The sequence below is a fragment of the Setaria viridis genome, chromosome 1 (genome assembly GCF_005286985.2).
Source record: "Setaria viridis chromosome 1, Setaria_viridis_v4.0, whole genome shotgun sequence".
NCBI lineage: Eukaryota > Viridiplantae > Streptophyta > Magnoliopsida > Poales > Poaceae > Setaria > Setaria viridis.
Window position 1 is genome coordinate 553,261 of NC_048263.2, and position 70,415 is coordinate 623,675.

At 46.8% G+C, this 70,415-nt stretch overlaps 6 protein-coding genes across 6 annotated transcripts in view; 3 read left to right on the top strand and 3 right to left on the bottom strand.

The window, feature by feature from the left end:
- Positions 1-2,370: 2,370 nt before the first annotated feature.
- On the bottom strand, positions 2,371-3,647 carry LOC117863074 (expansin-A23). Its single transcript, XM_034746662.2, has 3 exons — positions 3,377-3,647; positions 2,947-3,271; positions 2,371-2,832 (listed from the first exon to the last, which is right to left on the bottom strand). The coding sequence occupies exons 1-3, from the start codon at positions 3,546-3,548 to the stop codon at positions 2,520-2,522; spliced, it is 810 nt and encodes a 269-aa protein (XP_034602553.1). The 5' UTR covers positions 3,549-3,647; the 3' UTR covers positions 2,371-2,519.
- Positions 3,648-8,408: 4,761 nt separating this feature from the next.
- LOC117840973 (cell division cycle 20.2, cofactor of APC complex) lies at positions 8,409-11,258 on the top strand. The gene is made up of 7 exons (XM_034721528.2): positions 8,409-8,926; positions 9,052-9,318; positions 9,414-9,683; positions 9,780-10,370; positions 10,473-10,686; positions 10,809-10,877; positions 10,968-11,258. The coding sequence occupies exons 1-5, from the start codon at positions 8,786-8,788 to the stop codon at positions 10,614-10,616; spliced, it is 1,413 nt and encodes a 470-aa protein (XP_034577419.1). The 5' UTR covers positions 8,409-8,785; the 3' UTR covers positions 10,617-10,686; positions 10,809-10,877; positions 10,968-11,258.
- Positions 11,259-17,061: 5,803 nt separating this feature from the next.
- Positions 17,062-18,296, bottom strand: LOC117859903 (expansin-A13). Its single transcript, XM_034743100.2, has 2 exons — positions 18,051-18,296; positions 17,062-17,948 (listed from the first exon to the last, which is right to left on the bottom strand). Exons 1-2 carry the CDS (start codon positions 18,181-18,183, stop codon positions 17,311-17,313), a joined length of 771 nt encoding a protein of 256 aa, XP_034598991.1. The 5' UTR covers positions 18,184-18,296; the 3' UTR covers positions 17,062-17,310.
- A 762-nt stretch (positions 18,297-19,058) lies between these two features.
- On the bottom strand, positions 19,059-24,049 carry LOC117859892 (chloroplast processing peptidase). The gene is made up of 6 exons (XM_034743091.2): positions 23,411-24,049; positions 21,781-21,849; positions 21,622-21,690; positions 20,493-20,579; positions 19,811-19,878; positions 19,059-19,712 (listed from the first exon to the last, which is right to left on the bottom strand). The coding sequence occupies exons 1-6, from the start codon at positions 23,879-23,881 to the stop codon at positions 19,559-19,561; spliced, it is 918 nt and encodes a 305-aa protein (XP_034598982.1). The 5' UTR covers positions 23,882-24,049; the 3' UTR covers positions 19,059-19,558.
- A 5,581-nt stretch (positions 24,050-29,630) lies between these two features.
- LOC117846967 (uncharacterized) lies at positions 29,631-40,029 on the top strand. Its single transcript, XM_072290691.1, has 2 exons — positions 29,631-30,260; positions 39,877-40,029. The coding sequence occupies exons 1-2, from the start codon at positions 29,631-29,633 to the stop codon at positions 40,027-40,029; spliced, it is 783 nt and encodes a 260-aa protein (XP_072146792.1).
- Positions 40,030-68,008: 27,979 nt separating this feature from the next.
- The window catches only part of LOC117854312 (uncharacterized), a 3,383-nt gene continuing 976 nt past the window's right edge, over positions 68,009-70,415 (top strand). Inside the window, exon 1 of the mRNA XM_034736592.1 lies at positions 68,009-70,415. This exon is cut by the window's right edge and continues 327 nt beyond it. Coding sequence (XP_034592483.1) covers positions 68,033-70,415 — 2,383 coding nt within the window. The 5' untranslated portion in view covers positions 68,009-68,032.

The window sequence follows — 70,415 nt, forward strand, 5'->3', positions numbered from 1 at the left end:
AATTGCATATAATTACTTAGTAAGTGTTGGGACTTGCTGAGCATCAACCATAAGTGTACTCAGCCTTACTTTCATTATGCAGGCATAGATCTCTAGGTGTTTAGACCATCTTATTAGTGGATGGGCACCACTTCGCTGTGCTAAGGTGAAAACCTTTTCTTATTAAATTATGTCTTTTTATTGCTTAAAATATTGAACTATGATGATAACTGTATTAGCCTATTAATCCAGGGACTAATACAAGTGATCAGCGGGACTCTCGGGGGGGAGGTCCCCAAACTCGCCGTCCCACCAGCAGCTCCTCACGTGCATTGCTCGGAACCGTCCGCCCTCCTAGCTTGCTAGCTCGCTGTCCCGTCAGCCTCCTCGCCGTGCACTGCTCCGAGCCGTGCCTGTGCCTCCTAGCTCGCCATGCGCGCATGTACGCGTGTTGCTTCGCGTTCATCCGATCCAGGCCATGCCCTCCTTCACCGCCTCACGTGCCACCACCAGCCATTCACAGCCTCCCACTCTGCCTACACCTGCGGTGAGCTCCTACACAACCAGCCGACCAGCCTCCTGCATGCACCAAGGTGATTTTCCCCCTTTTTTATGACAATCATACGTGAATTTAGGTTGTGAATAAATTGGATGCAATTACTTTTGATGAGCATATGTGAATTTGGATTCCAAATGTGTGATGAACATGTTATCTTAAATAAATGGTATTGTATGTGATAAACCTGTTACTGAGTTGTAATGAATCTGTTGATGTGCCTAAATATATATGCTACCTTTGTTGATGTGCTTGTGAAATGTATGTGCTGATTGTTGATACTGGATTGAGCTAATTAAAGCCACAGATACACCTATATTTAAACCCATAACAGTGTCATCGAAGATGCGTCTCAAGAACCAACGTATCTGGTAATGATTGTCGTTAGAGACTCGTCGAACAATCAGCGTCTCTGACAGTGATTGTTATTGGAGACATGTGTTGTTAACCCGCGTCTCCAATAATGACTCTTTAAGGAAACGTGTGTTGTTAACTCGCATCTCCTTTGAGACTGTTATCGAAGACGCGTGTTGTTAACCCATGTCTCCTATGGCACTGTTATAAGAGACGCGTGTCATAGCAGATATAGGTTGAAGAACTTTGGCAGGCATCTATGATGTCTTTCACAAAGGAGACACAGTAATCAGAGATGAAAATTTGTAGACGCGAAAAACCACATCTCCTTAGAAGACCACTTAAGTGGGCGCCCAGGGGGGATCTAGCTCAGTTCGCTGCCATGTTTGGACTTGCCAATAAATTGGACATCGGTTTGGACCACTATTGGAGCTGTTTTTTCTATAATATTTGTCATCGTGGCTATAATTTAGAGAAAATTTCTTATTTGACACTAGACTCAGTTCTTTTCTTCACACTAAAAATTTTTCTATCCCTGATATGACACCAAGTTGTATCTTTTATTCCTTATATGACACTTTTATCACTTAAGTCGAATCAACCATCAAATCACCTCCAAAATTTATGAAATGTTTTTTATAACAGAAAAAATGAAGATGAATCTATTTTTCTTAAAACGCACATGTATCTTTGTGTTTTTCAAATTACAATTCACCAAATTTAACAACTTTTGAAGCATATATGAACTTTTATAGTACCAAAATACTTTCCACAAATTAGGAAAAATAACTGATAATCCTTACATGACATGTAGTCATTTATAAAATTATTTTCAACCATAATTTACATAGAGAATTACAAGGTTTTTCTAAAATTTCCCAAATTTAATTTGCAATTCTTCATAATTCTCTATGTAAGTTTTGCTACGAAATAACTTAATAAGTTACTGCATCTGATGTGAGAAATATTAGTTATTTATTATAATTAATTTTTAATGCATTTTGGTGCCATAAAAATTCATATAATATATAAAAGTAGACTAATTTGGTGAGTTTTAATTGTAAAACCATAAAGGCACGTGTCTCCTTTTAATAGAAATGGGTTCATATTCATTTGTTCTATCATTACAAAAAGTTTCATGATTTTAGAGATGATTTGGAGATCGTTTCACCTAACTTAACTAATGTAAGTGACGGAAATGTCAAATAAGGAATGAAAGGTAGAAATTATAGTGTCATGTTAGGAAGGGAAAACTTTTCAGTGTAAGGAAGGAATTGAATCATTTTCCAGTGCCAAATAAAGAATTTTCTCTATAATTTATGTCCCATTCTATAATGGAGAGCCTTGGAGTTGGGCCTTTTTCCAAAGCAATCAGCAGCTAAACATGATAGGGGGGTTTATATAATGCAACAAATCAATGCTACCATGAATGTATGGTTGTATATAGGAATTGAGAACAAATTGTATGAATGAAGAGTATGTAGAGCAATGCACAAATAATTTAAATATCTTTATGTACAATAGAAAGAATAAGAGGCATATCTGCTAAGAACACACACACACACGCATACAACACATGCAATTCAAGCAGTATTTTGACCATATCACATATCAATCACGTATGGAGCTCTCACTTGAACTGTAACTTGGATGCAAATGTTTGGCCAAACTTCCATCCTTTTGGCACCACGTTTGTGAATTCAAGAGTCTGTCCATCAGTGTCAGTGACCCTAAACGAGAGCATTTGTCCCGTGAGGTATGCAAGAGAGTGCCAGTTGGCACCCCAGTTGCGCGCCATTGGAATCCAATTATTTGAGTTGGAGGCCTTGACATCCATGGACTTGATGGAGCCGGCAGCTGCGACATTGGCCACAAGCACAAGATTGAAGTAGTCATGCCCGTTGATCGTGAACCGCACTCCACCTCGCTTCACGCAGGGTACTCTGCACGCAAGAACTTTGTAATTAAGATACTGTTGCAGGTGATATTTTTCTTTGGACAATTGCTGCCTAATTAGGAGATATCAGAGTAGAGGAGGAATTTTAATCTGCACACACCTTCTGTACATGACGGGGATGATGCCGCCGCGGTAGACGCCGATCTTCTCCCACGCCGGCTGCGCCATGTCGAAGTGGGGGCGCGGCGGGTTGCACCAGCCGCCGTTGTCGCTGGGCAGCCCGTAGTTGGGCGGGCAGAAGTTGGTGGCGGTGACGGTGACCGTGACGCCGGGCTTGCAGAACAACGGGTTCGCCCTCTTGCGGTCGCAGGCGATCTTGTAGCACTGCCCGCACGAAGCACCATCGTTGAACAGAGCTGCACTGAGCGCCGCCGTGCGCGTGCCGTAGCCCTGCGAGTAGAGATTCCCGTACCCGCAAGCGCCGCCTGCCAAATACAATGATGCGGACATCACGTTATCTCTCGATCAGCTAGCTAGGGTGTTCAGTAACTGCAGTTTTCGTCATGGCATAAGAGAAAGGCTATACTTACCCATGGTGCCGGAGGCGTCAGCGCCGCCGTAGAACGTGGCATGCGCCTTCAGCCATCCTCCGACCGGCGCCGGAGACGATGAAGTGCCGGTGGCAGCGTCATCAGCAGCGGCCGCGGCCGACAACGAGACGACTGCGAGCAACACGACTGCAAGAACTCGAGCTGGAGCCATACCTGTGGCTCGAACCGCACGGAAGTAAGCTATATCTCTCAAGCCAAGATTTTTCTGGACAGTGCAAGAACTGGTTTGTTTGGATGTATGGAACTAAGGATGGATTCTTTTGTGATGATTCGTGCCATGATTTGGTACGTATATATACACGGCCTGACCCTTGGCAATCAGGAATGATTGGGTCATTGCCTCATTGGTGGCTAGAGCTACACAGGATTAGTTAAAGAAATTAAGGGCAACGAATGAAGCAAGACGGACATAGCTACCGTGCACATGGCATGCATGCATTACTTGCGGTGCAATCCGGAGATATAAAATGTACGCGCAGACACGCATGCAATGGCGCACTGTACATCTCGTCGGTTTTTTCTTCACCGTTTCCGTTTTGGAGAGGATCGTTGCTTGACTTTTGCAAGGTGATGAAGTGAACGGCGGCTTTGCGTTCTTGACTTCTAGTTGCAGTTTCACGGTTCGTACCTCTGTCTAAGAAAGGATGTCGTGTGTTTAGTCAGTCACACGCTTGATCCTGCACCTGGACGGCAGCATCAGCAGCGCCCATTGGCGTGTAAGTGAGTAAACGATTAGTCGTTACGACCTGCGAACTACGGCAGGTCGGTAAAGAAAAAAAAATATATATAAACTTTATAGAAAAGAATAAAATATATTAGACACACAGCCACATAGAGCCCCAACCAATCAATTCATATCAGAATCTCTAACTATGTTACTTAACATGATCATGAAGTACTAGTAGTCCCTTACATTACATGTACGAGGAAAATACAAACTTCATTATTCCTCTGATCGCAGCCATCAATTAATATAAAAATATAATATCTTGAATAAAGAGATTTACATATTATGATTTATATATTATGAAAATATTCAATAAATCTAGTAATACCACGTTGTCAATCTATATAAATTTTACATATTTATAGTTATAGGTCAAAAAAGTTCTTTTGAGAAAAAAGATACAAAAGTTGGACTGAGGACAAAAGTAGATAGACTTATTCCGGACAGAGGAAGTATTAAAGTGTGTCCCAAAGCAACACTGGCTCAACCACTTGTAACTGGAGCATGATTAATATGCATATTTTAATGACATCCATTCCAGTTGTACTGGCGGTAGCGGTAACATGGAAACCTGATATCTGACGGTTAGGACGGTAGCTGGATAGCAAGTTCAGCTAGTGAGGTTCTTGCATCCTTTAATTTAAATCAATTTCTTCATAATACTCCGTGTCAGATTATCATTACTGTGTTAATATTGCTACTCCATTGTTCATTTACATTCCACCTTGGGCTTACATATTTTTCGGTTATTTATACATTATCTTATTGCCTTTGGCTGAACTAATACCATCCCTTCCCCATTCTGAAATTCTCTCTGAACTCAGTTTGATAGGCACAACATTTCTGAGGGAGCTCATGCCCGAGCAGCAGCACCACCACACACACGTACCACAAGATGATAGACCGCGGGTGTAAAACTCACCTTTAGTCCCGATTGGTAAGGGACATAGATCCCAAAAACTAACCAGGATAATAGACCCCCTTTAGTTTGGGTTGGTTTTACCAACCGAGACTAAAAAGGTTAAAAAAAGAGGCCGTGCGCCGCCCGTGTCGGGCCGCCGCTCGCCCGCCCACGCCGCACCTGCCGCCCGCCCACCCGCCCGCGCCCGCCGCCGCTCGCCCCGCCGCCTCTAGCCGGGAGCCAGCCGGCCAACCACGCCTGCTCGCCCCGCTGCTGCTCCTCACTACCAGTGAGGGGCGAGCAGATTGGAAAGGGGAGGGCAGCAGACAGGGAGGGGGCGGGAGAGGAAGGGGGAGGGGCGGCGGTGGCGGGAGAGGGAGGCGAGGGGGAAGCGGCGGCAGGCAGAGAAGAGAGGGAGGGGAGAGGGGCGGCAGCAGCGGTGGGAGGGAGGGGGAGGGGGTGGCGAGCAGAGAAGAGAGGGAGGGAAGGGGGCGGCGGCATGTGAGAAAGAAGTGTGAGAGAGAAGAGATAAGGGAGAGGACGAAGGAGAAGATAAGGTGGAGGGAGAGAGGGGGCCGCATGGCCCCTTAGTCCCGGTTGGAACTATAGTCCCGATTGGTAATTCCAACCGGGACTGGTGAAGGGGCCTTTAGTCCCTGTTGGTATTTCCAACCAGGACAAAACACCCCCTCATCCCACTACCCGTTACAACCGGGACTAGGGGGCCAACTGGGACTAAAGCTGCTCTGTCGGTGGTTCATTTTTGACCCGGGACTAAAGATCCTTTAGTCCCAGGTCCAAAGACAACTAAGACAAAAAAAAAATGTTGGATGGAAGGTGAGTTCTCTAGCAGTGGATACAAGCACAATATTTATTAAGGTGGTTTAACGTATACGATCCCGGGTTAGAATTTTGAAATTTCACGAAAATCTTTGAATTTTATTATTTGTGAGATAGGTTCTCTTAACTGAGAATATACTATCAGTTATATATAGTAGTGGTCACTGTGACTGGTCTTCGAACCGAGGCTGATTCTTTGCGCAAAATAGGAAAAGCCACTGCAGTATAAGCTATGTTTTGAATGATAACTGGGTGGACATTAAATAATAATATTTTTAAGTACTTAATTTTTAATTATTGTAATTTGATCAAAATTTGGAACAAATTTCGCGACAAAAAACTGGTATGATCCATCTTTATTCCTAAAGCAATGATTATTTGCACTTCTCCCCCAAGAGTAGACAGTAAAGAAAGAGGATAGTATTTATTTATTTTTATATACTACACATATGCATAGGAGTAGCTTATTATATAGACTCATATTTGGACGGCATGCACAATGTATACGGATATAGGTAGGGACAGAGCCAAGGGGCTCGCACGGGCCATATGCGCCCCCCCCCCCCCTATTAAGTTTTAATTAGCATGCTAGAATTTGCATAGAAATAGAAATTGAGTTAAGTAAGTCCTTAGCAATTACGTTTCGAGATAAATTAGTAGTTACTTTCATACAAAACTAGGTGTTATCCAATATATACTGCAAGCTAGTAATTGTGCTATGAAAATACATTAAATTTTATCTTTTTTATATATTTAGTGCTTATTTATCAATAATTTAATGTGGGTATTATTTCTCATAGTGTGAAATGAAAGAGATCACAACCTCTATTGCAAGCCTATCTTTCAATTTTGGCTCCATCCCTTAATATAGGTTTGATAATTTGTTTATTATTACTTACTAGCAGAAATGCCCGTGCGTTGCTACGGGTCATTACTTGCTCACGTGTTGGCGTTGATGGAGGTGATCTATACGCGTGTTGCTGAGCAGTTTCTCGATGGCGAGGAGGTCCTGGGCTCCTGGCCACAACCCCGCAGCTATTTATACAGGCAAGAACGCAACCTCGATTTCTATCCGAGTTGGCCTCGATTCCGATCCGGTTCGGCAGCGAACTCTCTTGGCAGTCTGGCCCCGAGTCAGCTTCGATTCCGATCCAATTCGGAAGCGAGCTCTCCTGGCAGTCTGGCCTCCACTCCAATCGCTGCCCGCTTCGCTGCCGCCTCGAGGATGCGGTGGCCATTACCTGGTCGACACGGCTGGCGTCGTGCGGGTCCCTGAAGTGGCGTAAGAATCGGAGGATGATGGCGTCGACGTCGGAGGACGGCGGGATGTCGTTGGTGGACATGAGGACCTCTTGGAGGTGACGGCCGCGCCGTCGTGGCTGTGGCCATTCTCGACGGGCGGGAGCCTCCTCCTGGAAGTGGAGGAGGAGGAGACGTTCAAAATATACTGCAAGCTAGTAATTGTGCTATGAAAATACATTAAATTTTATCTTTTTTTATATATTTAGTGCTTATTTATCAATAATTTAATGTGGGTATATTTTCTCATAGTGTGAAATGAAAGAGATCACAACCTCTATTGCAAGCCTATCTTTCAATTTTGGCTCCATCCCTTAATATAGGTTTGATAATTTGTTTATTATTACTTATGGAGTGCTTCTCCTGTAACATTGTGGTCGCTCTTAGGCATGGCCAGAAAAACCATATCGCCATCCAAATTAAAATCCTAACAAGCTATGCAGTTTAAGTCTAATTATGACATATTTTTTGTACACAGTCGACCTAAGTTTAATCTCATTTGGTCTCAGTGGTATGCTTTGGACGGTTGCTCCTCGGCTCAATCTCTACACCCTACACGTGAAATGATCGAATTTTAAATTTCAATAATTGGAAATTCAGTAATAATAATTCTAAAAAAATTAGAAATAGTGTAATTGATTATTGAAATAGTAATAATAATTCTGAAAATTTTAGAAATAGTGAATTGTAAGTAAAGATGGTAACATCCAACGAGTGTATTGCATACGAAGAATATATGAGAGCATATCCTGTACTCCCACCCCTCCGTATACTCCCGTACTCCTGCAAAAAGAATTAACCAAAATGTGCATGTAAAATTCAACCAAAAATATAGATGGATAGATGATGCAAACATCTAAGTTCATGCAAATTTTGAGATGCAACAAAAATCTTTGCAAGGAAATACAAAAAAGTGAAATCAGCACTTCAATAGTGCGGGTTGCACCTGTTCATCTCTGGACCCGCACCCGTTACTGTTGATTTGCTGATTTCTCTTTTTTTTTACTCTTGCACATATTTTTGTTCATCTTCATTTTTTGTATGATGCTGAAGATAACAAGATACGTTCATTTATATTTTTGGATGAATTTTTGATGCAAGTGCATTCGCGGGTTACGAGTACGGGCCCGCGGGAGCACTAGGCATCCTAAGCGGTCGGCAGATCCGAGCCGTTCACCCGTCCGTGCAGGACAAGCCCTAGAACCCGCAACGGCTATATTCTCCTCCCCTTGGGCCTTGGCACAATAGCCGTTGCTGTGCGGCGGCGTTCCCCTCCCCGTCTCTCCTCCCCTCCTCGCCCTACAAATACTCGCCGGCGGCCGATCCCTAAACCCCACAGCTCAAGCGCGCAGCTCTGCTCTCTCTTTCTCCCTCTCCCGGCGCTCCTCTCCGCCTCCCCACGCCGATCTCGATCGCTCGGGGAGACCTCGAGACGCGCGCCCTTCTCTCGCTCGCTCATCAAAGCTCTCGACTTTTTTCTTTGAGTTAATCTTCGCGTTTCCTTTCGTGTTCGATTCACTAACCTGCGATTAATCCCTGTTTTTTTTTTTTTGCTGAGTTCCATTGTTTCTCCTGTTAGTATTATTATTATTACTGTTTTGTTGCCCTGTTTCTTCTAACCATGGACGCAGGCTCCCGCTCGATCTCATCTGTCAAGAGCCGCGCGGCGGCGGCGCCGCGGCCGCCGCTGCAGGAGGCTGGATCCCGGCCCTACATGCCGCCGCTGAGCTCGGGATCGCGCAACCCTTCAGCCAAGTGCTACGTGAGTCCCCTGCCCGCGCTCCACCCTGCGAGATTCTGGACGTTTTGTGCTCGCGCGTGTAAGGTGTTTGTCGATTCGCCTGACCGAGCTGGCTTGTTCTCCTTTCGTCTGCTTGTTCGATGCAGGGCGACAGGTTCATCCCGGACAGGTCGGCGATGGACATGGACATGGCGCACTACCTGCTCACGGAGCCCAAGAAGGACAAGGAGAACGCGGCGGCGTCCCCCTCCAAGGAGGCGTACCGGAGGCTGCTCGCCGAGAAGCTGCTCAACAACCGGACGCGGATCCTCGCCTTCAGGAACAAGCCGCCGGAGCCGGAGAACGTCACGGGTGCTGACGCGGCTTCCTCCCACCACGCCAAACCGGCCAAGCAGCGGCGCCACATTCCCCAGGTAAGTTCGTGTCCTGATGTTCTTCTTACCTCTAGATCGAAGAACCAACTGGATGGTGGTTTCTGGATTCTTATATGGCCTGAAACGATATGCAGTCTGCGGAGAGGACTCTGGATGCACCAGAGCTTGTTGATGACTACTACCTCAACCTGCTCGACTGGGGGAGCAACAACGTGCTGTCCATTGCTCTGGGCGACACGGTGTACCTGTGGGACGCCTCGAGCGGATCCACTTCTGAGCTTGTGACTGTCGATGAGGACAGCGGTCCCATCACCAGCGTCAGCTGGGCTCCCGACGGTCGGCACATTGCTGTTGGGCTCAACTCGTCTGATGTCCAGCTCTGGGACACCAGCTCTAACCGATTGGTACGTTCACTGTCCTGCTTCGTCAAACAATGTTGTGATAGTACTGTGGTTATATGCTTTCTCTGTTGCTGAATTAAGAAAATTCTTTCTCTGCAGTTGAGGACTCTCAGAGGTATGCATGAGGCAAGAGTTGGTTCATTGGCATGGAACAACAGCATCCTGACGACCGGTAGCATGGATGGTAAGATCGTGAACAATGATGTGAGGATTAGGAACCACGTCGTGCAGACATACGAGGGACACAGCCAGGAGGTCTGCGGGCTCAAGTGGTCTGGATCAGGACAGCAGCTGGCCAGCGGGGGCAACGACAACCTTCTGCACATTTGGGATGTGTCGATGGCATCCTCCATGCCTTCTGCCGGCCGCAACCAGTGGCTGCACAGGCTCGACGATCACATGGCCGCTGTGAAGGCACTGGCATGGTGCCCATTCCAGAGCAACTTGCTGGCAACTGGTGGTGGTGGTAGCGATCGGTGCATCAAGTTCTGGAACACACACACCGGTGCATGTCTGAACTCTGTCGACACTGGATCACAGGTTTGCGCCCTTCTCTGGAACAAGAATGAGAGAGAGCTGCTGAGTTCACACGGATTCACACACAACCAGCTAACCTTGTGGAAGTACCCATCAATGGTGAAGATGGCTGAACTCACTGGCCATACCTCCCGTGTCCTTTTCATGGCTCAGGTGAATTCATCAAACCAACTTCTATTGATAGTACCTGCATTGAATATATATTAGTGTGAACATTGCTGATGGAGTGATGGTTCTAATGTGGTGAAACTGCAGAGCCCTGATGGTTGCACAGTAGCCTCAGCAGCTGCGGATGAGACCCTCCGGTTCTGGAACGTGTTTGGAGCCCCTGAAGCGCCCAAGCCTGCAGCCAAGGCTTCCCACACTGGGATGTTCAACAGCTTCAACCATATCCGATAGGATGAGTCCCAGGAACATGCTCTTCTATCGGACATGGTCCTGCATCAATATATTGGATTGATTCTTATTGGTATGTTTTAGAAATTAATACTGTGTACTTCCTAGGTTCATCTAGTTGAGCTTCAACTTTTCTTATTGAGCGAGAATATTTTGGGTTCATTTTGCTTATTAGCTTCCTGTTGAATGTTCCAGATGAGATCTATCTACCCACCTTGGCTAAGCAGGCAGCGTAAAGGAGCAAAATTCTAATGCATCATAATGGTAAATACCCGATTTCTCAATTGTTAACACAATTTTTAGGTCATTTTAGAGTAGAAACTAAACCTTGCGTTTTGTTTGGTTATCTTTCAGAAGGTCAAAATTCAATGGCAGAATTGGCTTTGTTGACGTCTTCATCATCACGTCGATGATATCTGCAGAGTCTCAACACCAGAACATTGGGATCCAGAACCTCTAATATTGAATTGTGCGGAAGGATTATGTAAATACCAGTGATTAGTGTTGTTCCATGTACATCAAAGTACAATGTGTTCTTCCCATTTGGACGCAGCATCAATAAGTCTGTTTGATGCGGCAGTTTGTAAATTAAGAAATAACCATTCTTTTCAAAAATTAATGGAATACTTGGTTCTTTTCTTTCAATCACCTGAAATCTATCCTCTTAACCGCATTGGGAAGTTTAGCCACAGTCAGCAGGCAAAGCTAGTACGCTGCACTGCAACTGCAAGCTACCTGAAACTTCTTCATGTTCTTAACTGCTTTTATACTTGTACATTGCTCCACAATAACGCATTGAACTTCTGCTTGCACTTGTTTTTGAACTGCTTATACAAATTGGCTCCCAAGCGTCCGGTCCACCATCTATTTTTACATAACGGCTCATGTGGGCTTTCTTGTAGAATCTTTTAATAGAAAACAAGATTCCTTTATGAATGCTCGGCCCATCACTACTAACCACCGAAATCTTCGCAACAAATGCGAAGGCCCAAAGAAATAATTGGTTGGTCGCCCTTGGTGGGCCTAGCCCTCCAGTTCAGACGTCTGCTTATCGTGAACTGAACCTCCTCTCCAGCAATACTAATGCTGCTGTTTTTTTAAAAAACAAAAAATGGCTGGATCGCAGGACTGAAACGTACAACCAATGCATTTGCAATGTAACATAATCCTGGCGCATGCACTGAATTGATGGTTGCCGGCTTGTTTGTGCTAAGTCGGAATGGAGTCATAGAATCTTTATTATTATCATGTAGGCTTAATGAATTCTCGGCCCATCAACAACCACCTCAATCTTCTCCACTCTAGTTCTCAACAAATGCAAAGGCCCAAAGAAATAATTGGCCGTTCGCCTTTGGTGGGCCTGGCCCCTCCAGTTCAGACGTCTGAAGTGGTGAACTGAACCTCCTCCAGCAATACTCGTGCTGCTGTTTTTTGTTTTATAAAATAAAAGTCGTGCTTCAGTCTCACATCACTGGTTCATACAGTTATCCTATAAATAGCTAGAATAAAAGTAAAGAAGTAAAATGCACCAAAAGTCCATCGAGTGTCAGTTAGGTCCACGAATTCAAAAAATGCATTTGTAGATCTATAAACTTTATAAATCGTTCACCGTAGATCCATACCCTTCCATGTAAGCAGCTAACGATGACATGTCACACTGACTGAGCATTTTCTCCCTCCCCCCTCTCTCGGCGGACATGATCTCTCCCTCGCGCCCACCCCGCCCCTATGCCTATATCGCTGCTGTCGGCTCGCGTGCGCTCGCTTTCCTGTATCTCAGACTGACATGGAAGAATGCAGGAAAGCTGACAAGCCAATAGATGAACGCAAGAAAGCTGTGGCATCGATAGACGATGGTTGCCTGAAACAGGGCTTCCGGACAGAAATGAGGATTCAGATAAAAGAGACGATCAGAACAAACGGCAAACGCTGTAGCTGCATTACGAATTTACAACCATCAATCTCCCGTGTTGCTCAGGTGCATCGCCACATTAGCATGTAAGTATGTAACCCGAAAGAAAAGGAGTTGCAAACTACACAACCGTCTTCATTTTGTCAAAATATACCTTTTTCCATCTGCCAGGGCCAAACATTTTGTCAACCAGCTGACGCACCGGGCGGCAGGTGCTCTCCGTGGCCGCACTCTGCGTATCGCATGCGGGCTCCGCAGGCGACCGCCCAGCGACGAAGAACGACGTGATGTTACTCAAGGAGATCCGCCGCCCCGCGGCCGAGGACAACGACACGAAGCAGCAGCCGCCGCAGTGCCGTTGGCTTGAGCTCTGTCAGCTCAGCCATGGCAGACAGGACAACGCTCATCTCGCCCGCAACGCAACGTGTTAGATTAAATTTCCCAACCGGAGACCCTGGGGAGAGAGAAGAAGATGGTGAGGAATGAGAGGAGATGCCCAATTAGCGTGCCACGTCATCACTAGCTGTCCACGTGTATGACTATGGACCTATGGTGAACCACTTAAATAGTTTATAAAAATACATTTTTTAAGTTTATGGACCTAAGTGACATCCTGTTACAAGTTGATGGACTTCTAGTACATTTTACTCGAAATCAAGGTACATAGATGGCTGTATCGTAGGACTGAAACGTACAACCAGTGCATTTGCAATGTAACATAACCCTGGCCCATGCATTGGTTGCCGGCTTGTTTGTGGTAAGTCGGAATGGAGTTACACAACAAGGCGTGTGCTACAACAAGCTGCTTCTGATCTTGAAGTGAGCGTGTTTCGAGTGTAATAGTGATCATGCTCCCTCTCCCTCATTGTACATCCCTTCACAAATCTTTTATGTGTAGAACACGCATATTGAAAATACAATAATGTTGAAGTCGGCGTTAAGCCTGCCGTAGTTCATGTCAAAAGAACACATATTGAATCTGCTTAGGCATGTGTGCGACTTAAAATGTACAATAAAATTTATTTGAATTACAGGGGTATATGTACAAGGCCATAGGTGTTGGTTCGGTATCTGTATATACAAACAGCGAACTCGGTGTATCTACTGCTAGTGCACATTGTCTGCATACAGGGCAAGCAACTTTCAGCCACAAATGATGGCCCCAACGTAGTGATTAGTTGAATTGCAGTTTGCTTGCGAATGTCTGGCCAAACTTCCATCCCTGTGGCACCACGTTTGTGAATTCAAGAATTTGTCCATCAGTGCTGGTCATCCTAAACGAGATCATTTTGCCGGTGAGATATGCCAGAGTGTGCCAATTCGCGCCCCAGTTGCGCGCCATCGGCATCCACTCGGTCGAATCGGAGCTCTTGACATCCAGGGATTTGATGGAGCCAGCAGCTGCGACATTGGTCACGAGCACTAGATTGAAGTAGTCATGCCCGTAGACGGTGAACCGCACGCCACCTCGCTTCACGCATGGAACTCTACATGGAAAATGGTGTTGGATAATTAGATAATTGTTGTACTAATTTTTGAAATAAATGAATCATGACAAGAGACAATCCTAGCATGCAAAACTCTAACATAGCATGCAAAACTCTAACATACTAGACAATAGGACCAGTATAATCATCATCTCGGAAAACATGATTAACAACCAGATATATCAAATTTTTGTCTTTTGTTAGAATTGCAGTACATGATATCAGCCTTCAGCCACATAAAATTTTTAATTTCAGTGGAAGTTTAGCTTTCAAGACCATTTCGTATGGAAGCCATACTCAGAACTGCACAAGTAGTTATACACTGACTTGACTGAAAATCCACAAGACTTCTCGCAGTTCCATTTTGCTTTATATTTTTCTCTTGACAAAGCAAAGGAGAGCATAACTTTCAGCCTTCTCAACTCTAAAATTTCGCAAGTTTTCAGTATATTTAGCCGCTCCCACATCCCTTGCAAGACTGCGGATGTGTAATTTTGATTTGATCTTTGCTCAAGTGAACTGTATCTGATGTTCCTCTGTTCTAACAGGTTTCTGATAGTGAACTGCTTTGTCATGCATAAATTGGAATTTTAACATTTATTGTCAAATGAAATCTTCATGTTCACCAATTGGCTGACCAAATCGGTATTTTTAGCTATCATTTTTTATCACATGCTGCTTCCTGTGGTAACTTGCAATAGAAAAAGCAAAGCGCCACCTGCTTGACAGATAATAGGCTATAGGTATTAACCAATCATCACAAGTATTCCGATTATATAATCTGTTGACACAATTGTTTCTGGCAATAGAAACAGGTAAACCGACCTAAATTGGTTTCAAAAACTTACAGGGAGTTTCAGAAGCATGAGGGCATGGATCCAAAAGAGCCAATCCATGTAGGTGACGACTAGCTCCTCTGCGGAGAACAGCTATAAGTTTCCTTGTGGACACTTGATCACCATCGGGTCAGAGATGTTCAGATGTGCTGAGGTCAGCTCCTCTTCCAGCCTTCTTTCATTGGTATGTAATCACCTAGAATCCATTAGACCACCTGCAACTCTATCATGAAGTGTGATGTTCACATGAGGAAGGACCTCTATAGTAACATTATTCTTTCTTGAGACTTGCCACCACTCAGAAGTGTCTCCATAGCTGCCTCACCATCTCTCCTCTCTCTTCAGCCACCGACGTCTTGTCGCGTGGCTGAGACCCACGAGAACCTGGGCAGCGTGTGTTCTGACTGGCTCCGCACCGCCGACGGTGTGTGCCTTCAATCCTGGTCCATACGACCGTACCAATTTGGCTTAATAGATTGTTTGAGTCCATAGCCTTAGTAGATGAGTTGTGTGTGTGCGTAGTCTCGATCTTATGCATATTTGATCGACAATTTGACTAGGAACATGCAACAACCTAATGCTATATTGCTACTATATATCAACAAATACATAAAAGTGTACTTTTCACAACTACTCCATCGTCTCTGATCTGAATAACAATGAATTGAGCACCTTCACAGGTAAATCCATTGCTTTCTGTACAGCTGTAGTTACTATCAAATTAAATGGCATACTAATGTAGTTTCGTTGGATAGTTAACCATTTTTAGCTTTTGCCAGTCAGCTGTGCAATTTTATGAATCCTTTATTTGCGAAGTGCCTTTCTGCCAAACAATTTTTCATTTCTATCATCAAAATGACATTTTGTTCATTATATTTACTGAACCTCAGATGATGATATCAATCCATGTTGCATAGTTCATATCAGTCTTGGTGGTTCAATTCATGCACTAAATGCCACAGAGCTTCTGTTCTCCAGAATTTGAATACGAATGTTCAGGAAGGTGTGCCCTACGCCCTACTAATATTGTTAGAATGCACATTTTTCCTCCTCTAGACATTAAAAGCATGTTTATTTGTATATACTACCATATCTCAATTGTATATAAACAATCAATTTACAAATGTGTATACAAGAACCACAGAATTTGTTATTTGGAAGAGTGGTTGTGATCTCTTTATTGTTGAGGGGAAAGTCGATTTTCTTCCTCAGGTTCTTGACAAAATCAGAAAATTCCTAAGCTTGCTATCTTGGTTTCTGCGATGTATGCCTTCTGTCTCATGGACATGTCTAATTTCAAGTCAACACCATCGTTGTTCTATTGACCAAGCAAATTTACATTCCATCATGTCCTGAGCTTGAAGCATCGACTGTCTTTGATGGTGCAAGCAATTCATGTTATGTCTACGAAGGATTTGTTTCCTTAGAGGTTTAAATATAAATACGTCGATATTGCTTTTAAAATCCTTTTAGGATTTTCCAATCCCTTCTAAATACATGACGTATCTTGAATCTTATCTTCCCATGAAGATATTGGGAAGGCAACGAGAAAAGGCCCACTTCAGTTATGCTAAAAGCTACTTCTAATATGGAAGCATTTGCCAAAATCAGCATACTTATTACAAGTAATCACCATTCAATTCTCAAATGTTGCACCTCAATCGAGAGGCACATACTGAATTCTATACAGTTGTCCGATCCAGTGTAGGCGCGGCAACGCCGCGCTTGCGTTTCTAGTACACTCCGTGACGGCAGTATGGCACATTGGTTTCCGACGTGTCTAGTTGAGCTACGCTACGCACGCACGTAAAGGTGTCAGAGCCTTCGGAAACCCTCAACGACGTACGTTGCTTTCCACTGTATATAGCAGAGTCAACACTGTACTTGCCATTCAAGCTAGGTGACGCTGGCTATAGCTGGTAGAGCAAGTACCCAGAGGCCCATTGCTTGTGTACGTCTTAGTTCAGGTCCATTGACTTCGCTCTGCACAAGTTACAGTAGTTTTTCTTTTTCTAAAAGAAAGAAAGAAAGCTAAATCTCATCGAGCAGAGTACTGCACTCGAGTTTGCTACCTACAACCACCGCTTCTTCTCACCATATATACACTTACTGTTAGTCTCACAGAATTCGATGTTTCAGATTCATTTTATCTACCGAGTGATGAATTTCATTTTTACCAACATACAACAGAAATAATCATTAAGTCAACTATAATCAAAGAAAAAATCGGAGCACTTGATTTGGGCATAGTTTTATGAAATCATTAAATCTCTTTATGTACACCACACATACAAGCGCAAGGAATCAACAAGTCTCTTTTGATCGAATTTGAACCAGGTAACAAGTTCCTATAGAAATGGCATGGTCTTCCAACAAATCGAGATATGCAGCATGCATCCTACCAAGCAACTTAATTGGAGATCCCAGAAATCAAGCAGCTAGCACGCATTGCTCAATAATGCTCAGAGCTTGAACTGCAGGTTGCTTGCGAAGGACTGCCCGAACCTCCAGTTGGGCGGCACGACGTTGGCGAAGACGATGGTCTGGCCGTCGGTGACCGTCACCCTGAACGACAGCCCCTGGCCGGTGAGGTAGGTCAGCGAGTGCCAGTTAGCTCCCCAGTTGCGCGCCATGGGCATCCAGTCCGGCGACCGCGACCCCCTGACGTCCATGGCCCTGATCGACCCGGGGCCCGCGACGTTGGTCACGAGCACGAGGTTGAAGTAGTCGTGCCCGTTGACGGCGAAGCGCACCCCGCCCTTCTTCACGCATGACACCCGCTTGTAGATCACCGGGATGATGCCGCCGCGGTAGACGCCGATCTTCTCCCACGCCGGCTGCGCCATGTCGAAGTGGGGCCGGGGCGGGTTGCACCAGCCGCCCCGGTCGCTGGGGATGCTCCAGTTGGGGGGGCAGAAGTTGGTGGCCGTGACGGTGACCGACACCCCGGGCTTGCACCACGTCCGGTCCGTCTTGCGGTCGCACACCAGCTTGTAGCACTGCCCGCAGGACGCGCCGTCGCCGAAGAGCGCCGTGCTCAGCGCCGTCGTCCGCGTGCCGTAGCCCTGCGCGTACAGGTTCCCGTACCCGCACGCGCCACCTGCATGCATGCCGTGTGGTCACAAGTCGTCATCAACGATCGATAGTTAACACACGTCGCGTGCGTGCGTGTTGCTGGTTGTGAGAAGCGGTTGAGGCTTACCCATGGTGCCGGAGGCGTCGGCGCCGCCGTAGAACGTGGCGTGCGCCCGGAGCCACTCCTGGCCGGCGGCCACGGCCGCCAGCGCGCAGCCGAGCGCGAGCACGAACGCCGCGCGGGCGTAGGCTCCAGCCATTTCTTGTTCCCTAACGATCGATCACACGATTGTTGCAGCAGACGACGGGGAGTGGTTTTTGTTCCAAGTGAATGATGGTGTAGTGAGATGGGATGCCGAGGCAGTTGGTAGGAATGGCGACTGCTATATGTACACAAAAGACGGGCGCGTCCGTGCAGTACGACCCGGAGATGGATTCAAAAGGTTGGCGTGTGGCGGCCGAGAACAGCAAGGGGCCAGGCCGGCCGGCCATCTCCGGCCAGGCATCGCACATGCGCGCGCGTGACGTACGTGCGGGGTGTAGCGCAGGGATCAGGATGAGGAGGAGACGCGTGGGCGCTGACACGGCGGAGGCACACGTATCCCAGGTCAAGGGTGTCTGGGTCTGGGTGTGCATATGCTGTGTCGCCGAAGCGAGGGTGACGTCGCGCCCCGGCCGCCGCGCGCACGGCAGGATCGGCGCGGGGAGACGGCCGGGGACGACGAGGCGTGCCCAAGCGCAAAAGGGGACGGGAGTTGCCTTATCGTGTCCGTGTCCGCTTCTGCACTCTAAGCTTAGGATCGGGTCGCCGGCGTTTCGGGAGGGAATCTGGCTGGAAATGGATTCTGGATTTCTGGGTTCGTCACCGTCGCAACTCGCAAGCAAACACACTGGCACATGCGGGCAGGTTGCTGAGCTACCTCTGCCTGCGTACACACACGAATGACGAACCTCACCGCGTTGGGACATGGGACATCCGGATTCGGGAGATTCGTGATCGCACCAACACAGCTGAGGTGATGACTGGTGATAAAAATGAATGACTGTCGATCGATCGATCCATCGATCGATCTGCACCGCCGTCCCCACCTTCGCCGGAGAAAATTAGAGAAATACAAGTGACCCTCTGTACAAATGAGCCTTCAAAACCTTGTACAACTTTAGTTTCATGAATTTCTGTTTGAGACTAAAACTTACATGTCTAATCTAACCATTCACAGACGTATCAATGGGCCAAGCACATTGAATTTTTACACTTGCATTCCGTTTACATGATGGACATTCACGCCGTACAAGGGTTACATGATATTACAGAATCTGGATTTCGACAATGAAATCATTTTTTCCAGCTTGATTAGGTCAACCATCTTCCAAATAACGGAAGACGAATACCAAGGTTTCCCAAAGGAGTATACAACACGGCGAAAGGATACTGAAACCTTGAGACAAAATGGTTTCCGTGCCTTTGGCCGTTCAACCCCAATCCCAAGGAGAACGAAATGTATTCCCCTCTCTGATTTCTAATAGAGCTAGATGCCACCAAGTATTCCTCTGAGATTATACAAAAAGAGGAATAACCTATAGGAGCTCATGCTAAGCTCTACCTCCACACTACAATAACTAATTGATCAACTTCTACTTGGTCAATTTGACATCAATAAGTGGTCCTGGTTTTGTTTCAGGGTTCAGTTCAGGGTTGAGGCAACCCTTGGTTGTACCACCAATGCGTTCAGGAGGCCAATACCGGAAAATCGATCTCCCCAAGATGTTTTTTGCGGGAAGAGGGCCCCTGAAAAAGGTTGTGCAATTGTGCTCATCAATTCAGTATAACTCTGAGATGAAATACGTGGCAACTTGATAAATGTCAGCAGAAATTTGACATATTACCACACATGGGAATCATAACTGTTGTTTCGATTATCTCCCATTACAAAAACTGAGTTTTCAGGTACTTGCTGCAAGGAGAGATAGCATCAGCATGGTTGAATAGGTTAAAAACTTGATAAAATCAGCATATTCTTATATGTATTGAAACAAAAATCTAGCATGAAGACAACTTTCAGCCATATAACAAAAGAGAATGTTCACGAAACAACATATATGAACATGGTGGTAGGCATATAAAATTACAAATGCGGTTGAGAGTTGTGCACGAAAAATGGAACTACAGTATCTCACTGCTTTTATATGGTTCAAACTATTCCAAAATAGTTAGCATTCCTGATTTGGTATAACATGGCATTGAGCAAGTCGCAAAATGCAAACCTTTCTATAAAATTTTGCCAAGATATATTTGTTTAAGAGTGGGTCTTATAACCTATAAATTCATGTAACAAACATCGGCAGATATACAGCAACTCCAGGGGTTCCATAGTCCAACAAAACATAATCAGCCATACAATGTCATTTTGTTTGCAAAATAAAACAGCACGGGATAGTGTGCTATTCTTTTTTTTTTTGAATCGGCGTGTGCTATTCATATTATATGCACAAATTCTACAAAAAAAAACCATACATCATGTACAAAGGGAGTTCAGGTGTCACTCATTAGCATCTAAAAAAACCTTACCACTGGATTCATGTCGTATGTAGGTGGCTCAAGAATGAATTCTTCACTTCTAGCCTCACCATTCACAACAAGTTTACCTTCATGAACCTGCATAACAGGCAATTAAACATAAGCAAATTGTACAGCAACTTCTAACATACACTAGTACATAATATGTACAGCAACTTCTCTAAAATAAACTCACATCGAAACTAATATATCCACATGAGTCTGACCAATTGAATGTACCCAAAGGATGTTTTTTCCCATCACTTTCACTATTATTTCTAAGTCCTCCAAAACTAGAGCACTTCAGAGTTCTTAACAATTCTATCATGACACATAAATTAATTGGCTGTACTGGCAGACAGTAGCCACGGACACCACATCGGCAATGGCACCACCACCCCTGATGATCACTGCCAATGTGCCTGGTATGCATGGGGATTAAAGGGAAAAGGCTTGTGTGCAGTCGAATTCAACATCCACAAAGTGGTGTATAGCCAAATGATTTACTCCCTCCTTCCTTTTATATATGATGTTGATTAGTTCAATTTTGAACTACCCAACATCACACATAAAAGGAAGGAGGGAGTATTTCAAGATTCAGATACAAATCACATCTATTGGAACAGGGTCTTATGGTGTGTTTGGTTGGTGCTGTGCTTGCCCCACCCATGCATGGGCTCGCCAAATAATTGGTGCAGCTTTTTGCCATTGGGGTTCTGCCCTCAGTTGGCTAAAAAATTAACTGCATACTTGCGTTGGTGGGTTGGCGGCAAACCAACCGAACAGCACAGGTGCAGTCAAAAAACAAAAGTTTCGTCGGGCGAGCATTGGGTCCAATCCAAACGCGCCCTTAGTCCCTTTTAACATAACATTTGAGAAGTTCTGTTGAGATATGTTTACAATAACATAAACAACCAATTGAACAATAAAAGCAATAGACAAGCCAGAAAAACAAATAATGTTAAGAATATGCTGCTAGTTGCCATATCCTAACCTTTCTGCTAGAAAATTCACTTGTTCAGCTTAAGAGAATAGCACTACAAAATAGGAATTCATGGCCAAAAAATAAAAAATTTCCGTATTTACAATCAAGGCATATAGCAGCACACATAAAAGGACAGCATTTGATTTGTAGACAAACCTCAACAACATCGCCCTCCTTGGCAACTACTCTTTTGATGAAAACATCATTATCAGTATAACCAACCTCCTGAAAAGGAATATTCCATTATTCACATAATCAACAAGCAACATATATCATCAAGAAACACTGCACATATATGTAATATGTAAGTAGTACCTGTAGCACTGGCGGGCTTTTGAAAATTACTATGTCATTTACACATGGTTTTCTAAAGTAGTAAGTAACCTGAGAAAATTTCAGATGGTCAATTAAGCAATGAATTGAATAACAGCTGTCCATACTTAGCAAACATAAGATTTCATCTTTCAATGAAAACATAAATAAATCCAGAATGAATAAGAACCAATAAAGGTTTGCAGGTGAACAATAATAATGTGCCATAGTGTCATAATTCAAATTTCAAATGGACTAGAAAAACTATCCAACTTACAAAATATTATAGACTAAAGTGAACTAATCTACAAACAAGGAAAAAAAAGTAGATAAAGCCAAGTAGTATTAGCTTCAAAGTGCATTAGCCATTGAGTGCTGCTTGACAGACATAATGACATCCTGCTCATGATAACTATCACATACTTGGGTCTTAAAGATCATATATAAAACTTAATACAGTCCAAAATGAGCCCTATAATCTGGTAAAAATGGTTTTCTGAACTTTAGAACTGCTAACAGGACATACTTAGTATACTGAGCATAGTGGATATGTTCTTATGTACTCAATTTTTTGCAGTTTTAATTGGTCCCAAATGAAGAAGCAGTATAATATGCAATTATGCACCCTTAATTGTTGGTCTTTTCCCAAAAATAAAAGGTTGCACATTCTTAAATATGAAACCATTATTCAGATCTCATATGAACATAGTACTTTTAAATGCATCACTGACAGTAAGGTCTAATTCATGGACTAATAAATGGAGATAGATCATTTGCCCACCTTTTCCCCAGGCACACTGTTTTGTGTTATAAGAATTCAACCAAGAAATGCCATTCATGCTTTGCTACAGCCAACTAATGTTCAAAATGTTACATATGACTGTGGTAGGATGGTTGGGCAAAACATAATACAAGAGACCATTCACTGCCCATGAGGACAGTTTTCTGATGCATATACACAAGAGATTCCTTTTCTATATGGAAGTGAAATTTCATGAATATTAATTGCAGGAAACTCTCCTGACATTTCAATCCCTACGTATTCGCCACTACAGCATAACCCATTTTGTCTTCATATTTTTTGAGAAAACAAAACATCAATTTTGAGCTGCAATAAGATAACGAGAAGTCTGGATGAACATAGCATAAAGGACAAATCCTTTCTGGTTGCAACTGATTTCAAGATTTTTTTTTACACGACATTTTGAAAGCATTTTATGGCTGCAGGCTAACATGCTCTATTCAATGAAAATTATTTAAATAGAACATAATCTTTCAGAATGTATTGATACACACCAGGAGCTTCTACAAAAGTGGCCAACCCAGTATAAGTCCTCAAGTAATCAAATGATCCCAGATCCAACAGAAACTGAAATGGAAAACTAAGGTCTTTTGGATATCCATTCCCAAGCCAACATGAACCCATGACATTGATAGCTAAAGCAATCAGGAAGTAACTCAGATTTGTCAAACTGATCACCAGAAAGCAAAATGTGTTTTCAAGGAATTTGTACTACTAATTAACAACAGTATAAATGTGCCAAAAGAACACAAAATTATACAGAACGTTTAAGCATTTCATCAACCGGGGTTCCAAGCTGCAACCAGAACGAAGGAAGGGCAGGAATCGCACCTTCTCGGCCACGATGCGGTCGCCGACGTCGAAGGTGGGGAACATGGAGAGCGAGGGGATGAAGCGCGGCTCTGCGACGAAGGAACGGAAGGCGAGCGAGATGGCCACGGCGACCAGAACCGTCTTGGCGTCCTCCGTGGTGACGTTCATCCACTCGGGCAGCAATCCCTTCTCCTTCTTCTCCCCCTCCTCCTCCTCGTCCTCCCCTCCGCCCCCTCCCCCCGCGCCGCCGCCCCCGCTCCCGCCGTCGGGGCCCACGGGCGGCGCGTCGGCCGGCGCCGCGGGGGCCAGGACCTTCCGCCGAAATCGCAGCTGCGGGTGGCGCCACGAGTATGCATTGCCGCCTACATGGTGGAGGGCGGCGGTGCACAGGGTGTGGGGGCAGGGGAGGGGTGGCTTTGGAGAGGGTTTGAGGAGGGGGACCGGGACCGGGGTCTGGGAGGTAGCGGGGAAGAAGTGGAAGGAGGACATGACTGCGGTGAGGCGGCGGTATGGAGGAGGCGGTGGTCCTCCGCCGCGCGGCTCGCCGGCGTCCGCCGCTGACTTGGGTTGGGGATGGACTGGGAGGGAGGGAAGAAGACTGGATAAGCTAGTGGCGGGCACAGGGAGGATGGGTGTTTGGTCGGTGTGGTAGCACGGGTCTATGGGTCCCTGGGATGCTACTTTCTCCTGGACTGGCACTGGTCAAAAAGTTAGGAAGGTGGAACGTTACAAGAATAGACCTTTATGTACAATGAATGAAGGCACTCGCACCTGTCTACAGCTGCTGCTGGATCTAGGGGCGGAAGACCGTATTTGACAACACGGACAAGCTCGAGGAAGTATGTACGGCGCGTAATGCTCGTCCCAGCGTCCCACTGGTGTGCGTGCGGGGCCTCAAAGGTGGCAAGCTAAGGGCACCTCTGCGTCGGTGTCAGTTAACAAGTGTGCTCGGTGCGGGTCGTCGGTTGTACTCTACCTCAAGAAGGGGATACAACTGGTGCTGCGTGGGAGGGCAGGGCCATCCTGTTACAAATTGATAAACAAAGGGTTATAGTATTCAAATTAACATTATGTAGCATTGCAAAATTTAAACTACTTGTTATGCAATATATAGGAACACAATATGAAAGCACATGTATATATTCAAAGTAACATTAATAGACATATTAACACAACTTCACTAGGAAAATAAGCAACTTCTAAGTATGGACCTGGTGCCATCGTCTTCTATGTCTGCTAGCCTTGTGACCAGGTTCTTTGCAAATGGAGCAAAGGCTCGTTGAAGTCTCTCCCTCCGTACATGTCTTCGCCGTATCCTCTCATAGCGTCTATGTCCCCTTGAGTCGCTTCTTCTTCCTCCTACTCTTCACTACCTTCATTTGGTCTGGATGCGGCAAGTAGTCATAACCATGATAAGAGGGCCACTGTGTCGGGTCAAGGTAAGGCTCGAAGCTCTTCTCCCATATAGTAAGGGTGTTCGAGCGGAGATACAAGGGTGACATGTATGGCAGAACCTCAAAGTCATATCTGCAGACCCTACAGGCGGTGATCATATGAGAGTAAGGGGCATGCATATATGATCTGAGGCACATTGCAACTGCACTCTACTTTCTCAAGATCAACTCGGTAGTTCCGTCTACCATAAGATTCGCCGCCCAATCTTGTGCCACCCTTCCCCCGCACACTAAAGACATGCCGGCGAGGTCCATATGGCTCGGCGGTATGCTGCTTGGCCAATTCCTCGGCCTCCTTCAAATGTTCTGTTTCGGCCTTTCCAAATCGGCCATGCTCAGCTAGATTTCTCTGTGCAAATTTCCATCTCTTGACAAAATATTCGTTGCACTTTTAAAATGAGAACTCAACAATTCCAGACACAGGCAACGACCGAACTCCGGTGAACACACGGTTGAAAGACTCTGACGAGTTGGTGGTCATGATGTTGTACCTGAATCCACCCTCATCATATGCTAACGCCCACTTAGCCTTATGTTCCATCTGCGCCTCGAACCATGCCTTGCCAGCTTCGTTAACCATCTTGTCTAGTTCTCTCTTTATCTCCTTGAACTGGTGCTCTGTATGTACACAACATAGAGCCTTTACCTTGTCACAAACCTCCTTCTTCCTCTGACGTCGCCAGAAATTAGCGGCAAAATGTCGCATGCACCATCTGTGCACTATATGCGTGAACCCATCGATATATTCATCTGCACCATTAAGAATCCCAGGGTGATGGTCCGAGATCAAACATACAGTGCGAGATGGGCCAAGCACTTGAACACGTAGAAGCTGCATGAACCATGACCATGATTCATTGTTCTGCCAAAGCAAAAGCCATGGGTACTATCTGGTCCTCCGGATCAACAGCAGCAGCCATCATCAATGTACCCCTATACTTTCCGGTTTGGAAAGTGCCATCAACAAGTACGATTGGCTGACAAAACTGGAATGCATGTTGTGTCTGCGCGAATGACCAGAACACACGATACAGGACATGACTCAACGAGTCCCGGAAATACATCCCTCCGGTGTCTACAAACCATTTCAAGCCAGGGTTGTAGTAATGCATTGCACATAATATCCGGGGAACCCTGTTGTATGCTTCCTCCCAGCTATCCCAACGAATAGCCAGGGCAATTTGCTTAGCACACCAAGCCTTTCCGTACTTCACATCATACTTAACGAATCCGGATATGGACAGTTGTAGCAAAGACACTGAAATGTCATTATTCTCATCAACGAGCCCCAATATACAACGCGCAAGGTAATGTGCAGTGAGTTGCTGATGATTTTCCTTCCCCTTATTTGATAGGCAAGTGTGGGGTTGGACCACTTTACTTATCCTCCACTTGCCATCCCTCTGTCTCTTTCGTGCATTTAACCTCCACATACAACCATTTCTTCATATCACATGATACCTTAACCCTTGGTCCGAATGAGTGACGGTGTACGGCCTATGGTGATACACAACATAGTCCTGAAGGAACAGCTTCATCTCTAACATTGTATTGAATATCATCCCCTTGCTAAGGATTTCATTCTCATGGTCACACAATGATTTCCTACACATCTACACACCGATGTCACAGACTACCATATCCGTCATGCTCGCATCCCTATAGTTCGGAACGCCACTGAAAGGTATGTTCATCTCCCTTAGTTGGATAAGCTCTGTCTCTATGTAAGGTGGTGGTGGAACCTACTATTGTGCTTGGCTAATTCTTCCCCATGAATCATAGGGGGTACTACCCTCTGCCAAATCTGTGACTAGCCTACCCTGAGCCGGCATAGCGTGAAGTACCTCAGTTGGTAATGGTAATGCCATAGCATGAACCGGTACTGGCATGGCATGAACCGGTTGTGGCATACCATCCGTACCTCCTTCTTCATCATCAAATTCCTCTGAATCACTGGTAACTACATCACCGATCTTGTCCTCCTCCTGCTCCTCTTCTTCCTGTTCGAACTCGTTCACATCGAAGTCATTATTTATACATCCTACTGGGGTTGAATGAAGCTGCTCCTGTGTCAACTGATCCTCCAAATCCATGTTACCCTGAGTTGGTTCCCCTTCTACCCACAAATCTTGTTCATTGCCTCCAAAACCGTCATTGGACGGCCCTTCATGATCACCATGCATCCTGTACCCATTCTCCACCACCACCTCAGGCATGGGCACATTGAACCTTGGAGCACCCTATTGTAGCGGGACTAGTGAGCAGGGTCGTGCAAGGGCATCAGCACATAGTGTGCCCTAGTCTTCCCACTATCAAACCTCCCCTTCAGTGTGAAATCACCGCCAAACTTTGCATTCAAACGGACACAAACGTCATTGAAGCTAGGAGGTTCATCAAACCATTCCAATTCTTCTTCCATATCCTAAAATGTACCATCTTCTTTCCTAACACTTCCTCCGTAAAAAACTCGAACACAACAATCCATCTACAAAAGCATTTGATGAAACTTCATCAAGTCATCCAAATCGTCGTATCATGCACTACTAAGCATCGGCACTTGAAAACTAGTATCTCTACTTAATAACCTTTAGTACTATAAACTAACTAAATAATAAATACCTAATCAATCCCTAAACCCAAAGTCCTAACTAACAGTAACCTAAACCCTAACTACCTAACCAAACCTTAACTATACTACAACACACAACCTAAACCCTAAAAACTACCTACCTAACTATACTAAATCACTAACCCTAACTATCCTAAATCACTAACCCTAACTAAAATAACATTCATAATAACAAGAAATCGAGAGAGGGAGCTACCTTGATATGAGTGGGGACCTTTTGGGGTCACCCAAGCCGAAGGAGATGGCCGCTGGCGGCCTCGCCGGGCGGCGGCGCCTGGCAGTCGGCTGCCGGGCGGTGGCGGCACTGGGCGGAGCCAATGGTGGTGGTGCAGGCGGCGGCGGCGTGCGCTGGGGTCAAGGGCGAGGGTGGGAGCAGTGGGGGCGTCGCGGGCTTTTACTGGACCTTACTGCGCCACTACAGCCGTGCCAAGATGGGTGGCGTGGCAGACCCTGCCACAACCATGCCACGTCATCCTCCCGCCGTGCCACCATGCATGGCGCGGCACAGGCATTTTGCTGCGCCATGGCAATAGGCGCGGCCAAAAGTGTTAGTTTTGGAAAAAAATAAAACAATGTTAGATTTAAAATTAGTTTACAAAAAGTGTTAAAAATAAAAAAATTTGTAGCTTCTTCCTAAGCTCAGTAATAAAACTTTCTTTTTCCTGAGACGGTGCATTCAAACATTTAGGCTTTGATTAGATGCACATGTATTCATTTCAATCCATATGTGTTGAAATGGATTGGAGTGGAATTAAACTAAGTTCTATTCCATTTCACTCCAACACATGTGAATTGAAGTAGATACACATGTATCCAAACAAGGCTTTATGAGGTTCCATGAAATCGGGCCAACTAGAGTAAATAAATACAGTAACTAATAAACTAATAACATGAAGAGACAAGAGTGTATAGTATACCCATGTGAACTGAACAATATGCTTCTTGCTCAAGCTGATGTTCCATTACCAGTGATACGTCCACTATCTTTCATGCCTCTGCTATTCTGATACGATGGTGGAAGATAAAACTCGACATGCAGGGGTTAAGACTGCCCCCATAACATTCCAAATAAGAAGAAGACCTTCTCACCAGACCGAGAAAACCTCCGAACCCCCGCCCCACCCTTACTTTCCACCCTTACACGGTGTCTTTGTGTTGCCTAAGTGAGAATTGGGCCGGTGTCCCCACAATGCTTTGGATATGGGACGGATGAGGGAATTTTTTTAACCTCAGCCTGAGATTCGCTCCTACAGAGAGTCGAACCCAGGACCTGAGGAGTGCCGCCAGGTACTTTGACCAGCTGGAACAGTGTAACCAATACCAAATTTTTTAGTATAGCATTTCATGATGGATATCTACAATGTTGTTACCTGGTTCAAATCGATGGGTAGGTACCAATTACCAGCCGGTCACCGTGGCAGGAACCTGTGCGAAACCATTCCAAAATATACTTTGAACACAGATATGAAAATTCTATTCATAAAGGTGACCATTTTAAATCTATACCTAACATTAAAGAGATGATGTTTCTTCCAACCGTCGTGGTTGTTTTGCAAAAAAAACCCCTCAACTTTTCTAGAATCAACCTACAGTCCATGGAACAGGGCTCGATAATTTTGTAAAAAAATCCCTCCGTGTATCCACCCACCCTATCCGCCCGGCTTACTCGTGGGCATACGCGGATGAGGAGCGAGAAATTGCGGCGGGCGAAGCGGCCAGCCCAACAATTGAGCACGTCGTCGACGGTTCGTGCGTCGGTGTGGGGGCAACGCAAGCACGCGCGCGGTGGCCTCCAACACCTTCCAGTCTCGCTACCACCGGGTGCCCTCCACGCGGAGGCGGTGCCGCGCGAGGAGCAACGAGGCGCCGACGCCGTCCATCTCGACGCGGGCCCTACCGCGGCCGCGGTTGAGGTCGACGGACACGATGGGCCGCTGCTCCGCCCACGGCGGCGGGCTGGGCGCGCGGGGTGGGGGCCGTCGAGGCGGCGCGCGGACGACGCTGGCCCCCTCAGCATCGCGGTGCAACAAAGTGCAAAGCCCGACTGGTTTAGTGTCTGAGGCCCGGCCCATTTAGTGTCGAGGCCCGCAGCTCACCACCAGTGATCTAGTCTACCCCACCACCCTACCGGCCCACCGTCGTCGACTGGAACAGGATGGGGCGGGGCTGTGCGGTTGCTCTCGCGGCGGCGGCGGCGCTGTTGGTGTCGCTGCCTATGCTGCTGGTGTTGCCACCAGACGCGGACACGTATGAGCAGGAGAGCCGTCAGATGTTCATGGAGTGGAAGGACAGGTTCAAGAAGACCTATAAATACGCCGGCGAAGAGGAGTGCCGCTACGCGGTGTTCAAGGAGAGCCGCTGCCGCGTCGCCTGGGCCAGGGCCGACGGGGTGACCACATCTAGCCTCAACGGTCTCGCTGCCCGCTCCAATGAGGAGATCCAGCACGGGCACAGGGTCCGGAAGGGGGAGGGATCGTACGAGCAGGAGACCCGCTGGATGTTCGTGGGGTGGAAGGCCAAGTACGGCAAGACCTACAGAGACGTCGGTGAGGAGGAATGCCGGTACCGGTTGTTCAAGGGCAACCGCCGCATCGTCGTTCGGCTCAATGCCGCCGCCGCTGCCAGGCAAAACGCGTACAACATCAACCAATTCGGTGACCTAACCAACGAGGAGGTCCGCGAAAGCTGCTACCCGGAGATGGTGGACCAAGAGCTGAGCGCCAGGTGCCAAGCCGCCCCCCCCCCCCGACCCAGACTCCGACCATGGGAGGCGGATTTGTACCAGGTAATCATCTTCTTCTTTTTTTTTAATGAAACTGTTGCTAGCTGTTTTTAGTTTCTTTATTATCATTGTTGTTTCTTTACATGTGGTTGATTACCATTTGCATGAAATGGGGATTATGGATTTTGTTTCCCGCTCCCACGTACTAGTCCTCTGATTATTGATTTTGTTTGGTCAACTGCACTAGTTTCTTTCGGTATCCATATGAACACAAGTAGGGGGATGCCTTCTGCCTGCAGATCATGAGACCAAACGCCTATTTCAACAGTGTACCAGTTTGTAATGGCTTCGTATGTGCAAAGAACTCATGAGATTTTGAGTAGTGCCTTGGTCGGTAGACAAGGGAACAATATTCCAGAGCTAACCACAGGTAAGTGGAGATTTTTGTTAACCTCTCTTTGGATATGATTTGATTAACCTAGCAGTTCAATTTGTATTATTACTACTAGTATATGGTAACTGGGAATTCCTACATGGTTTTACCCAAAGTTGTATAATTGTGTGATTCTATTACCGACTGTAGTACAACATGGAAGAGAATCGAGGGTTTGGTTTTATGATCAATGAGTGTTATAGAAAAACATATTCCTTTGATCAAACATGGACATTAACGTTTCTCAGCATTTGGACTGAGATAAGCTTAGCTGAAGAGGGGGGAAATTATATAGTGTGCTAATGCTTGATATGCTGGTGTGGTGGATCCATGTCGTTTTTCTCTAATAATGGATGACTCCATCTGCTATCATTTGACATGATGCTAAATAGCCTGTTGGTCTTGGAAACCAACTTAAGTCTGAATCTCGTGTGGATGTTTCTTAATCCTATTGGTACCAGTGTTTAATCATATATATAATTCTCATTCACTACTATTTACTTTTTTTTATATAGGTTTGCCGGTGCATTGCTACGGAAGCGGAGTCTGGAGGTAGCGCCATTCCTGGAGATGAAGCACACATGTGATTCTGAACATCACTTGTGTGTGTTGCTGGAGAATTTTAGAATAAAGATGTTGCTAATGTAATATGGTAAATTGGAGATGAAAATGTGTGTATGCATTTCCAAGCTATCATTAAGATTGTTGTTTCTCATGGGTGGGGTGTTTTCGGCTATTTGCTATGTCAAACTGGCGGGCCTCCTAGGACAACCGTTCCATCGTAATGACTCTTGAAAAGGCCTCTCTCTCCTGCTATTGTAAAAACAAGATCTTAACAGTGGGAGCCTTGAGTGTCATGTTGAACCAATCTTTGGTCATCGGGCAAACAAGACAATGCATTTAGACTCAGCTACTTTTCATCTTTATCTTTGAATTGACTACTATGCGATTGGTTGGAAGCACCGAGTTCTATGGAATTGCTTCTTTTCCTGTTGTCGTTCCTAAACATTCTTCAAATTTTGTCTTGCTTATATAGTGTTAATTTTTACAGGATGTTTAATTGTGAATTGTTGCATATTATCATGGTTGTGAACCCATGATAAATAGATTCTATAGTTTAATAGCAGTAGTAATTAATAGTCATTATCCACTTACGAATTTTTGTTCCTCTCTGTCAAACTGGGGATTGTATCCTCTTGGGGAGTACATTTCTTATACCAACCAGTCATTCACTATTCATGAAATCAAACATTTGTGGAGGAAACATCGCTGTGCTAGGACATATGGTAGAGATCTGAATATCAGAGTGGACATTTTTGAAAATCTAGCTGAGAGTTGTGACTGGAATAGCTGGAAAGATCCAATTATCTGGTTAGTACTACAGTTACAGCCTAGAATAAGTTTTATGTTTTACAGTATTTCTCTTGGCATGACCTGCATATATTATTGATAGGAAGAAGTGCAGAAAATAGCAACGGTGATAAGTTTCCTAATTTACTCCAGAGGCACACTAGATGATGCAGATATCTGTCACATCTTGCACTTACACATGGCTTAGGGTTTAAAGAACAAGTTCTATAATGTTATTTTTATTTCTTAAGCCTTAGGTGAACACTAACCAGTCATTTCTGTTAGTGCGCATTTCTTATGTAACTAATCATTTGCCGTAGTGCATTTATTCTTTCTTGTTTGTTCAGTTTTTTACACACTAGTGCAGTTGGTTTAGTTTCTTTTCTTGAGTCATTAGTTTTCATACAAAAGCTATGTGTAAAAAGCATGCTGAATGGTGCTAATTATTCCCAATTCTAGGTTTGATGGCGCAACAGATAAGACAAACAATTATAAGTCCAACAAAATTTATATAGAAGAGGATATATATTAACAACTATCACACAAAAGAAATGAACTATAAAAATATATTTCATAATGGATATAATTATCCTCATTCGATACTGCACAAAAACATTACTATTCCTTTCTAATAACATGGTCAAATCTATAACAATTTGACATAGATCAAACTCATAACCCCATACATTTCACATCAACTTTTACTAATAACAAAGCAAGGAGAAACAAAAAGTGTCAAATAAGTACACTTCATAACTTTTAACTTCAAAACAAGCTTCAACTTCGGCGTCTCCAGATTTTGATGAATTATTAAAATTGCTTCAAATTGCCATTCCAGAAACTTCAGGATTCTATTTTTTAACTTCAGAGTTTAAAAGTCTTTAATCCAGTTTAAGAAGTTTCAGCTTATACACTTAGTCAAGTTGAGACATACTATTTATGATAAAAATTACTAAAAAATGACTTAAGTTTTGGAACAGGGAGAGTGTTGGGGATCGTCCAAAAGTATGATCACTCTCAAGGCCGCTCGAATCAAAAGAACATCGCCACCACTCGCGTAGCTCGAAACCTCGGGTACACTTCCCTGGCTTCGGGCAATGTAATAGGCCTCAGATGCAAAGGTAAGGCGAAGTCAACATTTCCCTAATCTGCTAATCCTTACCCAGGCGGCACCATGTGCTTATGCAGGAGCAAGGATGACTGAGGTCAAGAAAGAGGGCAAGAACGCCCGAGGTCTCGTGGGACCTGGGGGACGAAGCTGAGAAGCATGTGCGCACAGGGCCATGGAGGCACGAAGGAGCATGATGCCCCAAGTGACCGAAGCTGATGGTCAGGGGTGCAACGCTGGGACACAGCAAGACACTAACTACACGACAACGGGGCGCGAATGACCATGCAGTGAAATATATTCTTAGAATGTAGCAGTTAGGCAGGGGTAAGTGTGTAATGAGAATTGTACGACGTGTTGTGTAACAGAGTTGAATTACTGTAACACCCCGTCCTCCAAAGCCACACTGCCCAGCCCTTCCGAGGGGCGGATGTCCAGAAATGTTCCCTCTTAGCACACGACCGTACGTCTAGTGATACCCGCACACTGACCCATACGTGCAACCGCGAGGGTCGGCTCTGATACCATTTGTAACACCCCGTCTTCCAAAGCCGCACCACTCAGCCCTTCTGAGGGGTGGGCACGCGTACACATAGCACCCTGCTTACACTTTCGTCCTCACTTCATGTAAAAGGGTTAACCCGAAGGTGCTATGGCTGGTTGACAAAGGCTTATAAGTTGACTCCACCCTTGCTCAACTAGCAAGGTGGTACTAAACATGCGCACTTGCGCTCATAGGCCACACTGGGCCAACCAAATTGGGCCAAGTGTGACAATTACTCATCTAACAAGCATATACCTAGGATATAGTGGTTGAGTAAGGGTGTTTTGGTACGTAAGTGTGTCACTTTATGACACTATATAAGGGAGGTGACCCCCTGCCGTAACGGGACACACTATTGATTAACAAGATAGTTCATTGAAGAGTTTGTGTTTCATCCCATTCTGAAGTTAAATCATGTTCTCCTCCAAATTGTGTTGTGTTCTGATTCTCCTCAAGGTTGGATCCCAACATCTGGCGCCCACCGTGTTTAAACCAAGAAGTATCCCATGATGCCTCCATAGAGAAAGAAAGAGCCACTACGGTACCTGAAGTCGAAGAGGATAGACTACTCATCTCATCCAAGGCAACCCACCAAATCATGTCAGACAAAGAAGAACGTTATGCAAGAATTGAACAGGTCCTAAGGGTGAAGGCAACGAAAGCAAGAGCCATACCAGAAGCTGACCACGAGGACCAGCCACCTATAGACGCCGAAGACAGAAATCCCACTGACCCAAAGGACGAGCTGATCTCAATCCTGAGATAGTTGGAAGAAATCAAGAGATAGAAAGTGCAGTTCACATAGCAGATGCAGGCTCAAAGAGCAGTAGCTGACAGGCTGGCAATGCTAAATGAAGCTAAAAGGCAGTTAGAGGAACTGCAACGGGAGATAGCAGAACTAGAGTACCTACAGGGCACCCCGCAACAACCCATGCCTCTACCCAGCCAACCTCTCAACACCGACTCCGCACGGGTCATATACACCAATCCTAGCTTCGGTCAGAATGACCAACCACCAGCAGGAAGTGCATGCCTAGTCATTGATAAGAGCTCTCCACTATCAATCGGACTCCAAACAACAACATGGCCCGCGACCTACAAATCAGTGACCTTGCCCAAGTTCAACGGTCAGACAGACTCTCGCCAGTTCTTGATGAGTTACGAAGCTGCCGTTGCCCTCGGCCGGAGGGGATGACATCGTCCTGGCCAAATCATTCATAATCTCCTACGAAGGGGCAGCTCTGAACTGGTACTTGTTGCTCCCTCCACACTCCATATACAGTTGGGTAGACCTGAAGGCGAAGCTAACTCAGAGCTTCCAAGGTTTCCACCACGCCGTCACCAACGAGGCTGATCTATTTCACTGGCAAGCAAAAGGACAAGGAGCCCCTAGCTAGCTACGTGAAAAGATTTGTACAGCTTTGATTGCAAACACCACAAGTGATCGACACTGTAGCGATCTCAGCATGCATTGCAGGGCTCAGCCCTGGCCCCACAACATCGAAGCTAACAAGAAATACACCGAAAACAATGGAATCTCTATTCTTGGAACTAGAAAAATACATTAGATCAGACGAAAACCACTGAAGAAGAGTGGTAGAGAGAAACGACCAAAGACAGAACAACAACCAACACCAAACCAATCATGTGATGGCAATCGAGGACGGCCAACCCACAAATCAATCCCAAAACCACAACCAAGCTCAACACCACCAAAACCACAACACCTCCACCAACAACCAAAGAGGCGGGTATGCTGGCAAAGGAAGAGGCCGAAGCAACGGCCCTGCAAGGCCCAATGATCAGACAAGAACAATGGTCATTCTACTGCACCTACCACGGAAACCAAAACCATCACACAACAGAATGGTGCCCCAAAAAGAAGGAAGAGGAAAGGAAAGTTGCCGAGGAGGCAGCAAAAGCAGCAGCCCAAGCGCCCAAAACAATCCACCATACAACTTTCTACCCAAACCCACGCAACTTTGCAAACTTTAAGCTGCCTATAAGTTGGCAACCTTCACCACAACTCCACCCACAACACCAGCAAACCTCGCAAACAGCAAACTCGGCACCCATCCAACATAGGCATGAAATACCACTTCCACCACCAAACCTACCAGTAGAAATACCAAAAGTTGAGTCAAACCCCTCAAGCAGCAACTCAAATGCCCTACCCACATATGAAATGATCATGCCCATCTCCGGAGGATCATCGAAGCCCAAGTTCCGAGAAAACAACTCCAATGCCCTACCTACCTTTGGCATGATAATGCCAATCGCTGGCGGCTCTGCTCTCGAGTTCGAGAACAAAAGACACAAACGAAACTACTTCTGAGAGGTGAACGTCATCACCCCCAATGGACCCCCAGCGAGGCCAGAATGGGTACATATGCCAATCACCTTCACAGAGGAAGACTTCAAACTAAAGACAACTTTGCACAACGACATAATGGTCATAGAAGCAATCATTGCAAACTGGACAATAGGAAAAAGTCTTGGTCGATACCGGCAGCTCCGTAGACATCCTATTCGCCAACACCTTCAGAGAGATGAAAATTGACCCCCATCTCCTCGAACCAGCCGAAGTCCCACTGCTTGGCTTCGGTGGTAGACCAGTTAGAGATCTTGGAAAAATCTCCCTGCCAGTATCGTTCGAAAATCGCGATAATGCGTGAACAGAACACATCACCTTCAACGTGGTCGAGATGCACTACGCCTACTTCGCCATACTCGGGCGAGGTTTCATAAACAAAATGGATGCAACCATCAGGAAACTCTTTCTTTGCATGAAGCTACCAGGACTCAAGGGTGTCATCACTATTTATGGAGACCAACAAACAGCAAGAAACATAGAAAAGGGCTCAACACCAGGACAAAAGAACGTTCACCACCTCACAGCTGCAAGTGAAGAAGAAAAGTAAGAAAAGAAAAAACCGTATGTCGAACCAAAGAGAGACAGAGAAAAAATCAAAATCAGTGCCGACGGCAAAACAAAGCGGGTGCTCCTGGACGGGTGTGTCACAGATAGATTTGTCACCATAGGGGCTAACCTCAAGCCCGAGGAAGAGCATGAGCTGATCGAATTCCTCAACAAGAACAAGGATGTCTTCACTTGGTCTGCAAGCGACCTCATAGGGTGGACAAAGAAATCATCGAGCATGGCCTCGACATCAGACCGGTGTGAAGCCAAAGAAACAAAAACTGAGAAAGATGTCAGACGAGAAAATCCAGGCAGTAAAAGCTGAAGTGGATAGGCTACTCAAAGCCAATGTGATCAGGCTGATTCTCTACCCAGAATGGCTGGCCAATACAGTGTCAGTCCAGAAAAAGAACGGGAAATGGAGAATGTGCATTGATTTCACAGATCTAAATAAAGCCTGTCCCAAAGATGACTACCCGCTTGAAAGAATAGACAAGGTTGTCGACGATGCTGCTAATAGAGAAATTCTCTTGCTACTCGACCTATTCTCAGGATACCACCAAATCAGAATAAGAAAGGAGGATGAAGGAAAAATAGGCTCCGTGACACCATTCGGCACATTCTGTTTTGTACGAATGCCAGAGAGGCTGGAAAATGCGGGACAAACATTTTCAAGAATGACCGCTACTGTGCTGGCAGATCAGCTTCGGTGAAACATTCTCGCCTACGTTGATGACATCGTCGTCAAAAGCGACAAGCGAGGCGACCATATTCACGACCATGCTGAAACTTTTGCTAACTTAAGAGCAACAAATCTAAGGCTAAACCCTGACAAGTGTGTTTTCGGGGTATAGCGAGGCAAGATACTAGGATGCCTGGTCACAACTAAGGGCATCGAAGCCAACCCAGACAAGATCCAAGCACTCCTCAACATGACAGAGCCAGCTTCGGTCAAGCAGGTCCAACAACTGACCGGAAGAGTGGCCGCCCTGAATCGATTCATTCCACGCGCAGTCGAACTATGCCTGCCATTTTTCAAAACTCTACGAAGCTCCAAGACATTCGAGTGGGGTGAAGAGCAGAGCAAAGCATTCCAAGAACTCAAAGACTACCTGCAATCCATGACAAAATTGTGCCCCCCTGAGCAAAAGTCACCGCTACTGCTATATGTCTCAGCTCCAGGCTCAGCATTGAGCGCAGCTCTCATCCAAGAGAAAGAAATTGAAGGAAAGCTAAAGCAAATTCTAGTCTACTTCGCATCCGAAGCTCTCGGCAGCTCCAAGATACATTACTCAGAATTGGAAAAAATTACTTATGCAGTGGTAATGGCAGCACAAAAACTACGTCATTACTTCGAGGGGCACATAATCATAGCTGTAACAAACCAACCTCTGCACGACCTTTTCTCTAATAGAGAAGCTTCGGGCAGGATTGCTAAATGGGCCTCCGAGCTGTCAGAATTCGTGGTTGACTTCGAAATAAGAAGTTCCATCAAGACCCAAGTCCTAGCTGACTTTATTGTTGACTGGACATCGCCAAAAGCCAGTCACGATGAGGTTGAAACACCTTGGGTGGTCTACTGCGACGGAGCCTGGTGCAACCAGGGTGCAGGGATAGCAGCTATTGTAACCTCGCCAACTGGCGTAAAGATAAGATACGCCGCAAGACTAAGATTTCCAGAGCAGACGAGAACAACAAATAACACCACAGAATATGAAGCATTGCTCCTAGCCCTGAGGAAAATAACAGAGAGCAGCGTCCAAAGATGCAACGTAGTGTACATGGACCATGCTAGCTAGGCACACACATCATCATATACTAAACTACGTACGCATGCGTCTCTTGGTAGTCAGCAATCATATGGCCATACCGTTGTCTACCTACTGTATATATAGGCAGAGTACATATATATCACTTGCGTGCGTGTGCTTCTCTACACAAATATGAACATATTTTGAAACCGAAAAGTGCTGACCAACACGATAATTATGCTCTGATTGGAAAGTGATGGGAAGAAAATTAAAGGTGATGTCATTCTGCATGTATGGGAACAAAATTATGCTCTAATTGGAAAGTGATGGGAACAAAATTATTAATTATTCTCTGTTCGCTTTGTGGTTTATTCCTACTTTTGCCATCTCTCTCTGATGCAAATGGCTTTATGGTTAATGACTTAATGGAAGCCTTTTCTATTACAGAAGTTTAGTTAACGGATGATGATGTCTAAACAAAAAGCGTGAGCTAGCTCAAGCACAGCGGCATAGGAACTAATATGTTTAGAGATGACCGTGCAATCTACTTGCCAGGCCACGGCCATACCTCAGAAAATTTGTCGACTCAAAAATATTTTGAGATGTAGAAATCTGAGGATTCCACGAAACCATGTTGCCAACCTAGATTCCATTAACAATCTTCCAAAAGTAGGCCATGCAAGAGAACAAAGAAGTCATATATCCATGTCTTGTTTACTGTTGCCTAAAATCACTGGCAGCACGTGGCTGCAGTTTGGAAGATATATAGCTGGGGCCATATCGTATATCCATCATGCAATCATGGTCGCCACAACAGCGTGTAGCTTGGACACAAGTGGCAAATGGAACAGCTTGCATGCTTACGATGGAGACCTCAAATCCTACTGCACAGGATAGGTCGTAATCATCGGTGATATGCATTTAAGCATTTGGAATTTCATTCTTCAGTTAAGGAAGAAACAAAAGTAGCGTAATCTCTTAATCTCACTAGCTAGGACGTGGATTCACACTTGTCTAAAAAGCAACAATCTCTTAGGCCACTTTCCAAAGAATTGATTACCAAGCTAGGCAGTAAGGCATGTATATATGTTTTCTCTTTTATTTTTGCTTGTTCTACTTGAACTTTTTACTTCCTGCTCGTGCAGTTTGATATTAAGTGCCAAGGTGAATAGACATCTATTCCACGAATCACGCCTTCACATTTCCAAAACCTTCACGGCGTTAACCTCGGACCCGAAACCATTTTAACCTCGAGCTTCGAGACCGTCCTAGCTTCGCACCAGAGAGGCGCCAACCGCGCGTCCTGATCCTTATTTCAATGACCCTGCACAAGATAGTAGATGACTCAGCGCTTGGGGTTAGCTTCGAGGACTCGAGGGCAAGCTTAGGTATTGTCTGGTGACCAGTGATTGTCTCTTGGCTTCGAGACAGAACTCTTAGCAGCGCAACGAGGCTAGAACTACTCTTTCACGCTAGATTTGTCACCTGAGGTTAGGGACCCTCTCCCGAGGTTGCTTATTTTGTGGGGCTATCTTCAACATGCTAAACGTAACAATCTTGGCTTCTCACCGAGGCTGAGGAAGACCTGGATCTAGACAAGGCCATTGAGGATGTCGCAGACTTGGCCTACGAGGATGAGGGTACCACGGATTGTGGTAATAACGAGGCTGGTGCTGACATCGGGGAGGATCTTTTTCTGGCGTTGAGGCTGATCTGTCAAAGCTAATGGCAAGCAAGGAAGTATACGTTCCCACCATGCGGTTGGCGAAGTCCTTGGTTTCTTAGAACAGCATAAAGTTTTACATCAGCAAGGGCTACTTCCCAAGGGTGTCGCTAGGGTCTCAGGTGACGAGATTGTGCCTGCACCTAAGGTAGGCGAGGCTATTGTTTTTAAGGACTTCTTTGCCTCTGGATTAAGATTTCCGTGCGACAAGGATCTTCATAAGATTTTTGATAGATACAGGGCCAAGCTTCACCATCTTACTCCAAACACCTTCATTGATCTATCCAAGTTTTACTGGGTCCAGCGCACATTCAGGGATCATATTGATGTTGATGGTTTCGCGAGGCTGTTCGAGCTTCATATCCAATAGAAGAGAGTTACATTTGATGATGAAGAAGGTATCTTCGAGGCACAGTTTGGGTGCTGCACGTTCGCAACTTAGAGGAAGAACAAAAAGCGGAAAATCACGAGGTTGAGCTTTCCCATGTACAAAAGAACAGATGGGATGACAATTGGTTAAGATACTAGTTTTATGTTAAAGTTGACATGGCCAATGCGTCTAGGATCAGTCATTCTTTTTATCCTTTCTATGGCCCTTTTGGACCTATGGACATCTCCACCACTCCCCTATTTACAAGGTCCAAGGTTGTTAAGGAGGGCAAGAACGCTTTTTACTCAGCCTCGAAGTCGATCTCCGGGCGGGATCTTGTTGACGAGTTTTTAGCGACTAACATCTAGCCCCTTTTGGATGGATGGGAACCAATGGAGATTGTGCCAAAGAATGTTTCGTGGTGCACTAGCCCACTTCCTTACCCTTGTTTGGGATTAAAGTTGCCGGAGGGTGCCAACCCTGGTCTTTATGCAGAGGATGTAGAGAGACACGCTATAGATATTATCGGCCTGTGCACTGAGAGCAAGCTATCGTCTGCCCGAAGGATTGTTGAACATGAGTTCCGGTTAACCACGTATTTGATGAACTTGGTGTTTATGTTGTGGCTCGCATGAAGCCTCGCAAGGCTTCAAAGTGGATGCGAGAAGTCGGTGTGACTGGCTCGAAGCAGATTGGCGGCGGAAGCAGAGGGAAAAGGAAGAAAGCAGACAGCACAACTGCAAAGGCAGCGACAACTTTCAAAGAAGGGTGATGCCCAAGCGAGCATCGTACATGAGGCTGCAAAAGAGAAGCTAAAGACCTCCAACCTCGAGGATCAAAAGAGAAAATAAAAACTTGGTCAAGTCTCTTCGAGTGAGGCTTCTAAATCCTCTATGACAACTGCATCCAAAGCTGACCCGATCGCAACCAAGTCTGAGCTCGAAGCCGTTGGCGCGCTTGCTGGTATGAAAGTTAAGAAATCAGCAAGAAAGTCCCTCATCGCCAAGGCGTTTGATAAAGATGATGATGTTCTTTTGGATGTGGACTTATCTTTGGTCCCTTCCTCGGTCCCTGAGGCTAACACCCCTCCAAGGGAAGCTCAGACTGAGGTTGTTGCACCCCCTCTGCGCCCCGAGGCCGACCCTTAGTGAAATAGAAGAAGAGCTAGCCTCAACACTCAAATAGCTAGAGGCGTTAAAGAAAGAAAAAGAGAAATTTGCTCAACAAGAGCTCCAAGCACAAAGACTAGCAGCCAACAAGCTAGCAAAACTAAACGAGGCCAAAAGGTAACTAGCAGAGTTGCAGCAAGAGTTAGATGAGTTGCAATACTTACGCAACACACCACAACAGCCACCACTTCAAACCTTCAACACCAAACACTAGCCTCATTGGACACAACAACCCAACAGCTATAAGGGCATACACAACTATCGACAAAAGTTCCCCGCTGTCCTTGGGCCTACAAATAGCCCCATGGCCCACAAACTACAAAGCAGATTCATTACCAAAGTTCAATGGCCATGCAGATTCATGCCAGTTCCTCATCAGTAATGAAACAGCCATAGCCTCAACATGGGGAGATGATGTGGTATTGGCAAAGTCATTTATCATTGTGTGCGAGGGTGCAGCACTAAATCGGTACTCTCTACTCCTGTCGTAGTCCGTATACAGCTAGGTTGATCTTGAAACAAAGCTAATACAAAACTTTCAAGGCTTTCATAGTACCGTGATTGATGAGGGGGACTTGTTCAATTTTTTGTAAAAAGATAAAGAACCTCTAGCAAGCTATGTGAGAAGGTTTGTCCAACTTAAGTTGCAAACTCCAAATGTAGAGGATAGTGTGGCCATAACTACTTGCATCAAGGGGCTCAATCTAGGGCCAACAGCCTCAAAGCTATCAAGGAAAAAGCCAAAAATAATGGAACTCCTATTCGCAGAACTGGAAAAATATTGTAGATTAGATGAAGACCATAGAAGAAGGGTCGCAGAAAGAAACCGCAAAGGCAGGCCAAGAAAGATCAAAACTTGCAAGCCTCATGCTAAAACCACCAACAGCAACACCATTCACACCCAAATCAGCAAGTGTTGGCCATCGACGGTAACCAACACTCATTCCAAAACCAAAACTAAAACCAAAGCCCAAACCAGAATCAATACAACCAACATCAACAAAACTTCGGCAGTGGCCAAAAAAGAGGCCATGCCGGAAGAGGAAGAGGCTGAGGCCGAGGGCCTCTGAGGCCAAATAACCAAAGTAACCAACAAAGACCATTTTATTGCACGTTCCATGGTAAACAAATCGACCATGCAACTGATTTTTGCCCAGAAGCCAAAAAAACTTTTGAAAGAATAGCAGAAGGAAAGAAAGCAACTGAGGCACTCAAAACCATCCACCATACAACCTTCTGGACACATCCACCATACTACTCAAACCCCAACCTCGCAACCTTCCAACCAGCCATGACATGGCAACATTCACCGCAATTCTGACCTCAAGCTGAACTAGCTTCACAGAATGAGAACTTTGCACCTCCCCAGCCTCTCCATGAAATACCTCTACCACTAGCTATTTTTGTGTATGAAAATTCCTGCCTTGAAGGGAGTCATCATAGTTTATGGTGACCAACAAACCGCTAGGAACATAGAAAAGGGCATAAGTCCGGGATAAAAGAATGTCCACCACCTAACAACCCCTAACGAGGTTGAAGAACAGGAAAAGAAAAAGCCAAATGTTGAGCCCAAGAGGGACAAAGAGAAGATAAAAATAAGCGCAGATGGTGAAACAAAAAGAGTTCTCCTAGATGATTACCCGCAGCCTCCCACGTCGGCCACCCGCTGGCAGCCCGCCGCTGGATCGCCCGAGAGGATAAGGTGGAGAGACCGAGAGAGGGGGGGCTGAAGGTTGGTGATGGGAGAGGATAAGGTGCTTTTATTGCCTGCCGAGGATGCGTTTTGTCCCAGTTGGAAACACCAACCGCGACTAAAGCCTCCTAGTCCCGGTACTAGCAATTCGGTACTAGGGTGAGGCCCTTTAGTACCGGTTGAAATAACCAGTCCTAAAGGGTATTAAAAAAATTAAAAAAAGCAAATCCCCCCTCTGCGCCGTCAGCCCCCTCCACCGCCACCGCCCCGCTCGCTCCGCCTCCACCCCGCCTTCGCCTTCTCCACCCCTCCTCCGCCTCCATCGGTCTCCTCCACCCCTCCTCCGTCGCCATCCGCCCGCCACGCCGCTCCTCCACCCTCCTCCCCCGCCGCTGCCGCCGCAAGATGCCCGCCACCTCTACCCGATGTTAGCCGCCACTCCTCGCCTCAAGCACGAGGTGAGGGGCGAATGGAGGGGGAAGGAGAGGGGAGTCCAGGGAGAGGGAGGTAGGGGGCCAGTGGAGGGAGCTAAGGGAGCCAGAGGAGAAGGAGAAGTGTGCGCTGAGAGAGAGAGAGAGAGAGAGAGAGAGAGAGAGAGACGGATGGATAAGGGTGATTTGGTGGATTGATAAGGGTAGGGGGGATACGGTGGATGGAGCTTTAGTACTGGGTGGTCCCCTTTTAGTACCTGGTGGAGCCCCCACCCAGTACAAAAGGTCCTCCAGGGATCCTAAATTTGGACCTGATACTATTGCTAATATTAGTACCGGGTCAAAAAATGACCGATACTAAGCCCCAGGACGAGAGGTCATTTTTCTAGCAGTGAAGACTTGAGCCAGTGACTTAGGTGGAATAGTGTAACAACCTGGGTGCTTAAACGGTGTTTTAATCGTAAGAACAAGTCCTTTGTGCTTAAAGGAGAGCTTTGGCAACTTTCAGGCAAGTGGGAGTACCCTTTTTTCCTCACAAGCTTAAAACACTGCCCAAAATCGTAACTCGAGTTTCTGCTTGGGAACTTAATAATTTGTCCAACTGAGAGTTGGAGAACTAAGTTCCTACCACAACTTTGTTAATTGGACCTTGGTCCAATTCACCTCTGAAGCTTCCCAAAACTGCAGCTCAAATCAGCTCAGAACCCTGAAAACCATCCAAGCCGCCGCTTTTCTCTAAGTCCTGAAAATAGGCGTTCCTCCAAACTTTGAAGCGTTGAATCTTCAAATCCACCGCATTTTTTAACTCGGTCAATTTATGATACGTGCGCATGATTCCGCATCACGAGAATGCGAAGGGGTGTATGGTTCTATTCCATAGAACTTACATCAGGTTGTTGCGCTGTCCATGCAGCGTTAAACGCATGGGTGCTGTTCCTATAGTGGACGGTAATGTTTGGGGACGCTTTTGTGAGTGCTGGCACAAAAGGTTCAGTTGTGTTGAGGTTTTTCTGCAGGTACTCTAACCGCGCTTGCGTTAAGATAAGAGTAGTGCCCGACTAGCTACTATAGTGAGAGACGTATGTGTTGCCTAGCCACCGGCACTAACATCGTAAGTCCCAAAGCTTTTTGGGCAATTTCTTTCCAGTTGTGAGGACGTGTTCGGTTTGCATGCATCTTAACCTAAGAACACCAACTAAAAGATGAGAAGAAATCAACCTGCCCCCCTGCCTAAACCATTCACATAATGCTCACAAGTTGTCGGCCATCCCCTCTTAAGCAGCCTGGTTGTGGGTTTTGTTTCTCCTCAGTTGTTTACCACCTCCAGAAACTTTGCATACGAGAGTTGTGCCCAATCTCTTGGTTAAGCTATTGGTAAAATGTGAGGAGTTTTCCTTCAGTAAGCTGGGTGATACACCAACAGTTTACAGTCTCAGTCAGTTTCAGTTTCTGGTTGAGTAATAGTTGAAGTTGTACCTTCCCGACCCTCCAACTAGTTTGCTATTGGGAACCACTTCGAGCAAGCTTTCGGATTAGGTGACTAATGGAAAGATGAATCTTGCAGATGGTGCACCGCACCCGTTCCGGCTCTATTCCCAGTGGCAGCGAGCAAAGGCAGGTGCCTCCACCACCTCCGCCTCCGCCCACTCTAGAGGCGATCTTGGCTGCTCAAACTGAGCTGCTGAGGCACATCGCCCAGGGGCAGTAGCAGTAACCCCAGGGAGGAAGAGCTCATTAGCAGCCTCATGTTGCTCGTTATGAGGACTTTGTGGGAACACAACCTCCTCTGTTCCACAAGATGGAGGACCCGCTCGATGCCAATGCCTGGATTCGTGCCATCGAATCCAAGTTCTCCCTCCTCACCGCCCATTGCCCAAATGTGAACAAGGCTTGGTTTGCCACGCAGCAACTGCGTGGTTCTACCCTCCTATGGTGGGATCACTACCACGCCATGCAGCCGGCCGACCACGTAGTCAGCTGGGAGGAGTTCAAGACGGCTTTCAGGGGCCATCATATTCCTGAGGGTCTCCTGGAGCTTAAGCTCAATGAATTCCTGGCTCTCACCCAGGGAGGCCGCGACATCCTGCAGTATGCATAGAGCTTCAACGACCTCTGTCATTATGGAGGATATCATGCGGACTCGGATCAGAAGAAGAAGGACCGGTTTCGCAAAGGATTGAGCCTGGAGCTCAAAGAGAGGTTGAACCCGATAAAGGTGGATACGTACAATGAGCTGGTCAACTTGGCCATCTCACAAGAGGATTGCATGATGGCTCTGTCAGCCGAGAGAAAGAGGAAGGCCCTGATGCCATTACCCGGTGCTTCCACCCCCAAGTTCAGAATGGTTCCTTCCATAACGTCCCGCAGGCCACAACAGTCGGGAAGATGGGTTGCTCGTCCGCCACCATCGGCAGCACCTTGTTTCCCAGGATTTCAGCAGCCAGCACCGCGGCCGACCCTACCACCACCGCCCCACCCTGCCAATGGGAACCGCTGCTTCACTTGTGGTCTTACGGGACACTTCGCCAAGGACTGCCCTAGAAACAAAGATCAGCACCCAAGTCAGAGCAATGTGATGACCAACAAGGGGAAGAAGCCCAAGGTGCAGATTTGCCAGGGTCGGCTGAACTTCACCAACGCAACAGAGCTTCCCGAAGGTGCACCAGTGATGACGGGTACATTTCTTATCCACAATCACCGAGGTTTGATTTTGTTTGACTCAGGAGCATCACATAGTTTTATTGGAAGGAAAAATAGTGACAAATACAGGTTGAAAGAATGTCAAACAAAAGGGTCTTTTATGATATCTACCCCGGGTGGGAAAATCATATCAGATAAGATGAATGTCAATGTGCCTATTAAGCTAGGTAAAACCCTCTTTAAGGAAAAGCTCATCATCCTTGGTCTAGAAGGGATTGATGTTATCTTGGGTATGGATTGGATGACTAGACACCAAGTCATGCTAGACGTCTCAGCCCGAATTGTCCATATTAACTCACCTCACCAGGGCAACTCTATTGTCCAATTGCCTCGCCAAGAATGTGTAAATTCTTGTGCATATCCCACAGTTGAGACACGGCTAGAGGACATCCCTGTAGTCTGTGAGTATCCCGATGTGTTTCCTGATGACTTGCCAGGCATGCCGCCCAATCGAGATGTGGAGTTTTCTATAGAGTTGATCCCCGGCATAGCCCCTATTTCCAAGAGACCTTATAGAATGCCACCAGCAGAGTTGGCTGAGTTAAAAACCCAATTGCATGAGTTATTGGAGAAAGGTTTCATACGCCCAAGTACTTCACCTTGGGGTTGTCCAGCCTTGTTTATGAAAAAGAAGGATGAGAGTCTATGAATGTGTGTGGATTACCGACCCCTCAATGCGGTGACTATCAAGAATAAGTATCCTCTTCCCCGCATTGATGTCCTGTTTGATCAGTTGGCTGGAGCTAAAGTGTTCTCAAAGATTGATCTTTGCTCCGGTTACCATCAAATCAAGATCCAACCTTGTGATATTCCCAAAACAGCCTTCTCCACATGATATGGACTCTATGAGTACCTGGTTATGTCCTTTGGGCTCACTAATGCACCCTGACTAAGTTGTTAAAGAAAGGAGCCAAATTCATATGGAGTGATAAATGTGAAGAAGCCTTCCACACCCTGAGAAGACTCTTAACTTCTACCCCAGTCTTAGCTCAACCAGACACCACTAGGCCGTTCGATGTTTATTGCGATGCCTCTGGCACTGGACTTGGGTGTGTTCTTATGCAAGACAGCCGAGTCATTGCCTGTGCCTCGCGAGCGCTACGGCCACATGAGCTGAACTATCCTACCCATGATCTTGAGTTAGTAGCAGTCATTCACGCTCTAAAAATGTGGAGGCATTATCGCATGGGGACTCGTTGCAATATCTATACGGATCACAAGAGTCTCAAGTACATCTTTACTCAAGCAGACCTTAATATGCACCAAAGAAGATGGTTGGAGCTAATCAAGGATTATGACTTAAAAGTGCACTATCACCCCGGTAAGGCAAATGTGGTTGCGGATGCTCTTAGCCGCAAGGCCCATTGCAATTGCTTGTTAGCAGTCAATTTCGAGGAAACTCTATGTCATGAGATGGCTAAACTCAACTTAGAGATTATTCCTCAAAGTACCCTAAGTCACCTAAGCCTCGAGCCCACCTTAAGGGATCAAATTATTCTAGCACAAAAGGAAGATGACGAGCTGGAACTCACTAGGACAAAGATTGCTTGGAAATATGATGGATTTAAACACTTCCAACAGGATGAAAAGGGAATCATATATTATAAGAATCAGTTGGTTGTTCCTAACAACCCCGAGCTGAAGAAGAAAATCTTGACTGAAGCACACATGTCTAAGTTCTCTATTCACCCCGGCAATAATAAGATGTACCATGACCTTAGACAAAACTTTTGGTGGAATGGCATGAAGCCAGAGATTGCACGTTATGTTTCGGAATGTGACACATGCCAAAGAGTTAAAGCCAGTCACTTGAAGTCAGCAGGCACTCTACAATCCCTGCCTATTCCGTCATGGAAATGGGAGGATATAAGTATGGACTTCATTGTTGGATTGCCCCTACCTCTCAGCGACATGATTCTATTTGGGTTATCGTGAACCGCCTCACCAAATCTACACACTTTCTTCCTGTTCACACCACCTACACAGCCAAGAAATATGCAGAGTTGTATCTCGACTGCATTGTTTCCCTGCACGGTGTACCAAGGACGATCATATCTGATCGAGATGTTCAGTTTGTAGCACGTTTTTGGGAACAGTTACAAACTTCACGTGGCACCAAGCTAATCCGTAGCTCAACATATCACCCGCAAATAGATGGTTAGACCGAGAGAGTGAATCAAATCCTAGAAGATATGCTACGAGCTTGTGTCATCCATTATGACAAAAACTGGGACAAGTGTCTGCCATTAGTAGAGTTTTTCTTATAATAACAGCTACCAGGCTAGCTTAAAGATAGCACCATTCGAGGCCTTGTATGGTTGAAGGTGTCAGACACCCTTAAATTGGTCACAAGTTGGGGAAAGACAAACTTAAGGTCCGGATCTAGTAGTAGAAGCTGAAGAGCAAGTTAAGATGATTCAAGCCAATCTTAAGGCGGCCCAATCTCGACAAAAGAGCTATTCTGACAAAAAAGATGACCCCTAAAGTTTGATATTGGTGATCATGTATACCTCTGAGTCTCCCCGACTAAAGGTGTACAACGGTTTGGGGTAAAGGGGAAATTGGCTCCCCATTACATTGGCCCCTATGAGATTGTGGAGATATGCGGACCCGTTGCTTACCGAATTAAACTACCCGAACAGCTCTCAACTATTCACGACGTCTTCCATGTCTCTCAATTGAAGAAATGTGTCCGAGTCCCGACCGAGATCTTGGAGCAAGAAGAACTTGCAATCGAACCCGAATTATCCTATGCGGAGTATCCGGCCAAAGTCCTCGATCGTAAGGAGAGGTACACCTGACGGCAAGTTGTGAAGATGTATAAGATTCAGTGGAGTAACGACACTGAAGATGAAGCGACATGGGAAACAAAACACTCATTCCAAAACCAAAACTAAAACCAAAGCCCAAACCAGAATCAATACAACCAACATCAACAAAACTTCAGTAGTGGCCAAAAAAGAGGCCATGCCGGAAGAGGAAGAGGCTGAGGCAGAGGGTCTCTGAGGCCAAATAACCAAAGTAACCAACAAAGACCATTTTATTGCACGTTCCATGGTAAACAAATCGACCATGCAACTATTTTTGCCCATAAGTCAAAAAGACTTTTGAAAGAATAGCAGAAGAAAAGAAAGCGACTGAGGCACTCAAAACCATCCACCATACAACCTTCTAGCCACATCCACCATACTACTCAAACCCCAACCTCGCAACCTTTCAACCCGCCATGACATGGCAACATTCACCGCAATTCTGACCTCAAGCTGAACTAGCTTCACAGAATGAGAACTTCGCACCTCCCCAGCCTCTCCATGAAATACCTCGACCACTAGCTATTTTTGTGTATGAAAATTCCTGCCTTGAAGGTCCTCCGGGGATCCTAAATTTGGACCCGATACTATTGCTAATATTAGTACCGGGTCAAAAAATGACCGGTACTAAGCCCCAGGACGAGAGGTCATTTTTCTAACAGTTTAGACTTGAGCCAGTGACTTAGGTGGAATAGTGTAACAACCTGGGTGCTTAAACGATGTTTTAATCATAAGAACAAGACCTTTGTTCTTAAAGGAGAGCTTTGGCAACTTTCAGGCAAGTAGGAGTATCCTTTTTTCCTCACAAGCTTAAAACACTGCCCAAAACCGTAACTCGAGTTTCTGCTTGGGAGCTTAATAATCTGTCCGACTGAGAGTTGGAGAACTAAGTTCCTACCACAACTTTGTTAATTGGACCTTGGTCAATTCACCTCTGAAGCTTCCAAAAACTGCAGCTCAAGTTAGCTCAGAACCCTGAAAACCAGCCAAGCCGCCGCTTTTCTCTAAGTCCTGAAAACAGGCGTTCCTCCAACCTTTGAAGCATTGAATCTTCAAATCCACTGCGTTTTTGAACTCGGTCAATTTACAAAAGTTGGACCCTGGTCTGTGTGCTACAACTTGTGTAAAGGGGGTCAGCGTGGTGCGGTTTGAAAATCAGAAGATCCACAGGTTTGAAGATGGGGCCGGCAAAGTATCTCGCGGATCCGTCGGTCAGACAGCGCTAGAGTGCGCGTGCGCCGCGCTCCAGAGCGTTGCCGCCACGTGGCATGGCCTCACTGGCGAACGCCGCCTCGCCCAGTCGTCGGCCGCGACGAGATAGATCAGCGCGCCTCTTCCTCAGTCGCGCGCAGTAGCGCCCTGCAGGCCTCCGTCTCGTCTCGTCTCGCCCGAGGCCTCGGCGGCCGTGCTAGGTGCACTGCCCGCGGTCCCGCCGCGCACCCCAACACCTTCCGACCCTCATGTCACACCCCGGCCGTGCTGACCACTCGCGCGCCCCACGACGCTACCGCCTGCCTCCGCCAACCAGCGCACAAGTAGTGACAACACCTCTCCCTTCTCCGCGAACGCCACACTGTCGAAGCTCACTAGCGCATGCCTTCGCCCAGTAACCAGCGTGACGCGACCACACACTCGCGTAGACCTAGTAGATCCGTGTGCCCAGCAAACCCGCTTTGCCCCAGCCCCAAATCCTTGCTGCCCAACCAGGACAAGATTGTGTCAGAGCTCGCCAATGAAGGCGCCGACCAATCGCCGTCGCGACAAAGCACTTCCTTCTCCCTCGATCTTATCCTCTCACCCGCTCGGGCTCATTTCCTTCCTCCGAACACTTCCGCGCATGTATAAAAAGGTACTGAAGCCTCTTATCGGAGTTCCCTTTGCCACCACCGCCATTGCCGCACTACCTGCTCTATTTTTCTCCACCGCACTCACCGCCGCACTTGGAGCTGCGACTCCAGCCAGCTCCACGCCGACTCCTTCACAGTCAGCTTTGCCTTAGTCGCCTAGAGCTCACCGACCTGCTCAAGGAGCCTTTGAGGCCCCTGTCTCGCTGGATCACCGCCGCCAGTTTCCGAGGCGCCGACTCAAGCTGCCACTGTTCCTCGTTCTGCATTGGCTTGTTCTTCCCGACCCCGAGACCTTGTTAGTGGGACCGTGGTGAGCTGCCGACCCCTTTCTAGCTCTCCCCGACCCTGTTTCATCCGCGAAAGCAACCGGACCTTATCTGCCTCGCCCGAGTGCTGTCCGCCTCGCTCTAGTGTTGTCCGCCTCGCCCGAAGGTTCGGTTGTGCCTTTTTCTTTTGATCGAGGGTATCTGTGTTAAGTTTCGAGGCTGTGGGGGAACTGCCCTCATTAACTAAGCTAAAGCACAATTAAGTCGCCTGACACGCGATCATATGCTTTAATCAAGTTAACTCGATAGTCCGTCGGATTTCCTCCGATAACCACTACACAGGACCGAGAAAGCAGAGCTCACACGAAGGTGAGTGGTTCCATAGAATACAATAGATCATCCAAAATTAAAAAAGTACATTAATTTCTTACAACACCAGGTTTGAAATTCAAACAGAGTTTGCAAAGTTCTTAAGTAGCGGGAATAAACAAACGGAAGCTAACGCCGAAGTCGGACGTCACGACGAGGCCGATAATGACATCGATGAGTCCCGTCCTCGCCGTCCGAGGAGGGATCCCACTCGACCGTCCACCCAGGAGGAAGCTGGGGAGGCCAAGTGCCACAAGCAGCAAATTCAGAGGCTTCAACATCACCTGAAAGATGTCCCAAAAGTAAGGCTGAGCAACTATGCTCAACAAGACTTAACCGACAGGTGGTAACTACGCAACCAACTTCTAGACATGCAAGGTTTTTTGGCTGAGGGGTTTGTTTTGCCAAAAGCGACTACAGTAGGTCCTTACTTTCAATATTTTAGCCACAAGTTCTTCGCTCATTTACCAATCTAAGTTGGTAGCTATACTAAACAAGCAAAAGTTTCCAAGCAATTTATGACAAGCATTCATATTAACATCACCATCAAGTTCCATTCTTACTCAGTGTAGCAAAGCGATCAAGCAGTCCCAAACTGTGAGAGGCAGATGAATCGATTCGAATTTCTTAACCATGCATGGCGAACCTAATCTCACGACATCCGCGCACCACAAAGGGTCGTTTCCTTTATCGACCGTCCCCATCAATCCCCAGACCCGTGTCAGTCCTACTTCCCTTGGTACAAGGCTCCACAGACCCGGCCTCTACCGTTCTATGACCGCGCTTGTCACCACATGCGGCCGCAAGGGAAAACTCTGTTCCAGGGACAGTGGATCGAACCGCTCACGTCCTGGTTCAATCAGGTACTAGGCTTCCCCATCCCATACTAGGTATGAGATTAGTACTTTAAAATACTTGATCACGAACACCATCACCTTTTGACCTTAAATAATTTTCATATAGACAGACGGGGTCATCTGCCGACCACCAAAAGAGTTCACAGAGCCCTGCCCCATCCATCGTCCTTATAGTTGTAACAAAAAGGAGAACAAGCAAACCCTACAACTCGCGAGTGACACGGAATCACTCGACTTTTACCGAGTCTTGTTTAAGCATTGCAATTACTCAGCCTATCATACTAGTGTTCATATCAAAGGGAAAGTACGTCATGCATCTACGGTTTCAAACAACTCCTGGAACGTAAATGCACACACATAACAATAGAGGGCATGCACAAGTTTAGAAGGACTGGGTTATGCTCCGGGGCTTGCCTTCGAGTGGGGCGGAAGCAAACTGATCCTCGACGTGCACGGGCTCAGCTCCCGCAGGCGGCGGCTCAGCTACAACTTCGTCTTCGGGCACCGGGTGAAGCTCGTATGTGCCGTCGGCGATGTTCAGCTCTACACGAAATGCAAATGCAAGGGTGAGACACTTAGACGGTGATTTCGACAACACTGCAAAGATTTAACCCAAGAACTGCAGCAAAACTACAGGAAAAGGTGCGAAACCCACTTTATTGGATTCTACTCAGAACTAGGATTCTAACCAAAGTGGTTTCACATTCTCTGATTTTTTTCCTCGATTTAAGATGAAATTTCCAAGCTTCTGTTGATTTAGAACAAGTTAAAAGAGTTGGATCGGAGAAAACTTACGATCTGACCCTTAGACCTAAGGAATAGTGCACCGGAATCCTCAGAGGAGTCCTTGGAATTTTACACAGATATCCTTGGTCAAAACAAAAAGACACAACCGAGCCCTCAGGAGAAGCGGATAGCACTCGGGCGAGGCAGACAGGGGTCAGGCAAGACGGACAGGGGTCGACAGCTTACCTTGGGTCATACGGGTGAGGTCTTGGGGTCGGGAAGAAACAAGTCGAGGTGGAACAAGGAATGACGGCGCTTCGGCGGCGGTGGTGCTTCTTGTGGACAACAAACAAGCTCTGGAGCTACGCGAAAGGAAGGCGAAGCGGCTGGCGGGGTCGGCAAGGCGTGGTGTTGGGCGGAAGGGGAGCTCCACAGAGAGCTCAAGCGGCGGCACGTGAGCGCGAAGCAGAGGAGTGTGTGGCGACGAGTGCGATGGAGAAGAACAAGCAAGCAGTGCGGCAAAGGCGGTGGTAGAAAAGGGAACCCCTATAGGAGGCTTCAGTACCCTTTTTATAGCTGCGCGGGAGTGCTCGGAGGATGGAAACGAGCTCGAGCGGGCGTGAGGATAAGATCGAGGGAGAAGGAGTGCTCTACCGCAGCGGCGATTGGTCGTTACCTCCATTGGCCAGAGAAGCGTAGCTCCGGGAACAGGATCCTCCGAACATTGGGCATGGGAGATAGCGTGAGGCAAGCGCGGTTTTGCTGGGCGGAAGGATTGGAGAGGTTGAGCGTGTGGCTGGTCGCGTCGAACGCAGGATTGGGTGCGGCGGCTCGGCCGGTGTGCGGCAGTGGCAGACAGGAGAGAGGGAGGGGCACTGCAGGAAAGGGTGCTACATGCGAGGTGGCAGGGCGAGTGGTGTGACGCGAGCATGCGCGGAACTAGCGGCTCTGCCGTGGCACGCTACTGGCGAGGCAGGGGAGGAGCTGTCACTGCCTGATTTTCCAGACTTAGCTAGAATGGCTAAAGAGGTTGAGTTGACCAAACTAGGGAACTTGTCTTAAGATTAAAACTTGGCTGATTTAATCTAGATCGTTACAGCCTACCCCCTTAAAAGAATCTCATCCCGAGATTCGGGTATAAGGACAACTAGTGGGGTTTGTGGGTCTTACCTCCTTGGCTGAAGAGAAAACCTTTGAAGTGCTTATTCAGATATTCCTCTGTTTCCCATGTTGCTTCATCTTCCATGTGGTTAGTCCACTGAATCTTATACATCTTCACAACTTGCCGTCGGGTGTACCTTTCCTTATGATCGACAACTTTGGCAGGGTATTCTGCATAGGATAAGTCAGGTTCAAAGTCAAGTTGTTCCTGCTTTAAGACTTTGGTCGGGACTCGGACACATTTCTTCAATTGAGAGATATGGAAGACGTCGTGAATGGTTGAGAGCTGTTCAGGTAGTCTGATCCGATAAGCAACGGGTTCGCAGATTTTCACAATCTCATAAGGGCCAATGTAACGGGGAGCCAACTTCCCTTTTACCCCAAATCGTTGCACTCCTTTGGTCGGGGAGACTCGGAGGTATACGTGATCACCAATGTCAAACTGTAGGGGTCTTCTCCTTTTGTCGGAATAGCTCTTTTGTCGAGATTGGGCTGCCTTAAGATTGGCTTGAATCACCTTAACTTGCTCTTCGGCTTCTGCTACTAGATCAGGACCATAAGTTTGTCTTTCCCTAATTTGTGACCAATTTAAGGGTGTCCGACACCTCCGACCATACAAGACCTCGAATGGTGCCATCTTCAAGCTATCCTGGTAGCTGTTGTTGTAAGAGAACTCTGCCAATGGTAAGCATTTATCCCAATTCTTGTCAAGGTGTATGACACAAGCGCGTAGCATGTCTTCTAGGATTTGATTTACTCTTTCTGTTTGACCATCTATTTGAGGGTGATATGTGGAGCTACGGATTAGCTTGGTGCCAAGTGAAGTTTGTAACTATTCCCAAAAACATGCTACAAACTGAACACCTCGATCAGAGATGATCATCTTCGAAACACCATGCAAGGAGACAATACGGTCCAGGTATAACTCTGCATATTCCTTGGCTGTGTAGGTGGTGTGAACAGGAAGAAAGTGTGCAGACTTGATGAGGCGGTCCACAATAACCCAAATGGAATCATGTCGCTGAGAGGTAGGGGGCAATCCAACAATGAAGTCCATACTTATATCCTCCCATTTCCATGATGGAATAGGTAGCGGTTGCAAGGTACCTGCTACCTTCAAATGTCTTGCCTTGACACGTTGACACGTGTCGCACTCCGAGACATAGCGCGCAATTTCCGGTTTCATTCTACTCCACCAAAAAATTTGACGGATGTCATGATACATCTTATTGCTGCCAGGATGAATTGAGAACTTGGAGTGATTTGCTTCATCTAGGATTTGCTTCTTGAGATCAGGGTTAGATGGGACAACAAGTCGGTTCTCATAGTACACTCTCCTGTTTTCATCCTGTCGGAAATGCTTATACCCCTCATCCTTCTGTGCGATTTTTCCTTTTATTAGCTTTATTTCCTCATCTTTTAACTGTGCCGACCCAATTTGGTCTTCCAAAGCAGATTCAATGGAAACATGACTGAGGGTGCCATGAGAAATGATTCAAACCGAGTTTTCCCATCTCATGACATAGAGTTTCTGTGAAGTTGGTTGCCGACAAACAATTGCAATGGGCCTTGCAGCTAAGAGCATCAGCTACTACGTTGGCTTTGCCGAGGTGGTAATGCACTTCCAAATCATAATCCTTGATTAGCTCTAACCATCTTCTTTGGCACATATTAAGGTTGGCTTGAGTAAAAATGTACTTGAGGCTCTTGTGATCGGTGTAGATATTGTAGTGAGTGCCCATCAGATAGTGCCTCCATATTTTTAAGGCATAAATCACTGTTGTCAACTCAAGATCATGTGTAGGATAGTTCAGTTCATGAGGCCGTAATGCTCGTGAGGCATAGGCGATGACTCGGTTGTCTTGCATAAGAACACATCCAAGTCCAGTGCCAGAGGTGTCACAATACACGTCGAACGGCTTAGAAGAGTCAGGTTGCGCTAAAACTGGGGCAGAAGTCAAGAGTCTTCTCAGGGTGTGGAAAGCTTCTTCATATTTATCACTCCATATGAATTTGGCTCCTTTCTTTAACAACTCCATCATAGGCTTAGCGATTTTTGAGAAATCCGGGATGAATCACCGATAATAGCCTGCTAGACCAAGAAAACTTCGGATTTGATGAACCGAAGTGGGTGACTTCCAGTCCATGACCTCTTGTACCTTGCTGGGGTCGACTGCTATGCCATCTTGAGAGATCATGTGTCCCAAGAATTTAACACTCTCTAACCAAAACTCACACTTGGAGAATTTGGCGTAAAGCTGATGATCTCTCAGGCGTTGAAGAACCACGTGAAGATGCTCAGCATGTTCTTCTTCGTTCTTCGAGTACACCAGAATGTCATTAATGAATACCACGACGAATTTGTCCAACTCAGGCATGAACACCGAATTCATGAGGTACATGAAACAAGCGGGTGCATTAGTGAGTCCAAAAGACATAACCAGGTACTCATAAGTCCATATCTTGTGGAGAAGACAGTCTTGGGAATATCACAGGGCCGGATCTTGATTTGATGATAACCGGTGCGAAGATCAATCTTTGAGAACACTTTAGCTCCAGCCAACTGATCAAACAGGACATCAATGCGGGGAAGAGGGTACTTATTTTTGATAGTAACCGCATTGAGGGGTCGGTAGTCCACACACATGCGTAGACTCTCATCCTTTTTCTTCATGAACAAGGCTGGGCAACCCCATGGTGAAGTACTGGGACGAATAAATCCCTTTTCCAAGAGTTCATGCAGTTGGGTTTTTAGTTCTACCAGCTCGGCGGGTGGCATCCGATAAGGCCTTTTTGATATTGGGGCTGTGCCTGGCTGTAGCTCAATAGCAAACTCAATATCCCTATCTGGCGGCATGCCGAGTAGATCATCCGGAAATACATCGGGGTACTCACAGACAACAGGAATGTCTTCTATCCGGGTTTCTATCACCGAATATGCACAAGGATTTGCGTACTCGGGGTGGGACAAGTGTAGGGTAGAGTCGCCATGTAGAGGTGAATTTATGTGGACAGCTCGAGAAAATATGTCCAGTATCACTTGATGTCGGGTCATCCAATCCATACCCAAGATGATATCTATCCCCTCTAGGTCAAGGATGATTAGGTTTTCCCTAAAAAGGATTTGGCCTAACTTGATAGGTACAAGGTTAACTATCTTGTCTGAAGCTATTTTCTCTCCCGGGGTGGAGATCATATATGACCCTTTTGTGTGACCAACACTCAGCTTACATCTCTTACCAGTCTTATTCCCAATGAAACTATGAGATGCTCCCGAATCAAACAATATAAGAGCAGGTTGATTATGGACAAGGAATGTACCCGTCATCACTGGCGCACCTTCTGGGAGTTCCATCAGACTGGTGTAGTTTAGCCGACCCTGGCGAATCTATACCTTGGGCTTCTTTCCCTTGTTGGCCGAAGTATTACTCTGACCGGGGCACTGATTTTTGTTTCTGAGGCAGTCCTTGGCAAAATACCCCACGTTGCCGCAGGTGAAGCAGCGGTTACCATTCGCAGGGCGCGGCGGCGGCGGTAGGGTCGGCCGGGGTGCCTGCGGGTGGAAACCAGGGAAACGAGGTGCTGCCGGTGGTGGAGGGCGAGCAACCCATCGTCCCGACTGCAGGGGCCTGTGGGGCGCTGGAGGGGGAACCATTCTGAACTTCCGAGTAGGCTGGCTCGGTGATGCCATTGGAGCTTTCCATTTCAGGTCAGCCTTGAGGGCCTTCATGCAATCTTCTTGAGAAATGGCCAGATTTACCAGCTCATTGTAGGTATCCACCTTGACAGGGAACCTTTCCTTGAGCTCGAGGCTCAATCCCTTGCGGAACCTATCCCGCTTCTTCTCATCTGTATCCGTGTGATAGCCGACGTAGCGGCATAGGTCGTTGAAGGCCTACGCGTGCTGCAGTACGTCACCGCTTCCCTGGGTGAGAGCCAGGAACTCATTGAGCTTACGCTCCAGTAGGCCTTCTGGGATATGATGGCCCCTGAAGGCGGTCTTGAACTCATTCCAGCCGACAACATGGTCGGCCAGCGGCATGACGTGATAGTGGTCCCACCAAAGCCAGGCGGAACCACGCAGCTGCTGTGCTGCGAACTGGGCCTTGTTCTGGTCGGGGCACGGGGCGGTGAGGAGCTCAAACTTGGATTCAATCGTACGAATCTAGGCATCGGCGTCGAGTGGGTCCTCTGTCTTGTGGAACAGAGGAGGCTGTGTGCCTAGGAAATCCTCATACCGGGCGATCCGAGGGTGCGGGGGACCTCGTCCTCCCTGCGGTGGCTGCTGCTGCTGCTGTTGCCCCTAGACCAAGTGTCGCAGGAGTTCAATTTGGGCAGCCAGGACATCCATGAGTGATGGCGGAAGGGGCGGGGGTGGCGGGGGTGCCTGGTTATCCCCACTACCACTCGGGGCTGATCCAGAGTGGGTCAGGCGCACCATCTGCAAGAGTACACTTTTCCATTAGCCATACAATATGAAGCTTGTTCAAACATAAGGAACAAACATTATGTGCAACACCACAAGCATCCATCTTGCCAACATTGAAAAGGATAGCAGTATTATCCTTTATCGAGTAGGTGCATAACCCTTCTTTTCCAACTTAGTCAGCACCCGAATTGCTCTCGACATCTTCCACTTTATTCTTGCTAACCGACAGTGAGAGTAGCATGATTGGTAGGGTCCCGCAAGATCCGTGCCCTCATCGGCTGGTCCTCACACGTCCTCGGGTGAGGTGAAGCTTTGTCCCGTGGGTCCGGGTACATCCAACCCTTAGCGCCCGGGTCGGGCAAAGACGGAGACTTGCTGCGAGGGGTCGGGCGCGTCCGACCCTGTGCCTCGGGGTCGGCCAAGTCGGCGGAGGTCACCGTTGCTGGAAGCGGGCCAAGTTTGACAGATCCAAAAGAGCTGAAACTTCACGAGCGGCTACAGCACAAGTTTTCACACAACTTTGATATTCAAAGCGTGTACCAAATGTGGGCGAAAGTGGAAGCAAGGCATGGTGGAAACTAGAACTGAATCTGCCAAGATAACCGCTACCAAGATCATTTCATGACAAGTTTCTTAACACAGGAAAAAGTCCTCAACTCAAGGCTAACCTATTACATCGCCATCCAAAATTATAGGTTGCCGAGGAGTACAACAAAAGACCAACTTACTACAGCCTTAATCTAAAAGTCATCTAGGTTGCCCACGGAGGAAACACTGTGCGTCGGAGAAGGGGCTTCACCAACTTCAAAGTCCATGCTCAAGACTCCCTCTATCTCCTCGGGGTCTTCCTCCTCCTCCTCCTCCATAGGGTCATTCTCCAACTGCTGTTCCAGCGCATGGATGGCATTGAGCTCGGCGTGGTGCTCATCCAAGTGCGCATTAGCAACAGTGAGCTCCATCTCAACCTCTAGTTTTTTCTCAACAAGCAGTACCATATCATGCTCCATGTCGGTCACCTCTTCCTCTAGCTCAGTAATCCGGTTCCCCATATCGGACATCCGTATACCCCTCTGAATGAGCTGATATGACTGTTCCACCAAATCTCTCTTGGTGGTATTGAGATGCTCCTGGGTGTCTATAGCTATCCGAGCCAAGACAGCCATAGCTCTCCCCTGGAGCTGAACCAGTCGGTACAACGCATCCATGCACCGTGTCATGGTGGAAATGGTGACCAGCGGATGTGAGGTTGCCAACTCCTCCATGTGGTTCACCCGATCAAGCCAGGCTGTGTCCGGCCGGTCCATGGCGGGGAATAAGCCAATTGGATCCAAAAGGACCTCGAAGGGATGTAGCCAGCAAAACTAGGTGAGAGCCTGCAAGGCAGCGGATTCCCAAGTATCCTCGAGGGTATGACCACAGGTCGAAACCTCAAGCTGAGGCCACTCGGGCTGCACTGGGGGTGGAGGTACGACCACTCGCACGTTGCACCGCTGCACTCCATGCTCCTGGTACTCGCGTCCCGTATAAAGAGGCGGCGACTGGTACCCAAACCACCTCAAGGTGTCCCACAAGATAGCAGGAAAACCCTCAAAGTGTAGGCATGTGGAGTGGGAGGTGCCATCCTCGCCACGAATCACATGCCCGGGAGCAGCCATCTGGAACCAAGGACCGAAAAAGAAGCGTGAGATTGAAACTCCAAAAGGAAAACAGATTCCACTAGGCTAGAGAAAAAGCTAAAAACTCCACAAGGACTCATCCAAAACCTCCAGATTTCACCAACATTATCTTCTGATAGTTGGCCACAAGTTTGGTATTAGAAGTTGAGTGAAAACAGATCCGAACAGGTCGATACACTCAGATCTTTGATAGGTGCACAAGCTGAAGAGACAGCTAGAAAATCCTTAACGCGAGGAAGAGTTTAAACACAAGGGCAAGGTTGGTTTAAGGGTTTGGGTTCACGGATTTTAGTTCATCATGCATGCACGACCTACCTCGTCCTTTCAACCAAAATAACTGCCAAAAGTTTTGGACTTACGTGGTTAGTGCCGGTGGCAAGGCAACAATTACGTCACTCCCTATAGTAGCTAGTTGGGTTTCTAATATCATTTTCCTACGTGAACGCGGTTAGTGTACCTGCAGAAAAACACAACCACAAGAACCTTTCGTGCCAGCACTCACGAAAGTGTCCCCATTCATTACCGTTCGCTATAGAAATGGCACCCATGCGTTTAACGCTGCATGGACAGCGCAACAACCGTGGAAATAGGTCCCCTTTAAATAGGACCATATAACCCTTCGCATACTTGTGATGCAGAATCATGCGCACGTATCATAAACATGGGCGAACAACCGTGATGATAGGCCCGTTGGAATCGGACCATACCATCCTTCGCATGAATCATCATACAGAATCTTACGCACGTATAATAAACGTGGGTAAAAACAACCGCGATGATAGGTTCTTTTGAATAGAACTCCCTATCAACCCTCGCATACTCGTGATGCGAAACTCGGCGCACGTATGATACACGTGGCGAAGTGCTGGAAGCCAGAACAATAACCAATAGCTACTAGCCACCTTAAATAACCCCAAAATTCCCCTAGGGCCTCTCGCACTAAGTTCATCCTTAACGATCGTACGAGATTTTTCAAACACATTTCTTGCAAATTTTATTTAGAAAGAGGTGTTTAGGATTTATTGTCTTCTCTGTCCTGCTAGCCTGCTCTGATACCAGTTGTGGCGGAACCGCCCTCATTAACTTAGCTAAAGCACAATTAAGTCACCTGACACGCGATCATATGCTTTAATCAAGTTAACTCGACACTCCGTCGGATTTCCTCCGATAACCACTACAGAGGACCGAGAAAGCAGAGCTCAAACGAAGGTGAGTGGTTCCAGAGAATACAATAGATCATCCAAAATTAAACAAGTACATTAATTTCCTACAACAGCAGGTTCAAAATTCAAACAGAATTTGCAAAGTTCTTAAGCAGCGGGAATAAACAAACGGAAGCTAGCGCCGAAGTCAGACGTCACGACGAGGCCGATAATTACATCGATAAGTCCCGTCCTCGCCGTCCGAGGAGGGATCCCACTCGACCGTCCACCCAGGAGGAAGCTGGGGAGGCCAAGTGCCACAAGCAGCAAACTCAGGGGCTTCAACATCACCTGAAAGATGTGCCACAAGCAAGGCTGAGCAACTATGCTCAACAAGACTTAACCGACAGGCGGTAACTACGCCACCAACTACTATACATGGAAGGCTTTTTGGCTGAAGGGTTTGTTTTGCCAAAAGCGACTACAGTAGGTCCTTACTTTCAATATTTTAGCCACAAGTTCTACGTTCATTTACCAATCTAAGTTGGCAGCTATACTAAACAAGCAAAAGTTTCCAAGCAATTTATGACAAGCATTCATATTAACATCACCATCAAGTTCCATTCTTACTCAGTGTAGCATAGCGATCAAGCAGTCCCAAACTGTGAGAGGCAGACGAATCGATTTGAATTTCTTAACCATGCATGGTGAACCTAATCTCACGACATCCGTGCACCACAAAGGGTCGCTTCCTTTGTCGGCCGTCCCCATCAATCCCCAGACCTGTGTTGGGCCCACTTCCCTTAGTACAAGGCTCCACAGACCCAGCCTCTACCGTTCTATGACCGCGGTTGTCACCACATGCGGCCGCGAGGGATAACTCTGTTCCAGGGATAGTGGATCGAACCACTCACGTCCTGGTTTAGTCAGGTACTAGGCTTCCCCATCCCATACTAGGTATGAGATTAGTACTTTCAAACACTTGATCACGAACACCATCACCTTTCGACCTTAAACAATTTTCATATAGATAGACGAGGTCATCCGCCGACCACCAAAAAAGTTCACAGAGCCCTGCCCCGTCCATCGTCCTTATATTTGTAACAAAAAGGAGAACAAGCAAACCCTACAACTCGTGAGTGACACGGAATCACTCGACTTTTACCGAGTCCTGTTTAAGCATTGCAATTACTCGGCCTATCATACTAGTGTTCATATCAAATGGAAACTAAGTCATGCATCTACGGTTTCAAACAACTCCTGGAACGTAAATGCACACACATAACAATAGAGGGCATGCACAAGTTTAGAAGGACTGGATTATGCTCCGGGGCTTGCCTTCGAGCGGGGCGGAAGCAAACTGATCCTCGACGTGCACGGGCTCAGCTCCCGCAGGCGGCGGCTCAGCTACAACTTCGTCTTCGGGCACCGGGTGAAGCTCGTACATGCCGTCGGTGAGGTTCAGCTCTACACGAAATGCAAATGCAAGGGTGAGACACTTAGACGGTGATTTCGACAACACTGCAAAGATTTAACCCAAGAACTGCAGCAAAACTATAGGAAAAGGTGCGAAACCCAGTTTATTGGATTCTACTAAGAACGACAATTGCAACCAAAGTGATTTCACATTCTCTGATTTTTTTCCTCGATTTAAGATGAAATTTCGAAGCTTCTGTCGATTTAGAACAAGTTAAAAGAGTCGGATCGGGGAAAACTTACGATCTAACCCTTAGACCTAAGGAATACTGCACCGGAATCCTCAGGTTTAAAACAGAGGAGTCCTCGGAATTTTACACAGATACCCTTGGTCAAAAGAAAAAGACACAACCGAGCCCTCGGGCGAGGCGGACAGCACTCGGGCGAGGCCGACAGGGGTCGGGCGAGATGGATAGGGGTCGGCAGCTTACCTTGGGTTGTACGGGCGAGGCCTTGGGGTCGGGAAGAAACAAGTCGAGGCGGAACAAGGAACGACGGTGCTTCGGTGGCGGTGGTGCTTCTTGTGGACAACAAGCAAGCTCTGGAGCTGCGCGAAAGGAAGGCGAAGCGGCTGGCGGGGTCGACAAGGCGCGGTGTTGGGTGGAAGGGGAGCTCCACAGAGAGCTCAGGTGGCGGCGCATGAGCGCGAAGCAGAGGAGTGTGTGGTGGCGAGTGCGATGGAGAAGAACAAGCAAGCAGTGCGGCAAATGCGGTGGTAGCGAAGGGAACCCCGGTAGGAGGCTTCGGTACCATTTTTATAGCTGTGCGGGAGTGCTCGGAGGACGGAAACGAGCTCGAGCGGGTGCGAGAATAAGATTGAGGGAGAAGGAGTACTCTGCCACAGCGACGATTGGTCGACACCTCCATTGGCCGGAGAAGCGGAGCTCCGGGAACAAGATCCTCCGGACATTCGGCAAGGGAGATAGCGTCAGGCAAGCGCGGTTTTGCCGGGCGGAAGGATTGGCGAGGTCGAGCGTGTGCCTGGTCGCGTTGAACGCAGGATTGGGCGCGGCAGCTCGGTCGGTGAGCGGCAGTGGCGGACAGGAGAGAGGGAGGGGTACTGCAGGCGAGGGCACTGTAGGCGAGGTGACAAGGCGAGCGGTGTGACGCAAGCATGCGCGAAACTAGCGGCTCTACCGTGGCACGCTACTGGCGAGGCAGGGGAGGAGTTGTCACTGCCTGCATGGCAGTTGGCGGAGACGGCAGCATCGCGGGGCGCGCGCACGCGGGCAGCGCGACTGAGGTGTGACGGGAGGGTCGAAAGGTGTTGGGGCGCGCGGCCGGGGATCCGGGTGAGACAGATGGGGATCCGGGTGAGACGGATGCGCGCGGGAGGCGAGGTGGTACCGGCGCGGCAGTGGCCGGTCTTCGGTCGCAGAGTGGTCGGGCGACGGAGGAGCTGCGGGCAGTGCGCCTGGCGCGGCCGGCGAGGTCGCGGGCTAGACGAGACGAAACAAAACGGAGGACCGTGGGTTGTCATCGCGCGCGACTGGGGAGTAGGGCGCGTCGACCCATCTTGTCATGGCCGGCAACTGGGCGAGGCGGCGCTCATCAGCGAGGTTACGCCACACGGCGGCGGTGGTCTGGAGCGTGGCGCACGCGCGCTCTGGCGCTGTCTGGCCGATGGATCCGCGAGATCCTTTGCGAGGCCCATCTTCCAGCCTCTTAATCTCCCGATTTTTGAACTGCGCCATGTTGACTCCCTTTACAAGAGTTGTAGTACACAGACCAAGGTCCAACTCTTGTAATTTGACAGAGTTCAAAAACGCGGTGGATTTGGAGATTCAAAGCTCCAAAGTTTGGAGGAACATCGGTTTCAGGACTTAGGGAAAAAACAGCGGTTTGGCTGGTTTTCAGGGTTCTGGGCTGATGTGAGCTGCAGATTTGGGAAACTTGGAGGTGAATTGGACCAAGGTCCAAATAACAAAGTTATTGCAGGAACTTCTTTCTCCAACTTCTATAAAGGGGTTTCTTGATGTTCCGTTCAACTTTCCAAGGATAAACCCGCATTAAGGCGCTAGGTCAGGCTGATTTTCCAGACTTAGCTAGAATGGCTAAAGAGGCTGAGTTAACCAAACTAGGAAACTTGTCTTAAGATTAAAATTCGGTTGATTTAATCTAGGTCGTTACAGAGGGTATCCGTGTTAAATTTGGGGGACTTCTCTGTGTTAAATTTGAGGATCCTGGTACAGTTATTCCTTAAGTCTAAGGGTCAAATCATAAGTTTTCCCTGATCCGACTCTTTTAACTCGAATCAAATCGACAGAAACTTGGAAATTACATCTTAAATCGGGGAAAATGAGAAAAATGTGAAATCACTTTGGTTGGAATCCTCATTCCGAGTAGAATCCAACAAAGTAGGTTTCGCACCTTTTGCTGTAGTTTTGCTACAGTTTGGGGTTTAAATCCTTGCAAATACTGTTGAAATCACCGTCTAAGTATCTTATCCTTGCATTGCATCTCGTGTAGAACTGAACGTTGCCGACGGCACGTACGAGTTGCGCCCGGTGCCCGAAGAAGGAGCAGTAGCTGAGCTGCCACCTGCAGGAGTCGAGCCTAAGCCCGCCGAGGACCAGTTCGCTACCGCCCCGCTTGAAGGCAAGCCCCGGAGCATAACCTAGTTTTTCTAAACTTGTGCATGCCTTCTGTTGTTAATGTTTGTGCATTTACATTTACAGGAGTTGTTTGAAACTCTAGTTGCATGATCTTAGGTTCCTCTATTCTGAATACTAGTGTGGCAGGATCTCGAGTAGCTGCTTTGCTTAATTAGGACTCGGTAAAAGTTGAGTGATTTTCTGTCACTCGCGAGTTGTAGGAGTTGCTTGTTTTCTTTCTGCAACAACTATAAGGACGATGGACGAGGCAGGGCCTTGTGAATTGTTTTGGTGATCGGTGGATTGCCCCGTCTGTCTAAATGAATTTGACTAAGGTCGAGATGTCCTAGTGTTCGTGATCAAGTGTTTGAGCAGTACTAATCTCATACCTAGTATGGGGTGGGAAAGCCTAGTACCTGATTGAACCGGCAAGTGGCTTATACCCCTGCCGTCCTTGGAACGTAGTTCCCATGGTGCATCATGTGGGTGCAAGTGCGGTCATAGTACGGTAGAGACCAGACTGTGGAGCATTGCATGCCAAAGGCGGTTTGGACCTGACACGCGCCTGGGAATTGATGGGGATGGTCGACAAGTGAAGCGACCTTTCGTAGTGCGCGGATGTTGTGAGATTAGGTTCACCATGTATGGTTAAGAAATTCGAATCGATTCGTCTGCCTCTCACAGCTTGAGATTACTTGATCACTATGCTACACTGAGTAAGAAGAGGACATGTTGATGATGCTAATGCTGATGTTTTCTATTAATTGTTTGTATAACCATGCTTGTTCAATATGAGTTGCAAATGTAGAATGGTTAATGAACTAGAACTCATGGCTAAAATGTTGAAAGTAAGGATCCACCACTAGTCGCTTTTGGCAAAACAACCCCTCTAGCCAAACAGCCTGCATGTCTAGGTGCTGGTGGATTAGAACCACCCGTCGGTTAAGTCTTGTTGAGCGTAGTCACTCAGCCTTGTTGTGGCTCATCTTTTCAGGTTTTGTTTTGGAAGAAGGTACCACTTGGCCCTCCCAGCTCCCTTCGGGATGGACGGTTGAGTGGGCTCCCTCCTCGGACGGCGAGGATGGAGGTTACTGATGTCGTGACCGGCTTTGTCACGGTGTCGGGCGTCGACATTTAGTTACCTTTGTTTATTTCCGCTGCTAAACACTTTGCAAAACTTGTGTTGAATTTCGAACTCTTTGTTGTAATAAACTTATGCACTTGTTAAAAGAATGGACTGTTGCAATCTCTGCAACCGCTCACTCTCGGGTGAGTCCGCTTTGCGATCCTGTAACGTGGTTTCATCGGAAAGAATCCGACGGACGACCGAGTTGACTTGATTAAAGTACATGATCGCGTGTTAAGCGACTTAAGTGTGCTTTAGTTAAGTTAATTTGGATGGTTCTGCCACAAATAGGAGCCGGAATTGGGTTATATAGCAGCTGCCATTATTCCACCTCCAGCGTGCACGTCATACGATATTTGTGGATTGAATTCAATGATACCGTGTCATTATAGTGGACGGTTGCCAGCCAGTCAACTTATGAATAGTGACAAAATTGAACGGACACAGCTAATATCGAAGACTTGACCGCAGACTTCAATGGCCAACTGCCTGTAACATTTGTGGATTGAATTCAAATACCGTCGTGTCATTATACAGTGGACGGACCAGGCCAGTCAAGTGAATAGTGACGAAATCGCAAGGACACAGCGTTGATTGCGAAGACTTGACTTCAGACTCCAACGGCCAACTGCCTGTAGCAGTGTAGCTGCTCTGAGTGCTGTAACTACAATAAGCCGGTACGTTCTTAATAAGATTATTAATTACTTCATGTCACCATTTCTCTGTTCATCATCAATCATGCATACCAGACACAATCCCTTGCTCCTGTTCCTCACCTTGCGTCTTGGCAGAGTCAAGATTGCTGTCGCTGGAGAGGTGTCAAATGCAACAACATGACTGCTCATGCTTCACCTTCGCAATCCTACCCTGAAGAGATATAACGGCCCCTCCTCTTGCAAGAACTTCCAGGTGCACCCGGGCATCGTCAGACGGCGAGACATCAGAGAGGAGCTTCCACCGCAATTTCGAAAGCAACAGTAATCCACGTCAGTCCCACCATACCAGGAAGTACTGTGGAGTCATTGACAAGGAATCAACCCATCGTCGTCTTGACAGGAATTTGCCACGTCTAACCCATACTGACCTGACAGGAATTTGCCGGCGACAACCGCCAATATATATATATAACCTATCAGCCCAAAAAATACACTACAATGCACAACAATGGCAACTGCAAGCTACCCGGTCGCTCTAGTCTTTTTAGCCATCTTGCTACCAATACTATTGCCTGCTGTCGTTTCTTCGTCTCCAAGCCCAAGTGTAACCAATGTCGTTAACGGCAGCTACACCGACCTCAGTGCCCTGTTGGCTTTCAAATCGCTGCTCTCTGATCCTCTCAGAATCCTCGCCGGCAGCTGGACATCCAACGTGTCCTTCTGCCAATGGGTCGGCGTCTCGTGCAGCAACCACCGGCCGCGCGTCACGGCTCTGCGGTTGGTGGATGTGCCCCTCCATGGAGCGCTCAGCCAACACCTCGGTAATCTTTCTTTCCTCACCATGCTCAACCTCACAGGAATTGGTGTCACTGGACACATCCCTGCTGAAATTGGAAGGCTACGTCAGCTTAGGTTTCTCGATCTTTCTGGAAATATTCTCTCAGACGCCATTCCTAGTACCATAGGAAACCTCACAAGGCTTGAGATTCTTCGCCTAAGTAACAACACCCTCTCGGGGCATATTCCACCACGGTTACTGCAGAGCACGAGAAACCTTCGGAGGTTATCTCTGGTATGGAATGACTTGAGTGGCAACATACCGCCGTATCTGTTCAATAACACACCTTCCCTCAATAACATCAACCTCGGAACCAATAGCCTATCAGGTCCAATTCCATCTGGTCTTGCATCATGCCAACACCTGCAAAAGATCTCCTTGTCATACAATTTTTTTGTCGATGTTGTGCCAACATGGTTGGCTCAATTGGAACAGCTTACCTATCTATCCTTGGGTACTAATTCCTTACATGGCTCTGTCCCAGCTGTTCTTAGCAATCTCACCCGTCTTACAATACTTGACCTTTGTTACAATAACCTGACAGGAGAGATTCCAAAAGAATTAGGCCTCATGCAAGAACTCTTGTATTTGTATCTCGAACAGAATTTGCTAACAGGTCCAATTCCACCTTCTCTTGGAAATTTATCAAAACTGTCTTACCTACTATTGGCTAATAATTCATTGTCTGGATCTGTACCAGCAGTTCCACATTCTCTAATCACGCTACACCTGCAATATAATAATTTGAGTGGGAATCTTAAGTTCTTGTCATCTCTTTCCAACTCTACTCGACTCCAATACCTTGTCCTACATTATAATTCTTTCACTGGACGAATCCCTGACACTGTGGGGAATCTGTCCGCACAATTAGTTGAGTTTTCCCTTGGTTACAACAAGCTAACAGGTGGGCTTCCATCCTCATTGTCAAACTTGAGCAGTCTTGAGTTGATTTATCTTCCCAACAACCAGCTCACAGGAGAAATCCCAGAATCTATCGCGAGGGTGCAAAATCTCGTTTGGCTTGATGTCTCTAATAATGACATGTCAGGGACTATCCCGGCACAAATTGGTATGCTCAGCAACTTACAAAGGCTTTTTATCTATGGAAATAGATTTCATGGCTCTATACCTGAAAGCATTGGAGATCTTACCATGCTAGAAGAAGTCGGGTTCTCTGAGAACCAATTCAATTCAACTATACCGGCATGTTTGTTCCACCTTGACAGAATTATATCCCTTTATCTTTCTAACAATTCGTTTTCTGGTCCACTACCAAGTGACGTTAGTGGGTTGAAACAAGTGGATACAATTGACCTTTCTTTCAACTTTTTGCTTGGAAGCATCCCCGAATCATTTGGCAAACTAAACATGATCACGAATCTAAATCTATCACACAATTCATTTGAGGACTCTATCCCCGTGTCATTTAAAGAGCTGAGGAGCCTCGAGTGGTTGGACCTCTCCTCCAATAATCTCTCAGGTACCATTCCCATGTTCCTAGCCAATTTAACCTTCTTAAAATCCTTGAATCTCTCCTTTAATAATCTACAAGGCAAGGTACCAGAGGGCGGTGTTTTCTCTAACATCTCGTTGCAATCTTTGATTGGGAACATTGGGCTTTGTGGCATACCCCAATTAGGATTCTCTCCATGTATAGAGAAACCTCACTCAAATACGATGCACTTTCTAAGATTCCTGCTCCCTTCTGTAACCATAGCATTTGGTTGTACCGTTATTTTCATTTACCAAACCATTAGAAAGAAACTTAAAAACAAGAGAGAGGTTGAAGATTCTGGCATTGATCCTAACAATGTTATGTACCATGGGCACCTGTCATACCATGAGCTCGTCCTTGCCACCGGTAATTTTAGCGATGACAACCTATTAGGGACTGGGAGCTTTGGAAAGGTCTATAAAGGTCAACTTAGCACTGGTTTCACGGTGGCAGTAAAAGTCCTACACATGCAGCAGGAGCAGGCCATTAGAAGCTTTGATGCTGAGTGTAGCACACTTCGCATGGCTCGGCATAGGAACTTGATAAAGATATTGAATG

What these genes read in the sequence shown, in the direction of transcription:
- LOC117846967 (XM_072290691.1), top strand. Translation starts at nt 29,631, where the DNA reads ATGGGGCGGGGCTGTGCGGTTGCTCTCGCGGCGGCGGCGGCGCTGTTG. An exon ending in GGGAGGCGGATTTGTACCAG is followed by an intron (nt 30,261 to 39,876) that starts GTAATCATCTTC and finishes CTTCTCACCGAG; the next exon opens with GCTGAGGAAGACCTGGATCT.
- LOC117863074 (XM_034746662.2), bottom strand. Translation starts at nt 3,548, where the DNA reads ATGGCTCCAGCTCGAGTTCTTGCAGTCGTGTTGCTCGCAGTCGTCTCG. An exon ending in TGACGCCTCCGGCACCATGG is followed by an intron (nt 3,272 to 3,376) that starts GTAAGTATAGCC and finishes TGTATTTGGCAG; the next exon opens with GCGGCGCTTGCGGGTACGGG. An exon ending in ATCCCCGTCATGTACAGAAG is followed by an intron (nt 2,833 to 2,946) that starts GTGTGTGCAGAT and finishes TCTTGCGTGCAG; the next exon opens with AGTACCCTGCGTGAAGCGAG.
- LOC117859903 (XM_034743100.2), bottom strand. Translation starts at nt 18,183, where the DNA reads ATGGCTGGAGCCTACGCCCGCGCGGCGTTCGTGCTCGCGCTCGGCTGC. An exon ending in CGACGCCTCCGGCACCATGG is followed by an intron (nt 17,949 to 18,050) that starts GTAAGCCTCAAC and finishes GCATGCATGCAG; the next exon opens with GTGGCGCGTGCGGGTACGGG.
- LOC117840973 (XM_034721528.2), top strand. Translation starts at nt 8,786, where the DNA reads ATGGACGCAGGCTCCCGCTCGATCTCATCTGTCAAGAGCCGCGCGGCG. An exon ending in ACCCTTCAGCCAAGTGCTAC is followed by an intron (nt 8,927 to 9,051) that starts GTGAGTCCCCTG and finishes TGTTCGATGCAG; the next exon opens with GGCGACAGGTTCATCCCGGA. An exon ending in ACACCAGCTCTAACCGATTG is followed by an intron (nt 9,684 to 9,779) that starts GTACGTTCACTG and finishes CTTTCTCTGCAG; the next exon opens with TTGAGGACTCTCAGAGGTAT.
- LOC117859892 (XM_034743091.2), bottom strand. Translation starts at nt 23,881, where the DNA reads ATGTCCTCCTTCCACTTCTTCCCCGCTACCTCCCAGACCCCGGTCCCG. An exon ending in ACCGCATCGTGGCCGAGAAG is followed by an intron (nt 21,850 to 23,410) that starts GTGCGATTCCTG and finishes AAATTTTCTCAG; the next exon opens with GTTACTTACTACTTTAGAAA. An exon ending in CATACGACATGAATCCAGTG is followed by an intron (nt 19,879 to 20,492) that starts GTAAGGTTTTTT and finishes CTCTCCTTGCAG; the next exon opens with CAAGTACCTGAAAACTCAGT.